This window comes from Balaenoptera physalus, assembly GCF_965194825.1.
Source record: "Balaenoptera physalus genome assembly, contig: HAP1_SCAFFOLD_1934, whole genome shotgun sequence".
Taxonomy (NCBI): Eukaryota; Metazoa; Chordata; class Mammalia; order Artiodactyla; family Balaenopteridae; genus Balaenoptera; species Balaenoptera physalus.
Genome location: NW_028124870.1, coordinates 19184 through 91272, shown reverse-complemented (window position 1 = coordinate 91272; position 72089 = coordinate 19184). Strand labels below are relative to the sequence as shown.

At 38.3% G+C, this 72089-nt stretch overlaps 1 long non-coding RNA gene across 1 annotated transcript; it reads right to left on the bottom strand.

Annotated features, from left to right (window-relative positions):
- Nucleotides 1-12475: 12475 nt before the first annotated feature.
- Nucleotides 12476-70511, bottom strand: LOC309654087. Its single transcript, XR_014259824.1, has 4 exons — nt 70275-70511; nt 64009-64100; nt 25453-25563; nt 12476-12531 (listed from the first exon to the last, which is right to left on the bottom strand). It is a non-coding gene; the product is annotated as an uncharacterized lncRNA (long non-coding RNA).
- Nucleotides 70512-72089: the final 1578 nt, after the last annotated feature.

Below are 72089 nucleotides of genomic sequence, written 5' to 3'. Positions count from 1 at the left end.
GCCTCTCACTATCGCGGCCTCTCTTGTTGCGGAGCACAGGCTCCAGACGCGCAGGCTCAGCAATTGTGGCTCACGGGCCTAGTCGCTCCGCGGCATGTGGGATCTTCCCAGACCAGGGCTCGAACCCGTGTCTCCTGCATTGGCAGGCAGACTCTCATCCACTGCGCCACCAGGGAAGCCCTGGGTCTCAGACTTTTGTTGCATTCTCTCATGTTGGAATCAGGTAGGGATCTCTCTGGAGCCTCTTTATGAGTCACTAAGCCCTTTCTTAGTGGAAGACTTAGTCACTTCCCAAAACCCCCTACCTACTAATACTATCACCTTAAGGGGTTAGGATTTCAACGTATGAATGCTGGTGGGATACAAACATTCAGACCATAGCAACTGATAAACAAAATCTGGGATATACATACAATAGAATATTATGCAGCCCTAAAAAGAAGGAAATTCTGTCATGTGCTATAATATGGATACTCAAGGACATTATGCTACTGGAAATAAACCATCACGAAAGGACAAATACTGTATGATTTCACTAATATGAAGTATCTAAGGTAGTCAAAATCATTGAAACTGATAGTAGAGAGATGGTTGCCAAGGGCTGAGGGGATGGGGAGGGAAATTTGTGTTTAGTGGGTTTAAGTTTGCTTTACAAGTTGAGAAAGATCTAGAGATCTATTCCACAACAATGTGAATATACTTAACACCACTGAACCGTACACTTAAAAATGGTAAGGATGGTAAATTTAATGTTATGTTTTTTTTACCACAATTAAAAAACTATTTTGTATTTCCTTTGCTTTTTTTCCTCTAATCCTTTCAAAACCTGGTATTGAATTGAACAGCAATATACGCATGTAGTTTAAAAATACCATTCATCGCGTACTCATGGCATATCTTTACCCAGAATGAGAAATGCTATTAATAATTTATCTTGTATGCTTCCAGAAATAGTCTATATATATTTACATGCACATATACGTATATGTTCATCTTGGAAATTTCTAATGGGAGCACAATAAATACATCCCTTTTCCTAGCTGTAAAAAAAAAAGGTTTCTTAAATCTCATTATGAATAAATGCATTTGATAATCTTGTACACATGAAACTTATATAATGTTTTAAACCAACGTTACCTCAAATAAATAAACAGATCACTTAATTAAATAACCTCATTGTTTTCAAAGGAATGAATTCCATATAATACTATATTATTCCATAAAATGGAGTATCGTAATTTCTTTGTGTTCACCTATTGACAGAAAACTGGATCTTGACTGTAAACAATGCACTTAGTTTTCTTACAGGCACTTTCTGTGCACCTCTGAGTGTTCCTGTGGGACTAACTCCTAGAAGTGGAATTGTTACTTGGTGTAGACGATATATTGACAGGACTTCAAAGCATTACTCCTTTTGGGCTGTCATCTTCAGCGCTCTAACTAGCGGGTGCTTTTGAACACTTAAGTTTATAGAAATTGTCCTCCAAGGACGTGCATAATGCTGTGATGAACATGGGTGTACAAACATCTCTTCAAGATCCCGCTTTGGGTATATGCTTTGGGCATATCCCCATCTTAGGCCATTTTATGCTCCTACCAGCACTGTCTGAGAGTGCTTGCTTCCCACGCCCTGAGGAGGAGGATCCCCATCCTGTATCATCACTTTACTCACCTCCAACATGAATCCTCTGTACTGTGGTGAGGTGGTTTGAGTGTGGGCCCTGCAGCCAGACAGCTAGGGTTCAAATCCTTATTACATCACTAACTAGTTCTGTGATTTGAGGATAGTGAACTTGAACTTTTCATGCCTCAGTGTCCTTTTCTGTAAACTGGGCATAAGAGGGCTGTTGTGAGGATGTGTTTAATAAATATGTATAAAGCGCATGAAGCAGTGTCAGGCACTCACTAAGTACTCAGTATAACACTTCTTATTGGTTTAATAGTTTTCTTTAAATTGATTCTCTTTTTAACCTTAGTTTTATGCTAAATGCTATGTAATAATATCATAGATCAGATGTATACTATCTATATCTTATTCTGAAAGACATCAAATTACATGCATACATTTAAAATGAAAAGAAAGTTTTTCTAGGACACAGTTTGAAAAGGACTGTCCTAAGCAAGAGTATTAGCAAAGGTTTTGTGGAGTTCAAGTGGGAGAGGTTACATTGTGTCACACTGATGTTGTAATTTTCATTTCTTCATACTGAATCCACACATACCTTAAATAGATACAAAGTGGACTAGACCAGGGGTAAGCAACCTAAACCCAGAACCAGCTGGCTGTGTGGCTTTTTAAATAAAGTTGTATTGGAACACTGCCACACTCGTTCATTTACATATTGCTTCTGGCTACTTTCACACAACAGCAGAGTTGAGCAGTCACAACAGAGACTGCATGGTCTACAAAACCAAAAATATTTATTATCTGTCCCTTTATAGAGAAAGTTGGCTGGCCCCTGGTCTAAACCAATATTTCTCTCTGTCTGAGACCCTTAAACATGCTTGAACAGCATCCAGCTTCTCAACTGCTGCCCTAGTCTTAGCCACTCTGAAAGTTTGAGGTTTGCTGATCAGAAATTCTCAACATCTCAAGAGTTTTGAGACTGTGATATTAATATTAAAAAAAGTACTCAAAGCCTGTCTTCCTGTTTTGCAAAATTTTAAACTTTCATCATTGCTTTTGTCTATACAAATATATAAAATGTGGTCTGCATGAAAGGCAGGAAATTGTTCTAACTGTTAAGTGGCATAGGACTGCAGAGTGCAGAAACCATAGGAGTTATCAAGGGCTGTGAACACAGCAGTGCTCTAAACACTCCACCTCTGCTGTGGGCCATTTTCTCAAGATCCCAATTAGTTTGGTACCAAACCACTTGAGTCTTTTATGTCAAAACAACAGACCCAGGAAATCACCCATGAATAGCCTGAAGTACATACCATATCTGTACCTTCTGTACATTTACATTATGTGTGCAAATTGTAGAATTTGTAGACTTTGCCTGTCGTTCCCTATGAGACCCACTATTAGTACAACATCCTATGAAGCTAAGCTGCCAGAACTGCAGTCACGAGGAAGAATTTCCATGAAACCCTGGTGAGATGCTCCCTGGGCTGTCCTGCCTTCCACCTTCCCAAAACTTGGCTCTGCAGCACTTCCTTTCAATGAGTCTGCTGCCGGAGCACCTTTTTTGGTAAAAATTCACTTTTTCCATCATTTACTTTTCTTGATCAAAAACAATACTCTTGCCATCTCCCAAATGAATAAAAAAGTCTACTTATAAAGCTATTTCCCCCACAACTCTGCCATACTCTGTTCATATTACTGTTTAAGATTTACCTTTTTCATAAAATATATCCTAATTTCCATATATCTCTAATAACACCACTTCTGGAACTACTTCATTCCAGGAAAAGTAAAACTGTCATTTGTAAGATGTCTCAAGAGTTGCTATTTATCCTGCTGCATATTTAAAATTCTACTCACCACCACACCCCTCCCTCCCAACCTGATAACACCTGGCAATTCAAATGAGCAAAATCGTTACTTTTGCAAAGCAATAAAGTAAGTACAAAGGATATCGGGATAAACAAGCTGTAGTCCCTGATGCCAGAATTGATGTGAAATAAGCACGAGGTGAATAAATATGGCAAAAGAAAAGTAATACCTGAGAAATAAAAATGAAAAATCCTAGGAGTAGAAAAAGAAGGGCGTGTCTACACAATTTTAGTACAGAGTAAAAGGGATTTGAGTGAAGGTTTTCAAGTTGGGAAGGAGTGTAATCGACAAATGGAAGGAAGGACGCTCCACACCCACCGAATGCAGCTGGCCCTGGCGAGAGGCAGTTGTTACTGGATCCTGGGTTTCCAGGGACCCATCGGCTACTTTGTGGTAGCAGCTCAGGTGTCTCATTCACTTCTCTGCCTCAACCTTTTCAGCTGCTCTGAGAGTTTTCGACAGACCAAATCCAGCTTTTATCTCTATTGTCACTGAGACCTGCAATGAAGGGCAAATGGAACCACCTCTCTCTCAGGTTCAGTAGGGCATCGTCCTTGTACAACTTTGTGGGGAAGAAGTGTTAAGCCTCTTGTTACACTCAGGCTTGGCACCGAAAGCCTCTCATCACACAAGCAGCATCACACAGTTGGCTAAGTTTTAACTTAACTAACCATCTGGGTTGAGGTCTGTTTGAGAACAGCAACTTTTCCTTAACTCAATCTAACAACTCCTTATTGAGAATCTGTAATAGGCCTCGCCCTCTGAGGAGATTAACCCCTGACCTAACGGCTCTCAGAGCCCAGGAGGGGGAGACATGTACAGAAAATTCGACTGTGGTCCACAATGGTAAGTGCAATCAACAAGACTGTCCATGGTACAAAGTCACTGCCTCGGGGATCAATGCGCTTGACGTAATGAGGTGAATGGTTAGGACGGAGAGGGCCGTGTCCCTGACAAGGCCAAGTACATGGAAGAGATCGATACACAATCATTGAAAGGCTGCTCCTATTCTGCCCAAAACCACCCAGTCTCAGAGCCAAACTTGAAATCGGCAAGCCTGGAGCTGGCACAAGCCTCAGACAGCCAAGGCACACTCTGCAGACCCTTCTTTGCAACCTCCTACCTGATGTGGGGCTTGGCTCTGTTGAGTCATCAACTCATTAGCAATAAATGTATTAACCTAGACCTGAAATAAACCAACATATATTTAAATGACTGAATTAGCAGGAATCTCTGTCAAGAGAATTTCCGCTCCTTCTACCAATAGAGCTTCACACTTAGCAGAGTGTCTGCTTCCTTACATACAAACCCTCCTTATCTCTGAGTCCAGTTTTTCTTATTATGATTTGACACTGTTCTTATCCCTCTTTATTCTGAAACTACACAGTCATATGATCTTTCTATTTATACCAAGTAAACGTAATTCTTTTAAACCTGAATCCAATATTCTTTATTAATTTGATTATGCAATATTTCAAACATCCCCCCAAAACAGATATGCATGTACTGATAATCTAGATTTATTTTAACAAGGTAAATATTTTGCCATATGTGCATCAGCTCTTTCTCTTAAATAAATGAAGTGGTGCAGGTATAACAAACAGTCCCCTTCCCAACCCCCATGCTTCCAGTATTTCCGTGTCTTTCTTCTGCCCTGCAAATTTGGGGTCACCTTTGTTGCTCTCTTAGAGCACTGTGAGATTGTTGTGAATCTTTCAATACAATATTAATTAGCCTTATTAATTAGTCTACTTGGTGTTCTAGGTTGGAAATGATCTAGAGAAGAACAAAGGTTCAAACGATTTGCTATGTCTATTTTATATTCATTTAAGCACCTACTGCTACCTATTTTTTCAAGGCGAAAGAAATCTATTAAATAGAATTATTTATACTAGAACTGATGTTTATTTCAAGTAATTTCTTTTCTTATTTTTCTCAAATATATTTTGCCAGTCCTTTCCTAGAAGAATGCCTTTTTCACACAGAGGGCCTGCATAGGAAGAAAAATGCACTTAAATTCTAAGTTTAATTCAATGCATCTTGAATAACAATTTCCATCTTAAATTCATAAAGGATATAACTTCTGAATTAGAGTTCTGATGAGTTTTTAATATGAAGAATAAACTCCTAATGAATGCAGAGTATAGCGATTCAGGAAATATTATAGTTCTCAAAGATAGGACTAACTTTAACCACTTGATTGTTATTCACTGATAACAATGAGAAAATACCTGGGCTCCGCCCCCCTAGGTTGGTGACTATCAGGAAGAAAGAGGGTGTCTTGCAGTCAGAGGGCACTGGAGCAAGCTTCCTGAGGCCCTGTTACAGAGAGCATCACCTGTTCAGGCTAACACGTGCGTGGGATAAGCTGCATCCTAGAGCAGGCGGCACAGTCTCCTCTGATCCAGGCAGCTGGAGGATAGTTAAGGGGCAAAACAATTTCCCCCACAGATGGGACTTGGTTCATCCCAGTCAGTGCTTCTCACAATCTAGCTTGTACTGGAATCCCCTGCTCATCTTGTTAAAATGCAGATTCTATTCAATAGGTTGGGGTGGGGGCTGAGATTCCATATTTGTATCAAGATCCCGGGTGATGCTGCTGGTCCGTAGGTTACATGTTGAGTAGCAGGACTCATAGCAATCTAGGTCCTTTAATTCATAGAGAAAAAAGGAAGGCGAGGAGGAGAAAGATAAGATGTATAAGGAGAGGAAAGCAGAGAAATAGAAAAGAAAGCAAAAGGTCACGGAGAGAGAGTGAAAGAGAGAGAGAGAGAGACAAAGAACAGGAAATTTGATAATATGGCCCTCCCAGCATCCCTCCCTTCTAAGTGCCCCCATTAGGGTGGACATCAAGTCTTTACATGGCCCCACCCCCCAATCCAGGGGCTTCGGTGCTAAGTGTAGGGTGGCCTGGGAGCCGTCCTGATCAGATCAGCTCTTCACAGGTGGTGAGATCTGAGACTCCCCTCAGCCAGAGCCAAGTAAGTCCGAGCATTTCCTCAGATTTTTGAACCAATATAGGAAAATGAATGCCAGAAGCTAATCCACAGAAGGCACAGGGCAGGGCTGCCTCTTAGTTACAGCCATGCCAGAGACCCAGCTAAATCCTCCCCTTCTCCGTGTGGTCGGATTCCCAAATTACCTAGACTGATTCAAGTTGATTTTCTAGAATTTGTAACAATACAGATAGAAGAGGGATATAGGGAAAAATGGAGAGAGAAGAGAGAAATAAGGAGAAAAGTATTTAATGATAGGTGAAAAAAATACATAAGGAAAGAATAGAAGGATAGAGGAGAAGAGGGAGAAATAGTAAGGAGATGAGAATGAAGACAAAGTATTGATAAAATAGAAGAAAAAACACCCAGGAATTGCAGGAGGAAAGGTCCCCATGGCCAATAGGGACCCAGTGGTCCCTGGGCCAGATAAGCCTCAACAGAGGACACCATTGCAGTGGACACCATTAGGCACGGTCTCCCGAAAGGAGAGGTGGGTATTGGCCTGGCTCTCATTGAGTCAGCCCATTGTTCCCAAACAACTGGAACGGGGAGGGAGAAGAGACAGAGTCAGGGCAGGCAGGTGGTCTGGGAGGGACAAGGCTTGCTATAGGGTCCCAAGAAGACCAAATAGGTGCCCAGGAGGGTGGTGATGGAGCTGCCCCAACACCCCTCTAGAATACTGCCAGCGCTCTAGGCTGCCCACTCACAGATCTCTCCTGCCCACCAGGGATGCTCACAGACCCAGACTCAGAGCAGGCCAGTGGTTGGCGCCCACACCTCTCCCCAGCCTGGTCCAGAGGCCCCCAGGGAGCTCAGAGCTCACATTAGCTTGCAGGTAAGAATCCTGGTTCGCAAGGGCTGCCCCACAAAATTCTTGTAATGAATCTAAGAGTCACAGTAGATTGATGTAAATGTTGGCTGACATATTCTCAGGGAAACAGTAGAAAATAAACATTAGTGAGCTCTGTCAGTGATCACTGATCTGCTGCACTGCTCACTGCAATGCTGTTCTATGATCCTCAGCGTCCTAAGACTCTGGCCACTTCCTGATTTAGTTGGGCTGAAGTTGCAAACTCATCTTCTAAGTCCTATGGACGTTTAGCACCAAGCTTGGTCAAGCCACCTGGTTTACTAAATGACCGATATAAACCATGATTGTTCACATCGTATAGGAAATGCACCCCTTCTAAACTTGTTCCAACAGTGATACTTCTTCCACTACATTTCAAGTGAGGACATTTACTCTGCACATCAAAAGAGTTTGTATGTCGTGAGATGTAGTGCATCCCTTGGTGAGAGATGGTGATGCCTTTTCTGTCATGTAAGACACATGCCTATATTTCCATTTAAATAAAACCCTTTTGGAATGTATTTCACAGATCTGAGTATTTGTTTAATTTTTTTGGTTATTTTCACATAGAAATCCAACTCAGCCATGGAAGCAGTCACTCATTAAGAAAAAATATTAAAGTGGACCATATCACCAGTGAAGAACATAATTTCTTTTTTTAAGAAAGTCAATTTGGATAACTAACCTTCAGTAACTGGACCTGCAGTCCTCAAATCTTTTAGTCAAAGACTTTGTGGCCAGCCATGTCTCAATTTTATAATTTTGAGAATTTAAAGAGGTATACATTGCATTTCACATATTAATTAATATTCCATGGCAGACATGTGGCAAAGCATATGGACAACTTGCCCAAAGGAACATAAGTAAAGACCTTTTGTCTTATTATCATCTCATGTCCATTTTCAGTAAGGAGTTAGGATAGACCTTTTTCTCAGAGTTTTCGGAATTTGGAAAGAGTTAACATGTATTAGCGGACAGAGTTAGCACAGACAGCAGACAGACCCAGAAGAACAAGAAAAGTCACTTCAAAAAATTATGACAGGGAGAACATCCACAAAACTTTTAAGGCCAGAGAAGGAGTGCTTGATTTGGACTTTCTTATAAAAGTAGAAGGAGGCTTCCTGAGAAGAAAGCCAATACACAGTCTTTCTTGCTGGGGGTCAAGGTTACATCAGCGAGAACACAAGCTGGGGACACTGCTGTGGGTGAGAGCTACACTAGTGATGGCGGGGCAGCAGCCTCTCAGGGGGGACACCTGTGACACACCAACTGCGAGCAGGTGCTCAGATACCCCTGCAACATGACTTCATATGACTCTGGAAAACATCTTCAGATCCAATGAGAAATGTGTTTGCTAGGAAAGGATACCAAATGCAGAAAGAAAAAAAAAATCAGAGATGTATAAATAGAGTGGGGTGGGCAGAAAGGCCTCAAAGATGTCCAGGCCCTAAAGAAAGGAACTGTGAATATGTTACTTTGCATGGCAAAAGGGACTCTGCAGATGGGATTATGGTTAGGAAGACTGTCCTGGATTACCCAAGTCGATCCAGTCTAACCACATGAGCCCTTAAAGTAGAGGACTTTCTCCAGCTAGAAGAAGAGGAAATCAGAGAGGTGCAGCAGAAGAACAAGAACAAAGAGCAATTTAAAGATGAAAGGGACTTGACCCCCTGCTGCAAGAACAGGCCACACAGAAAGCATAAGGGATGTGGGAAACCTCTAGGAGCAAAGACCAGCCCCCAGCTGGCAACCTACAGGAGATCAGTGTCTCAGTCCTACACACACAAGGAAGTGAGTGAGTGTGTACGCAGAAGCATCAGGAGGGCAGTCCTGACTGCTGCCCTCTGAAAGGCCTGCTTGCAAGGCTGGCCCATTCCCAAGACTCTAATGATAAAGGTGGCTTACTGTGCCTAATGTTTGTTCAAACAGTGTGGTTCCTACTCAATACCTGCCTTCCTTCTGGGAGTCTGGGATTTTGTTACATGCAAGGCAGAGGGTGCCTACATGATGAGCCCCCAGTACATGAGTTCACCTGGTTGGTAATATTCCATGTGGGTTTCTATAACTCACTGCTGGGGGATTAAGCTAGTCCCATATGACTTCCCTGGGAGAGGACTGTAGAAACCTGGGCCTGATTTCCTCTGGGCTTCACCCCAAGCACCCCCTTCCTTTGCTCATTTTGCTCTGTGTCCTTTCACTGTGCTAAATCATAGCTGTATGACTACACACTGGTCCTGTGAATCCTCCCAGCAAATCATGGAACCTGGGGAAGGTTCTGGGACTCTCCAGACACCTTGAAGGACAAGTCTTCCCCAGAGGCTCCAGGAAAAATGCCTTAAGCAGAGAACCCAGCCAGGTCTACTGTACTTTAGACCTACAGAACTATGACATAATAACTCTGTCTTGTATTAGGTCACTAAATCCATGAAAATTTGTTAAAGCAGTGATAGGAAATTAAGTAAATGGCACCATGAATAAACATATTACTTTCACTAATGAAGAGTATAATATCTCAAGGACATTTTTTAAAATCTTAAATTCATTCTCAAGTTAACATCAGCAATTCATATCTAAAACAACCACGTGAAGAAGGGGTAGAACCTCTGGTAAGGTATATGGTTGATTTTTAAGAGCAGCTGACATTTTGTGAGAGGTCTGGAAAGCAGCCAAACCAGCCCAATCTTTTTAAAGAAACTGTGAGTATAATGTCAGAATCATCAACTAGTGTGATTTACTGCTGTCAATGCCAGTTGTGTATAGTCGGGCCCAGATTAGGAGAAGAATTCACTTAACCCACGGTGGTGCACGCAGAAGATGTGAGGATGAGCCCTTTTCCTAAAGGAGCTCAAACTGTAAGAGAGGAGAAACACCTCCACTGGAGCTTCAAGGATCACTAAGTTGAGACCAAGGGCTACAGAGAAGCACAGAGCAGGGAGCCAAGGAAGGCATCCTGCCAGAACGTAGATTCCACTCATTCGTTTTAATTCAGCAAACATTTACCAACGTGCTTGGCCCCAGGCACCATGAAGTGCTGGGGACACAGGGAGGGATGCAAGCTCAGCAGGAGTGTAAGGCAGGCCACTTTACCCATGTTTATTGTGTGACAGGATGGATAGGATTGAGGGGTCCACTTCTGCCCTCACCTGCATGATCTAGGATTAATAATGCCACTATATTCTTGACCCTACTTCCCCAAGGGTGCCTGACCTTTAAAGAAATCAGCAGAGGGTGATGCTTACATTTGATTCCTCTCCAACCTGCTTAACTAAAAACAAGAATTGTTAGAGTTGCTCAATCAAATGGGATTGGAGCGGGGCGAAAATATGAACCTTAATTAATACAATGAAGAATAAGTAGGCATTAACTATTAGTTAACTAATTTTGAAAAATAATATTTAATTTTGAACAAAAGTTCTCTATGTAAGTAGATGTTTCATTAAGCTTTAACTTACTTAAGCAATATTGACCTTAACCCTGCTTTGGACTTGGTGTTCTTAGAATAAGCACAACATTAATATCTGCTTCGGATCATACACATGGCAATTACTTGTTTGGAAACCTTAGGTCAGCCAGCCCTAAAAACACTCACATAGCCCTTCCCACTTTGTTCTTTTATCTAGTATTAGACAACTAACTAGTTTTTCTTGATTCAATTTGCATCAACATTTATTGACTAACTAATAAAAGCTCCAGGGATAAGAAATTAAGTAGACCACAATCCATTAAGTTATAATAAGCTACAGAGTTCTAAGGAAATTCAAATGAGGGCAGTTTGTTACACAACGAATATTATCATTTTGTTGCCTGTTAGTTTTATACATAAGCTATGTGCTAAGACATAACAGCTTTTTAGCTGACAATTTTCTTCTTACTCTGACAATTAAGAAAAAAAATTTCTTAAGTGATACAACATTCTTAGCCTAAATTAAATGGAAGATACACTGTGTATTTTTTATTGTGGTAAGATATACATAACAAAAAGTTTAGCATTTTAGCCACTTTTAAGTGTACAGTTCTGGACATTAACATTCACATTGTTGTGCAAACATCACCACCTTCCATCTCAAGAACTTTTTCATCTTCTCAAACTGAAACTTTGTCTCCATTAAAACACTTACAGTCCATTACTCCCTTCCCCTGGCTCTTGGCAACCATCTAAATTATATTTTTCATAAGAAGAAAAAAGTAATTTCTTCTCCACCTGATGAATCTTCTTCAGGCCACACCCCATCAGCCAATTGCAAACCTGCTGCAGACCTTTACAACACTCTACTCTTAGAGCTTCTCATTCAGAGCAGACTGTGATTTAAAGATATGAAATGCTAAATATAGAATAAATTACATAAATTTTAATATTCAAAAAGTTAAGCAAACAAAATTTAATTCTTCTAAAAGAAGCATGGATATGTAATCAGAAGTAGAAACTATGTCACTGATGTAAAACAGTTATGATTCCAAAGAATCCTAGGGCTCTATTGTCCATAAATTACAAGGGGCCACATGGTGCCCAAGGTCCTGTTGGAGCAGGAACTCAACATATCCCTCAACAAGTCCTCCACAGAGAGACTCTCCATTACATCTATTTTTACATGTTCAGGGTCTTTCAGAAATTTCAGTTTATCAGAGGGCACAGAGAAAATGAATTTGCTTTATTTAAAAATGCTGAGGAAATATAAACTATTGTGTTTGTTATAAAACAAAAATAAAATCAGTTGTATGTGACTTATTTATTCCTTAGACTTCACACTATTTAAAGGAATAATGGGAAGACATTTTCAATATTTCGCTACATTATAAAATTGTTTTACTTATTTCATAAATTAGCCATGGACGGTGTATTCTGGAACGTCACATGTGGCTTACATTCAGTGGAAACATTTTCAAGTAACTTAGGAGGCTCTGGTTCTATACTTGATCTGACAGATGGGCAGCAACAGGCAGTAACTGGCATAATTCATACTCCGACAGACTGCTTTTCAATAAAGCACATACCCAGATGCTTTCCTCTCGTCGATATTGCTTCCAGTTCCTCCCGCCATCGCCAAACATCAGGAGGTAGCTGGTCACCCAGTCGGAGCTCCCGTATCCTCCCTGGGTGGCCACAGCTGTGACCTCCATTCTTTCTCCAAAGTCAATCTGCAGCCACTGGTATTTATTTGACACAAGGGGAGACCAGCCACCAGCTCCTTTTTGTGGGAATAAAAATAAGAAAACCGGTAAAGACAGAGAAATCTTTGAAATCTATATTAACCTGTAAGAATGGGGTCATAAATAAGATTTATGAAAATCATAGTTTCAAATTCTGCATTATATAATGCGCCTCATAATTATATAAACACACTCACATACACACACACAAACACAAAATAAAAACACAGGTTAAATGTAAATGGATGAAGCCTATATTAATTGTTTTGTTTCTTAGTTCATAACCCCTGACTCTCTGGTATTGGGGTGTCCCGCTAAGTGAAATTGCTTAATGTAATAGGTGGACAACTAAACACCATGCCATTACATCAGTGCTTGGAACTAGTGTCTTTATTGGCTTCAATGCATGACTTGCCATTTGTTGGACATAAACAAAGGGCAAACCTTCCTTTGTTGGAAAATAACAAACTTTCCTTTGTTGGAAAATAAAGCTAGAAAACCTTAATTCTGGATTCCCAGCATGAGGAAGTACCATGTTGAATGTTGGGATAACAAAGATGGCTATGGCATAGCCCTACACTCAAGGTGCTTACAGACTCATAGGAGAAGCAGACATTTCAAAGAACAATTTGAAATGCAATATGGGAGGGGTGGAGGTGAAAGTGATTTCTGTGCAGGGAGGGAGAGTTCTAAAAAGGTAGCAAGGAGGGTGAGAGAGAACCCAGAGGAAGTGAATGAGGAGGAGTTTCTCAGGTATTCAAGACAATAGGTGCAGAGTGGAAATTACTATGCTTTGTCTTCTCCAGTGCCTGTGAGACACCGAAGAATTAGGGATACCTGTGAATGTATGATTGATATATCTTGTTCTTCTAGTTTAACAGAAACATGAGTTTTGAATTTGGATTTAGATGTCATATTAAATTTTCTGAATTTAAATTATTATGCAATATAAAAATTGGGAAACAGGTTTGAAATGCATTCTGGAACTGATATTTTGCTAATTATCCATGTCTAGAAAACACAGTGTCATGTAAACAGTCCCTAACACAAAAAAACTAGCTTTAAAAAAAATTTTCCCCATTGTCCTGACATCTCATTTGAGGCTCTCATAATAAGGTCTGACACTTTAGACAACATTTATTATCTTTTTTATTAGGGGCTATTATTAACATCCATGTCCTGTTTACAAAAGCTGTTACGACCAAGTACATGTCAGGAGGTGTGTGACATGGTTACAAGACAGCTCAAAGGAAAATGGAAGTGGAGCGCTTACATCAGGGTGTGGAGGTGAAACTACCAAGTGGGCACATCTGTTGCTTCACTATGTCCTCCGCTAATGGCACTACGTGTATAACCCTTAGCAAAATTTAAAGCTTACAAATTCTTTAAAACTCAAATTCTTTCTAAGATTTCCTCATTTCCTGCAATCTTTATTCCAAAATTCCAAAATTTCCTCTCAACCACAAGCACAATGTCTTTTCCTTTGATCCACATCTTAAACATGCCACAACTCTGGCTGTTCTGTAATGCATTATTAAACTTTTTATTTTGAAATAATTTCAGATTTACAAACGAGTTGCAAAGATGGGATAGGGAGTTCCTGTCTACTTTTTACTCAGTGTGTCCTAATGTTAATATCTGACATCACCATGGTATTTTGATCAAAACTAAGCTATTAACACTGGTACAATGGTAACAAAACGACAAACTTTATTTTGATGTCTCCAGTTTTTCCACTAACTAACTCCCTTTTTCTGTTTCAGAACCCCACATTGCATTTAGTCACCTTGTCTCCTTAGTGTCTTCCAACCTGTGATAGTTTTCAGTCTTTCTTTGTCTTTAATAACAAGATTGATCACCACCCAACACCTCCCTGCTACTTCTACTGATTTGTGCAAAGGTCCCATCTAATGTTTGATGAATGATAAGTCCTTCTGGGTTCTAGCTGAGGGTTAACTAACAGTCCCAAGTAACATTACTCTGCAACTGCCTGTAATTTTATAATAATTGCCAAAAGAAGTCAGAAATTAGGTGTTGGCTTTTAGCTGATCATTTTAACTTAAAGGTTCTACATTTGAAGTTTTATATGAATCAGTTTCAATCTCTGAGAAACTGCTAAATGTCCTGTATTCTTAGTATCAAGGTTGTAAAGAATGTACTGAAGATACTTCTTCTTTTTGCATTTCACAATCTTTCTCTGTCATCTTTCATCTCTCTTGAAGCGGGAAGTATCATCAACACGGGCACCACATGTACAGAAACGCAACAGAGTAAAAAGCGTCAGCATGCTTCCAGCATCTGCCCTGGGACCAGCCTCTCCCACAGATGCAGCCACGTCTCTGTCAGCCACTCTTCACCATCTGCAGGTAATCAACCTTGAACATTTCATATTCCTTACCTGTGGTGAGAAGGTGCTACTGGTATGCAAATTAAGCTATCTGATTAAGTAGGTACTCTGATAAAGTAATGAAACTGCAGAATTCCCTGTGCTGCAAAGCAATTCATTTCAGCTGGGTAACACAGCCACGGCGTAATCCCCAGACCCCTGTAGGGTGATGATGTTGAATTACTGTGCATTTGCCCATGCACGCAGTCCACTGGGGTAGATGCCCATTTTTCTAATGACTGGAAAAAGTGGGAAATGCACAAACATAACCTGAGGACTGTTAGGGAGCCCCGAACAGTTTTACTGACGGGTAAGGGAGATCACTGTTCTGTAATGGAAAACAAAACAAAATACACTGAAACAACATTAAAGTGGGTACGCTTGAGCACAGCCGCCCCACCAGCTCTTAGCTGCAGAGCAGTGGTTCTGAAACTGATCAGCCTGCATTATTCAATGTTGCAAATCTTCAGTAAATTCCCCCTGGGAACCAACACCCCCTGAAACAGAGCCCAGGGATTTGCAATTACTGTTTTGGAGTCACCAGTGCTGAACCCACAAGAAAGGCACTTGCCCTCCCACCCAGCTCTTCCCCTGACCACACCACAGACTGTCTTTTTCCATTGTCACCGTCCTGTCTCCTGCCTCAGCCCCTTAGTTGAATGAAGTGTCACAATTCATACAAAGGAAAACATGTCCAGAGGATCTGACTTGCACAGAACAAGGTTCCACAGCTTAGGACACTGAACACAAAACATCCCTCCCAGCAAAGTGTGATAGGTATGCTTTAGGGCTGCAATGAGAATTCAACAAGAAACTGTGTTAGAGCATCTAGCACAATACTTTCTCTCCCATACACGATCACAAGACGGGAGACAGTCATGGTGAAAGAGGGGTGACATCCAGAGTGTGGGGCATTGCAGTCTTTTCATTACTGAATGGCCCGTTACCTGCCACTTTATACTAGATAAAGGAGAGAAAATGAGGAAAGCCAAAACTTGTCACAAGCATGTGATGTGTTCAGGACCCTGCCAGATGCTCTAAGTGCTACCTCACAACTCCTCCATGCACCCGGCAAGTGGGACGGGTGTTACAGTCTCTGCTTTGCAGACCAGCAAAAAACAATCATTTTTGGTTGGGGTGAGGGTATTTTGTTAAAGCTTAGCTCCCTTTTCATTCTCTACCCCTTCTAAGAACATATCCCTGTGATGTGTCAGTTATTCAGTATTGTTTGCTCATCAATAGCAGACTGTCTTTTATAGTGATACACTGGCAGATATATTGGAAGGTTTCTGTCTCTAGTTATGCCTGCGTGATTGTTTCCCCCACCTTTCGCTGGCTCAGACACAGGCAGTGACTTGTGTCTTTGGGGAGAGGAAAGGCTGAACAGGAAACTCTCAGCGAGGGCCTTAATTATTCTGGTCACTGATCAAGATGAAAATGACCCCTGCCCCTGGTGGCCACGGGGCATGCACTGTCATAATGAGTGTCAGCTCTGTGCAGAGGGGGAAATTACCCAGAGGTGGAAATTACCCAGAGGTGAAAAGGAGAATAGCTCATGCCTTCTTCAAGTTGGAACAAGGTCCAGAGCAGAAAGATACCAAAGGGAGCAAAGTCAAGTGGGATAATCTGAAGTGAACAGACTAACCTATCTCCAGGGCATCTAAATGTCAAGCAAGTAAATGGCTACATTGAAACTGTAACCAAGGGAAGTTTCCCTCCAAGATCTTCATTACATTGTCTCAAATGGGAGCTCATCAAGCTCTGTGTATTTCTTTCCTCACTTCAATGCATCTTAATTCACAGAAAACTCATTCCAGATTCCAGGCGGTGCTGGGTGAGTGGGGAGAGGGTGAGATAAGCAGGAGTAACAGATGTTCCCAGGAAAAAGGGGCCATAGGGCAGCAGGCCCTGGGGATGCTCCCTGACCATCCCACTCAGAGATCTCTGGGATTTATATATTGGTGTTTTTGTCACAACCCTGCCTACATTGCTGAGGGAAATTTAAGCATTTGCTCCAGCTCTGATTTCTTAAGGAGCAATTCCAACTCTCTACATATACCATTTCTGGCTATCAGGATGTAAAAAATGCAGAAATCCTCCCTCTGGACCTGTCTAGGTAACCTCTGATTCCCTTTCTGCTGTGCTTCCTGCAGTCTGCTAGCAGCCTGAGCAGGAGACAACAGGTAGTTTTCCAAAAAGTGCATCCATAATGAAAAAATCACACAGAGCTGCCTAATTGTAAAACAGATTCCTCTACTAAATGCAGACATACCCAGTAATGGTTTTGTAAACAGACAATTTAAAATTAAATAAAAAATAAGTGTATACTTGTTAATTTGTGATTCAAATTAAATGCCAGTGATATTAAAGAAAAAAAGTACAGTGTGACTGTTCACACGTGACTCCCTTAAGTTCTGTGTGCAGTGTCCCGAGGGACAACTTTCAATGCCCTTGGCAATTAACATTCATCGCTGCAGCTCTTTCTGCATAAAATAAACAAAAATCCACTGCTACTGTGTGTTTTGTTTTGCTTCTCTCATAGACACTCCTGACCAAGTTTTAAAGAAACACACAGTAGCGAGGCATTCAGATCTGAGTTGATCTCAGGCTTTGCAGTTCTTATGTGTTTGAAGTTCTGTATTGACAAGACTATAAGATGATTTTGCTAATTTCTCACCTTAGAAATAAAATACGAATTGCCCAGCAAGCCTATAAACCATCCGAACATGTACTAAATACCTCATTCATGACTGAATAAAATGTATGACCAAGTTTATTTGTGCATCTCCCGGGAAATCTTCATGTTTAGGAGAGATGCAGCTCTGAGATCTGGTCTAATTCTATAAAAGCATCATTGTGCATCTTTCAGAGGCCCCCTGAGTTATTCAGAACAGATATGATTCCAGATCATTCTTGAGGCCACTCAGAATAGCTGCATCTCCCTCTGATATGTAGAGAACAGTGGGGAATCCAGGATGCCCAGAAAGGCAGGAGGCCAGGCGTTCTGCTCCAAGGCCCCCACCACTTCCCAGGGACACACCGTTACTCTTCTTAAGGCAAGAGCTCCTTTTTCTTTTTAATTAAATTCAGTGTAGGATCATGTCAGGAAATGCAAGGGTGAGATGCTTAGAAATAAAACCATGAGTACTAAATTATCCATCCATACTTGACTGCTCAGTTAACCAGAAGCCTTTGGAAAAAAAGTCCATTGATGGTAAAACTTACATTTTCTTTAGTGATGTTATGGAGCTGAATTCATTACAATTTGTAAGCACACTGTGAAAGCCTTGGATAAAAAGAGATATGTACAGACGAGCTGCTATACAAAATAGAGTGGTAAAATGAGAATGCAAAAAGGATAAGGTCTGAGCATCACAAAATGTAAATACTACTGACAAAGGTGCATTTTTTGGGGGGTAGGCATTCATCCCCAGCAAAGTATGGCATTATTTTGTGTCGGAGAAAAGCCTGCTCCACTGGATTTCCTTGGAGGAAACACGGCAACAAGGAAGAGTCTACTGCAAGGATCACAGGACAGAGAGAACAGGGAACCCCTGAAATACCATCTTCCAGTCAGCCCCTAGTCCAGAAGCTCCTCATTAATGTTCAGAGCAAAGGTGGGAGTAGCTGACCACAGGGTCCACTGAGATATTCCATTAGCCTTTGCCACTGGCTGTGGCCTTCCTGGACCAGTCTCTGTGCCACAAGTTAAACCAGAAGTTCAAGACTCCTGTGTGCTTTGGTCATTAGTGATCCCAGATGCCTCATGAAAGGTTGCTAATTGAACCTCACCCCTTTGGCAGGATTGAAGGTCACCTCACTTGGTACGTCTTTCATCAGTGACTCCAAACAAGAAAAAGGGAATATCCCTACAAGAGGCAATGTAATTGCATTGGATGAGTAAAGCAGTATGTAATGGGATAAAATATATCTCCATAGGGATGCCAATAATATTTATTAAAAGTGGAGGAAACAAAGACATCATGGTGTATGTCAAGGATACATACTGTTAAATAAATAACTTTCATGAACATTTTTGTATATTATACATGATATAAAAGTGATTACTTTGGAAAAGAACAGAGTAGAATTTGCTAGACAACTATTTTTGAATTTGGATAGTGCTTAGAAGGGCTTCCACATATCTTTTGGGAAGTTGCCAAGTACGTCATAGGCAGTACTTACTTTTGGAAAAATACTATGGCAAAATTGTGGCCACCATAAGATACTTACTGGGCAGATAATAAACACAGACATAATTTTGCAAGGATAAACTGTTGTGTTTTTCATTCCTCTCCAGTAAATCCTGTTAGCCGGTGATCATTATCCCATGAAGCCCTAGCGAAGCCAGGGAGGGCAAAGACCAACTAAGAAAATAGGAAACAGGACGTGTGATGTCTCCCTCTTTGGCAGGAAGAAGAGATGGGAACCCAGACGATCGTGGGAAAGAGAGGAAATGGAGGAAGGGTAAAAGGTGGTGGGAGGGTGATTCAGACACCTTGCTCAGGAGCGAAGTCCCAGGGAGATCAGAAAAGTGAGAGGAATAAGCAAGCTGCGAAAAGGCTTTGTCTTGGCTTCCATTTGGAATTTTGGGAGATCACCTTGTAGGGGGCTGTGTAGTCATTACTAATGGTTGCCAACTATTTCCCTTCTTCTACCTTCCAGTCACTTGGAGGATTGCGATTTCCACGCCCCCTGGTGGTTGGGTGGGGCTATGTGACCAGTTCTGGCCAACAAGCTCTGAGTGGAAGTGATAGGTTACTTCTGGACTAAACTGCCAGGACAAAACCATTTCACGATCTTTTTCCCCTTGATATGGTGAACCAGACTGCCCACAGGCCATCAAAAGGGGGCACAGAAGTGAGATGAGAGTCTGACTGGATCTGAACAGAAGGTCAACTTGGCAAAGGCAAATTAAACCTGTAACCAAGGCTGCTCAGGCTGGAAACCAAATGAGACTCATGGTCAGGCTTCAGGGAGGCAAGAAGTGACATCGCAAAGATCCCGGAAGGGACAATGACCTGTTCCCTGGGAACACGGTCTTACCAAGAGGTAAATCCGCCACAGGCTTCAGGAGCAGGTGCCAAGTAACCCTCAGCGTTAAAAGCAGACAAACTCCCTTCAGCAGATAGCAAGGAGCTGAGCCCCAACGTGAGAAGCCCCACCATCCAGCTCCATGAGGGCACCAGCCCTTCTGTAAACCCAAACACTGTCTTGGAAAGAAGGAGGAACAAAGAAATCTGAGCATCCCTGGAAGATGTTCACCCATTCAAAAGAGTCCACTGAATCCAAAAGAGACTGAAGATTGCCTTATTCTGGGGATAGTGCTATAATTTGGGCTACTTGGTAGAGAGAAATGACAACATTGCCTCCCTGAATGTTGTTGACAACGCTTAAAAACACGTTTGGTTTGTTCTGGTTTGTCTCATCTAGCATCTTAGGTTCTATGGAGGTAACCTGGAGACTCCAGACCTTGAAAAGGACCATGGGAAAATCTGAGCAGATGAGTTCTGTGTGACAACTGTATGGCAGGGTCTGCACGAACCCTGGGATTTGGGGGCTTCTCCTCTCACATGCTACCATCATGCCGTGATTTAATAAAGTTGCCTGGTCACCAAGACAGTGCTCTGTGCTTTAGTACATGGGTGTATTTTACATGGATGCTATTACATTTGGCCTGTCCACTGCACTCAATACCCACAGCTGCATCTGCAGGATCATTTGTTAAGAAAAATCGGAAAAAGAATGTGTCTTGGCCCTAATAGGTCTAAAAACTTTTAGGAAGCACAGATAAACAGAATGAAAAATCTGACATCCAGAGGCAAAAATTCCCCAGTACATTCATATGCCCTTATAAAAATCTGGTTTGCAAGCCCTTTTATTGCCATCTGAATTGCTCAGACTAGTATTTGGGAATACTGACCAGTTCTACCAGGCACCTAGCCTGTGAATAAAAGATAGAAATACTGGAGAACTACGATTTTATGAAAAAATATGAGGGACAAGTTTATTATTATAAGATTTGCATCAAACATTTTTGATGTATTCAGTAATATTCTGATTTATATCAGGAGTTGATATACGTCTAGATATTTTAAATTATTATTCACTCTTTCCATTTTCTAACATTTCTTTGTAAAAAACAGTAAATTTTACATCATAGCTTATTTGGGATATTGCAGAGTCCAAATAATCAGACGTTCCAGGTTATAAGAAAATATTTAGTGTCTGATGCCCAGGCCTAAGCATTTTCTCCTAATCGAATCATGTGTATTTATTTCCTGCTAAAACCTGGAGTATTAACTTGTACTAGTAAATGTACTTCCTAAAGTGAGAAATAAATATCTTAAAGCTGAGAATTGTTGCTAATATGCTCAGCCATTAATTGTATTGGGAGCATTAGACAAAATCTTTCCTGGCTCCACCAACACATAAGTCTGTTGTGAGGAAATATGATCAATGTCTCAGTACGGGAAAGGTGAAGAATTACAAAGAGAAAAGAAAACATCCAGTCAGTTCAGCTTGTCTCCATCTACTTTCTGTTTACAATACACAATATAGTAATCTGATATGCCATTTTTGATCAAGTTAAATTTAAAGCAGTCTCATTTGCGCTGTCAGTGATCGAGTGGCTTGCCCCATTAGAGGGCGTGATTTTCAGCATCTGGGCCATGAATGGAGTTGTCCCTCTTTCTGGGGATGACTGTTTATGCAAGCACTTTGGGGGAACAAAAAAGGAGAACAAAATGTGTGTACACTTCCTCCTAATCAATCTCAATCAGCTCTGGCCAGACCACTCATCTCACCACCATGCCTGCGGTGACTAAAGAGAACACGTCACATGGCTAAAAAGAACACGTTATCCGGAGTTGGAAAGCAGCATCTGAAATGCTAAAGCCAGTTTCATGAAGGGTCACCTACAGTAACAATAATTGTAAAAACAAAAGGTTATTTCCACATGCAAGACCTAGAATGAAAGTCCAGCATGGTTTACTCTAAGGTAGTTTTTTTACTTTTGGTTTTGGTTTTTTAACTTTTGTTTTGAATAAACTTGGATAAACTGCATAAAGTTCCTTTAGGAGATTTTTGAGAAGAAAAAAATGAAGTCAATATTATAGCATGTTCTTATTTAGAATACACAGATTTCAGCAACCTTGATTTTATATGAGAAATATTAGGTCACTTGTAATTCTAGGAAATATCAATTTAATATTGATGGAAAGAAATTCAGCTAATATGAATAGTCAAACCCAATTTGACTGTAAAGATGTAAAGCTTCAAGAACTTTACATTTTTAGCTAATGGCATCAATTTTCTTGAATAGGTATATGAATACATGTACGTGTCTGTGTTTTACCCCTTAAAAAAAATCCATCAGTTCTGAAAAATTATACATTCAGGCATTTCCAGTAATTTGTGTTTCTCTGTATAAAAAGGTAAGGTGTATGACCTCAGAGGGGATACTTTGTTAAATGTATTATCTGGAACCCAATCCCAGACTTCAAAATGGGAATGCTAGAGGAACCAGACTAGAAATTTCAAAAGTAAACTCCAGGAGCACTTAGTCCAATGTTGAGTGATGATACTAGCCCATTACTATCTCTACAATAACCAACAGTTCCATTAGGGAGCTCACAGAAAACACTGGCAAACAGGTGGTAACATGCTCAGGAATCATGGTTTTCAAAGATGCAAGGTCTGCATCTCTCTGCTTTGGCCCACCTGTCCCTAGAAACGCCTGGATCCCTCCTAACTTCTCTGCTCATTCCTCTTAATATCCTTCGTAGACTTCTTTCTTCTATATATTGCAAAGTCTTTTCTAAGAAATATTTTACTACTTTTCATAAATTAATAGAAAACAAAATAAATACATAAACTGCATAAGTAAAAAATATGTAAAAGAGGAAACATGAAATGTGCAATAAGTTCTAGTCAATTAATTAACATTTGTTATGTGTTGAATCAGTGAAGTACTTTAAAATCATCAAATGCCTTAAAGTTTGAATTATTTGGCTTTGGGGGGTTATACAGTGGGTCAAATTTATATATATGCACACACATACAATCAAAAATTATGTATAGACTATTCTCTTACTACCTTTATGTATCAGGTAGATGAATTGATCAGCTGCTATGTATAAAGTTCTTGGTGGAAGCTGTGATATTTGAGACATTTCTAATTCTTAATGAACATTCTAGAAGCGCAATGACTTATGGGCAAAATAAGAAACTAGGGATGTAAGACAGACCACCTTCTTTAAAACTTCCAAATACCACAACACAGACCAAGGAAATTTTAACCATACAATCAGGGAGTCTAACATGATTTTCCTCACTAGATCATACACAAAATATTCCAAAAAGCTAAAACTACTATATATGAAGAATCATCGCCCTCATTATATTCATCCACATTTCATACTATCCACATTTTACATCATAATAATCTAAACTAAAGTGAACTAATATGTTCTCTAGCATTTACCAAGGCAAAGGAAATGTCCATAAAGACTCTGGGATGCTGGCTTTTAACAGAAAACACATATAGATAATCCTTCAGAAGGAATATTGATAAATTGTGCTGTCTAAAGCATGCTTTAGAAATGGGTCTGAAATCAGGTGGTAATATCTAGGGATATTTAGTGAAATGTACACTATATGCAATCAGAGTAGCAACAACCATTAAAAAGAAACCCTCATCAGTTGATTGCCACTCTTAAAATAATTAATTTAAATTTGCAAAGAGAGTAGTTTAAATATAAAAGATAAGCTTTGTACTTACCATTTTATAATGATGGCTTATAATATTCTGAGTTATTAGTTTTTTAATTAAATATAATGGAAATAAGTTCATCTTAAGCTTCAGGATTTTCCCTTCTAATGTTTATAAACTTCCCAGTGCCACCATATTGATAGCACTGGAGGCCTGAATCATAAAGAGACTCTACACATGCAAATTAGAAACACAACACACAAGCCCCTCGGGCCTCTTTAAACTAATTAAATATGGCTTACTTAGTTTTTACAATTTTAGGGAAACCACTGGAAAGTTTAGATGTTAAGCTGATATTAGAATAACCACCAGACCGAAAATGGGTAATTTGATAACTGATCTTCTTGAAATCTGGTTTCAATGAGAATATATTTTTACTGGGGTGCTAAAAATGATTATGAATGATGCTTTGAGGAGTAAATATCTGGCCACAAAATGCTTTTTCCTGGGAAAAGACCATGAAGCTGGACAATTAATGGACATGCCTTCCCATCCTGAGCTCATTGAATTTCTTCACCTGTGTTCTTACTCTTCCCTGCCAATCTATTTGATCACTTACTAGGTTCCCAAATTTGATCCTTAAGGACACAGTAAAGCTCAAGCTAGACTTTAACTCTGATCTTAGAAATGTCAAAGAAAGGGAGGAAAACACTCAATTCCTTAGTAGTATCTCCAGAATTTACAGCAGTGCGTTTACATGGGACACAGTTAATTTTAACTTTTACTTTCTGAATTAATCTTTCATTTAAAAAATCTATCCCTTAAAACAGTAGCAAAACAAAAGCAGAAATAGAGACACAGACGTAGAGAACAAATGTATGGATACCAAGGGGGAAAGGGGTGGGGTGGGAGGAATTAGGAGACTGGGATTGACATATATACATTATTGATACTATGTATAAAATAGACAACTGATGGGAACATACTGTATAGCACAGGGAGCTCTACCTAAGGCACTGTGGTGACCTAAGTGGGAGGGAAGTCCAAAAGGGAGGGGATATCTGTACGGGTATGGCTGATTCATTTTGTTGTGCAGTGGAGGCTAACACAACATTGTCAAGCAACCCTACTCCAATAAAAGTTAATCAAAAAAAGTAGCAAAGCATTTGAATTTGAAGTGTATGTATTCACTTATTTAATCCACTGAATTAGTATTTGTGCAATAGAAGAGGTAATTCACTGGACAACATTCAAATAGCAAAAATGGACCTTTCCAAAAAGTAAGTCATTAACTCCCTTCCCACTAATAGGAAGGGAATCTTTATTTTCAGTGGCAGCCTTCACCTGGTCTCCTCCCAGGCCAAGTCCTGGGAATGGAGTCATTTTCCCATGACATCCTTTGGCAGCCTCACATCTCGCAAACATCACGCGGTGGCCTGTTCAGTTTTCCCCAGTGGCTGCAGCACTGGCTCCTTCTTGTGTTGTTGTAGTTATTCATGACCAGCGCACTTGACTAGTCACCCTTCTGTCGCCGGTCCTAAAACTAAAAAGGGATGATAACCCCGGAAAAAATCTAGACTCCAATAATTCCCTTCTCATAAATCTTATTGATGATCATTTGCTGGCAATCAACAGGGAAGGAAGATATCAAAACAAACCAAAAAATGGATCATAAGCAAGAAGAAAGCTAGCAGAGGAATACTAGCAGATATGATGAACCTGCTGCTTTCTTCAGTTTCATTCATTAAACTCAATATAATTAAGTTTTGACCTATAAGAAGGAATATGAACTAAAAATGAATATAATTCTCTCTGGGAAAGAATCAGCGTGGATTGACAAGAAGACAGCTGCAGACTCACCGTCTCTGCGATTAAGGCTTGCGAAGCCAGGGCCGTGGCTGCTGGACCGCTCTGAGGAGCTGCTGAAGGAAGCCCGGGGCAGGGCAGACGCCAGAGGAGCGTCACAGCTATCTGGGGGGAAACACCACGTGCGGGTTAATACACTGAGTAAAGCTTTCCTGTCCTCTCTTCCTCTCTTCTTCCTTCCCTTTTACTTTCCTTTCCTTCCTATTTCCCTGCCACCCTCCCTTCTCTTCTTCCTTAATTTCCTTTCTTTTTAGTTAACAGGCTAGGAAAATGCTAGAGCCTGTGGCAAACATCAGTCTTGATCAGAGGTGTGTTAGTAAACATTGAACAACAGGCTCTTAAGGAAAATTAAAAACCCTGATTGGCAGCATTTGCCACTTTCCATGGTGTAAATACTCGTACCATGGCCAATTCAAAGCTATCAACGTGATGTCACTGACCAGGAAGTTGGAAAAAGAATCATTATATAGTATTTTCACCACGCAGACACAAGGTATGTAAATCACCTCAAGAGCACTGATAACAGCAAGATGACATAAAATAAAGTAGGAAGTGGTGAGTTTTCAGAATGTATTACTTTTGTTTTAATATGATTTAATTATGTTTATATAATTTAATTTTTAATAATGATTGTATTTTCATGCAAAATTCATGAAAAGTTAATGATTGGCTCTTGCTAGCTGCTAAAAATTGGTTCCAGCACATCACTCCTAAATGGGAAAATATTAAAAGTATTTCCTTGAAAATCAGAAAGAACACTTTCACAGACACCACCGTTTCTATTGAACATTGCACTGTAAGTCCTATCAGTACGTAAGAGAAAATTTAAAAATTAAAAGCACAAAATTGGATAAAAAAGAGCAACCGTTATGGTTTCCAGATGATATGATTATGGAGGTAGAAATTCTGAAAGTCATTGGCTAGCTTAACAATTCATTATACAAAACCTGATAGTATTTCTAAACTTATCCATAGTTAGAAATTAAATTAAATAGAAATAGCAAATACTAACAAAACATATAAAGTATCTAAGAATGAATTTTACAGAATTTGTAGGACATTTATGGAGATTATTATAAAAATTGTATTGAAAGACATTAAAGAAAAACTACATAATTCAGACTAAAATGATTGCAAATAGGAAGACTACTTTTAAGGTACTGGTTTTCCCTAGCTTGATCTAAAGATTCATTAGAAGTTCAATCAAAGCTCAGGAGGGTTTTTCACAGAACTTGAAGCAGTGAACCACACAGCTCAGGGGTTCTTAACGTGTGGTACAAATATGATATAGGGGGTCTGTTGAGATGAATAGAAAAAAATTATATCTTTATTTTCACTAACCTCTAGCTAAAATTTAGCATATTCTTCAGTCACAAATGTAGACAAACCAGACTATATTCACCAGTGCCCGTGCATATGTTACCAACATAAGTTACAGATATTTTAATAGCAATCGTTGTCCAAGACATCTAGAAATATTGTTTATGGTCCCCTTTACTTCAAAATAACAGTATTTATTAAAGTCACCACTAGATCTTGTTTTTGAATGCGCTAATAACTAAGAAGACACTATGTTACAATTTCTAGTACATTGATATCAGCATTTCAATATAACTATTTACTTTGTAACCCTATGTATACATTTTATGCATTTACAAGCATTGCTGTGAGAAGGAGTCAGGCTTCAGCAAAGTGCCCGAAGGGTCCTTGGCAAAAGGAAGAGCAAAGAAGCACCCGTTGTGAGTGTGTGCACTGCAAGTACAAAGCTGTTGAGACATTACTGGGGCATTATTAGCCATTCAGAAAATTCCAGAAGATTGGGATCATCCACAATCCACAGTCAGCTGTGCTAACTCGAATGTTAACGTGACAATTTCTCAGGGGACAATTTCCCTGCCTGTTGAGCAGACCAGGCCTGCATCATTCCCCCTTTAGGTAAAGGGGTCCCAGGGATCTAAGTAACCTGCTCAAAGTCACAGAGCTGGTTGAGGGTAAATGAAGATTATCTCCATCAACTGTTTAGCTTGGGAAGCCTGCTCCTTTCCCAGCCTCCCCCACCACCCCCAGCATGGCTTCCTTTCTGAGTCTCCCCAGATGCTCCCCACTCAGTCCCCTCTGCTCACATCTTTCTCATCTCACCGTATTGGGGTCTCTCCTTTCTGGGTTGGAAACAGTGAGGACCAAGTGTAGATTCTGGAGCCAGACAGGGTGTGGGCATGACATTTACCAAGCTGCCTACTCTTGGGAAGTCACTGGCCCTCCCTAAGCCTCAGTTACCTCATCTGTACAATGAGGATGTCACACAACTGAATCACACAACTGGACAAAGGGGAATCACACAATTCATAGGGTTTCTATGAGGATCAATAGTGTTTGCTTTTATTATTTTCAGTATGGTAAGACAAGTCATCACATAAGCTTCTTCAAAATATTCTATAAGGACGTTTTCCCTATAGAGAGATACAGAAGGCAGCATTCAACGTTCCAAGCCATATTCTCATTTTTTATTCTTTCCTCAAAAGAAGGCATATGAATCTTAGCCTTTAAAAAAAAAAAAAAAAAAGAGTAAGATGTACTTGCTCTTATGAAGTCATCTTTGCCTTTGAGAAACAATTTTAAAAGTGATCATTTTCTTTAAAACCCTAATTGGTTGTTCCAATTCACTTCCACACAGTCAAATTTGAGAATGCACGTGATCAAAAAACGTGACCACGTCCAATAAGGTACTTGGAAAAGAGCTGCTCTGTGTTTGGACAGTGTTTTCTGTACATTCACTGTGTTTTTAACTAAATTACATTCAAGTAAGGTGAAGTCTCAGATGCCACCCAAAAATCTCCTAAACCATTGTTTTCAATCTGAAATGTCTATATTTTATACTACGATTCCTGGAGCCAAAATTGTTAAGACACAATTTAATTTTCTTTTTCTGGAATCATTAAAAAATATTTGATTTCCACTGAATATTATTCTTATCAATAGTCTGATACATACTATTTCTATCCAAAAAAAAAAAAGATGAATCCTGAAATGCTTCAAAGCTACAACAATTATTCATAAATAATTGTTTTTAACAAACGAGATGGCAAAACAACTGAAAAGTACAACTATTTACCACTTAGGGGGAAAATGAGGTGAGTACAAGTAATAATCTTGTAAGAATTAACAAATGAAAATAGACAGATAATATTACAGTTCAATAGGCTAAAGCAAGTTTATTTCTCTTCATAATAACACTCATATTAAGAAGAAATTATTCTATGAAATAATCTCAGTTTTGAAATGCACTTATTCCTTCAAAAGTTCAAATGTACTCAGAAGCTCAAATGTTCTCAGAAAAGCTTAGGAACTCTAAAGGGAAACTGATGATCCATTGTAACGTGTCTTGTGGAAAATACAGACACACCGTAATTGTTCACGATTTATGTGTGATTCAGATCAGAGTGCTCAGAGCATCCTTGTGTGCATGCTTCTAGAATAAGTTCTTATGTATTAAATGAGCAAACATTGTCTCAGTAGTTGTACCTATTGTAACATCATTTTAATCAATAGCCTATTGTTTGTCCTGCCAACAGAACAGCTTTATACTGAAATTATTAAACAATATTTCAGCTTCTGTTTTTAAAAATTATATATATATTCTTTTCTCCAGGTAAAATCTTAGAAATTTGGAACTTCCCATAGCTGGGGAAAACATAGTTGCCTTAATCCTCTCAATCTAAGTGACACTATCTGAGTGTTTTCCAGACCCTTGACCTCCTCCTAAAACTACTTAAATCTACCCCCTCCATAAATAAAAAACAGTCCCAAACAAATCTCTTTGGATTACTACAGCTCCTTGGTGATGCATGCTCTTAGTTTCTTCAGAACTTTCAAATCCAGTTTATACACAACTGTATATAAATGGCATCTTTTCAATATGCATTATGTTCTAAAGTAGACTAAAAATTCCTCAGCAAAGAAAATGTCACTTTACTGAATTCATTGATGAGCTCTAGTAGTTATCTGGTAGCACCTTTAGGATTTTCTATGTCTAATATCATATCATCTGCAAACAGTGACAGTTTTACTTCTTTCTTTTCCAATTTAGATTCCTTTTCTTTTTCTTCTCTGTTTGCCACAGCTAGGACTTCCAAAACTATGTTGAACAAAAGTGGTGAGACTGGACATCCTTGTCTTGCTCCTGATCTTAGAGGACATGCTTTTAGATTTTCACTGTTGAGTATGATGTTAGCTGTAGGTTAGTTGTATATGGTCTATATTATTTTGAAATATGTTCCCTCTAGGACCCTTTCTGGAGAGTCTTTAATCATAAATAGGTGTTGAATTTTGTCAAAAGCTTTTTCTGCATCTATTGAGATGATCATATGGTTTTTATTCTTTAACTTGTGGTGGTGTATCACAGCCATTGATTTGCAGATACTGAAAAATCCTTGCATCCCTAGGATAAATCCCACTTGATCATAGTGTATGATCCTTTTAATGTACTGTTGGATTTGGATTGCTAGTATTTTGTTGAGGACAGATGAATGGATAAAGAAGATGTGCTACATATATACAATGGGATATTACTCAGCCATTAAAAAGAATGAAATAATGCCATTTGCAGCAACATGGATGGACCTGGAGATTATCATACTAAGTGAAATAAGTCAGACGGAGAAAGACAAATATCTATTAAAAAATTTGAAACAATAATTCAAATAATTATTTTAATAATATAATACTAACCTTCCAAAACAGAAAGCACAAAGTCCAGAGGGCTTCCCTGGTGAATTCTGCCAAACATTTAAGGAAGAAATCATGCCATGTCTCCATAATCCCTTTTAGAAGATAGAAACAGAGGAATACTTTTTAACTTATTCTATGAGGCTAATAGTACCATAATACCAAAACCAATCACAGATATTACAAGAAAAGAAACCTACAGACCAATATTTCTCATGAACACAGATGCAAAATCCTCAACAAAATATTAGCCAGCAAATCCAACAATGTATAAGAAGAATTACAGGGAATTCCCTGGCAGTCCAGTGGTTAGGACTCCATGCTTCCACTGCAGGGGGCCCGGGTTCAATCCCTGGTGAGAGAACTAGGATCTCACAAGCCACACGGTGTGGCCAAAAACAAAATAATAAAGTAAAATAAAATAAAAATTTTAACAGATTTTTAAAAAATAGAAGAAGAATTACATACTGAAACAAGTGGAATTTGTCCCAGGTATTCAGGGCTGGTTCAACATTCAAAACTCAGTTTATGTAATCCATCACATCCACAAGCTAACAAAGAAAAATCACATGGTGCTATCGATAGATGAAGAAAAGCATCTGACAAAATCCAACACCCATCCATGGTAAAAACTCTTGGTAAACTAGGAATAGAGTTGAACTTTCACAAATTGATAAAGAATATCTACCGAAAACTTACAGCTAACACCACACTTAATGGTGAGAAACTGGAAACTTTCCCCACTAAGATCAAGACTAGGCAAAGATTTTCCCTCTCACCACTCCTTTTCCACATCCTACTAGAAGTCTTAGTTAATGCAATTAGACAAGAAAAGGAAATAGAAGGGATACAGATTAGGAAAGAAATGTCTTTGTTATGGATGACAAGATCATCTATGCAAAAACTCCTGGAACTAATAAGTGGTTATAGCAAGGTCACAGGATACAAGGTTAAAATACAAAAGTCAATTGTTTTTCTATATACCAGCAATGATCAAGTGGAATTAGGAATCTGAAACACTATGCTATTTACATTAGCACCTAAAAAATATAAAATACTTAGGTATAAATCTAACAAAATATGCATGAGAGCTATATGAGGAAAACTACAAAACTCTGAGGAATTAATCGAGGAAGAACTAAATAAATGGAGAGATACTCCATGTTCATGGACAATACTCAATATTGTCAAGATTTCAGTTTTTCCCAATCTGATCTATAGATTCAAGGCAATCTCAATCAAAATTCAAGCAAGTTATTTTGTGGATATCAACAAACTGATTCTAAAGTTTATGTGGTAAAGCAAAAGACCCAGAATAGCCAAAACAATATTGAAGAAGAACAGAGTGGTAGGAATGACACTACCTGATTTCAAGACTTACCATAAAGGTACAGTAATTAAGACAGTGTATTGGCAAAAGAACTGACAAATAGATCAGTGAAACAGAACAGAGAGCCCTGAAGTAGACCTACACAAATATAATCAATTGACCTTTGACAAAGTAGCGAAGGCAATACAATAGAGCAAAGATAGTCTTTTCAATAAGTGGTAATGGAACAAATGGACTTCCATAAGCAAAAACATGAATCTAGACACAGACTTTTTACCCCTCACAAAAATTAATTCAAAATGGTTCACAGATCTAACTGTAAAGCACAAAACTATAAAACTCCTTGAAGATAACATAGGAGAAAATCTAGATGAACTTGTGTTCTGCAAAGACTTTGTAGATACAAAGCCACGATCCATGAAGAAAAGAACTGATAAGATGGACTTTATTAAAATTAAAAATTTCTGCCCTGCAAAAGACAGTCAAGAGAATGAAAACACAAGCCATAGGATGGGAGAAAATATTTGCAAAATACACATCGAACAAATGACTTTTATCCAAAATATGCAAAGAACTCAAACTTACCAATAAGAAAACAAACAACTCCAATTAAAAAATGGTCCTAAGCTGACTTTAACAGACACTTCACCGAAGAAGATATACAGATGAGAAAGAAGCATATGAAAAGATGCTCCACATCATACGTCTTCAGAGAAATGCACATTAAAACAACAATGAGATACCACTACACTCCTATGAAAATGGTCAAAATCTGGAACACTAATGACACCAAATGCTGGCAAGGATGTAGAGCAACAGGAACTCTCATTGGTGGTGGGAATGCAAAATGGTGCAGCCTTTTTGGAAGACTGTTTGGCCGGTTCTTACAAAACTAAACGTATTCCTACATGCAATCCAAAATCTGTTCCTTGGTATTTACCCAAAGGGGTTGAAAACTTATGTCTACACAAAAACAGGCACAAAAATGTTTATAGCAGCTTTAGTCATTAAACGTCAACACTTGGAAGCAACCAAGACACCTTTAGTAGGGAATGGATAAACAAACTGTGGTACATCCATATAGTGGAACATTAGTAATAAAAAGAAATGATCCATCAAGCCATGAAAAGACACAGAAGAAACCCAAATGCATATTACTAAGTGAAAGAAGCCAGTCTTTAAAGGCTACATACCATACGATTCTAGCTATATGATATTCTGGAAAAAACAGAAGTGTGAAGCCAGTAAAATGATCAGTGGTTGCCAGTGTTTCGATGGGAGAGAGGAATGAATAAGAGGAACACAAGGGATTTTAAGAGCAGTGAAACTATTCTGTATAATAATATAATGCTGGATACATGTCATTATACATTTGTCCAAACCCACAGAATGTACAACACCGAGAGTGAAACATCAACTATGGACTTGGGGTGACTATCATGTGTCAGCACAGGTTCACCAATTGTAAACTAAAAAAAGTATCAATACCACTCTGGAGAAGGATGCTGGTAATGGCAGAGGCTAAGCATGTGTGAGGGAAGGGGGTATATGGGAAATCTCTGTACTTTCTGCTCAATTTTACATAAACCTAAAACTGCTCAAAAAATAAAGTTTATTTTTAAAAAAGGGCAGGGGGGCTTTCTCTTTATCAACTACCCTGAGTATTCACTTAAAAATAAGTGCTATGATTTAAATAACTTACTGAGAAAGAAGAGAAACTTTCAGGGTTTTTTCCCCCCAGTTATACATCCTGGAGCCCATTTATAAAACTTAGTTCTATCCCTTCATGGTTTTAAAATTGTGCAAGGGTGTGTGACTCTACCAGCCTTCAGAGGAATCAAATATCTGGAGGGAGAATGGCTGTAGTTTTTCATGGATTGTCCTGCTTCAGCACCCTAAGCAGACAAGGATTTAGACCTGTTTTAAAGGTCAATTTTAATTATCCCAATTATTATTCACTCATGACTGCTGAAAAATTATACTCGACAAAAGGAACAGATTCCCAGTGGTGGGAGTGTTTCTAAAATTATAACTTGTGGCAGTTTAATGAATCATACTGCTTCTCATACAGGAACAGCACTTTTTTTTTTTTTAAAGAACCACTATTTATCTTTATTTCTTCAGCTTCTATCACAGTGCCTGGCACATGGTAAGCATTTGATAAATGTTTGCTGAATTAAATTGATCACAAGTCCGAGAGCAACTTTCTTAAATCTCCATATCTAAGTTATATTTCAACCCTGACATATATTGAGCTTAAAACACTGAAACAGCCAAGTTCATCCTAACAGAAAAATCATGCGGTCTTAACTTCCAGGCTGGGTGTGGGGTAGGTATGTGATAGTGGGACCCAGGAAAATATAGATAGAGAAGAGGGGTTCTCACTAATAGGAAGGGACTGCCAATGAAGTATTCATTTCAGAAGGCATTCTCATTCCTGCTTAAACAGGGCATGTCAGTAAAATTCAGCAATCCAACACACTCAGATATTTTTCAAAAATAATTCACAAATGGAAAGATGAGAACATGTCTGTGTTAGAAGTAACATGTCTAGATTTATCAAGATTGTATAATTTTGTGCAATGAAATTCAGGGGAGAAATAGACACAACAGTTTTTCAGACACTGATACCCAAGGGGCAATTCCCCATCCCTGCCCCTGAAATTCTGATTTAGTGAGAGGATTTATTTGTGTACTTAAGGCAGACACATTCTGTTCTTCAGAGAAGGAAATGTACAACACTCGGGACAGGAGCTGAGAGATCTCTGCAGTGGATGAAAACCTCAACTGTGCCAGGAGAGACCCTCAACGTGGCCACCAGGAGTGTGCACTAAATTGCAGTTTTCATATGAGTAGCCCTGGTATCTGTATTATGTTCTGTGGTTATTAAACCAGAATTGGAGAGTTGGGCAGTGTAAAAGACATACTTTCAAAAATCTGAAGCCCTATCACGCTAGTGCCCAGAAAGATGCACTTGGGAAACTCACCTGTTGACTCATATTAGTATTGATATTACTTTAGATATTTAGTTTAAAAAGACTTTCACTATCCATAGCTCATTAACTGGAAAACTTCCTTGCTTGTATATAAATCTGAAATATCCATTTAAGGGGCAAAGTCTAATATTCCACACAACTTACTCAAATTGTTGAAATAGTCACAGAGCAATGAAATATGCAGTTTTGGGGTGACGTCAGTATCATGATAGTGTGAATCGTTCCTTTTTTCTCTCTCTCCTTTGATTTACAACTATTAGGACGTCCATAACCAGAAAAAAAAAAAAAAAGCACCTATCCACAGCATACAACGACATCCAAGAGATCCATCCACCTGTGCATCCAAAGTGGGTGGATTGGACCATGGAGCAGGTAGCAGGGATTGAGGTAAGTGGCTGCAGAGCTGGTGGCAGGAGGCTGTGACAGCACAGAAGGCGGCTGCTGTTCTGGCAGCGAGCCAGCACCACCTTTCTGGCAGAGGAGCTGGAGGATGAAGGCAGTGACTGGAAGTCTGCCCAGCCACGTGTGTTACAGCTGGCGGGACCAGTTGCTCTCTCTGAGGAGAGACTGCAGTGAATGGGCAGAGGGAATGGAAAGGTAAGTAGACAGACAAAGAGAACTGAAGTAAAATGTCTCCTGCTGTCTGCCCCTGGAGGCAAGGGGACCGACCACCCTAGGACCCCTGGGACACCGCCCCCATCCCAACTTGAGGATACCTCTACCAGGCCATGGACACCCACAAAGCCCCAAGTGCTAAGTACACACACCTCCCCCCTGCGCCCACATTCTGCCACCACGCATTGTTTTTGTTGTTGTTTTTGTTTTGTTTTGTTTTAACTGTGTGGGTTCCCAATCTTAGAAGCCGCTAGTTAACGCTGGTAAGAGAAACCAAAAACTTGTGCCATAGCGCCACCTTCTGGAAAGGAAAGCTCCTAACTACCGACCTGTTGCATTCTTAGGATCAAAGTAAACAAAGTCTTAACTAAATAAAAATGGTGTTCCATTTTTTATTTAGGGAATCATGGTAATACGGTATCACAAAAAAAAGAAAGACAATTTTCCAGTAGCCAAACCCAAAGGTATGGAATATTGTGATCTAACTGATAAAGAGTTTTAAATAGCTGTTACGAAGAAATTCAATGGAAAACTCATAAAGGCAATGCAATGATATTAGGAATGAAAATAACAAGCAGAAGGAATACTTTACCAAAGAGATTAAAATTCTAAAGAAGAATCTGACAGATTTCTGGAGCTGAAGAACTCAATAAATGAGATAAAGAATGCATTACAATGCACTGGAAATAGAGCAAATCAGGTGGAAGAGGAATTAGCAAGCTCAAGGATAGAAATATAGAAATAATTCAGGTGGAAGAAAAGAGAGAGCTAAGATTTTTAAAAAGTGAAGCCTATGAGAAATATCTGATTCTATTGGAAAGGGAAACGTAAGAATAATGGGCATCCCAGAAGGAGAAGAGAGTGGGAAGGGGACAGAGTTTATTTAAAGAAATAAGAGCTGAGAAATTCCCAAATCTGGGGAAGGGATGAATATACAGATCCACGAAGCTAACAGAATATCTTGTTATCTCATCACAGAAAGACCTCCAAGACACATTTTAATGAAGCTGTCAAAATTCAATTATAAAGAAGCAATTTTAAATGCAGGCAGGGGGAAAAAAAAAAGACAGCAACCTACAGAGGTACCCCCATTAGGCTACAGTAGATTTCTCAGCAGAAACTTTGAAGGTCAGGAGATAGATAGTGGAATGACATATTCAAAATATTGAAAGATAAAAATTTCCATCTAAGAATATGTGGCAGTTATCCTTCAGATATAAAGGAGAATTAAAGCCTTTCCCAGACAAACTAAAGCTGAGGGAGTTTACCACCACTAGACCTGCCTTATGAGAAATGTTGAAAGGAGCTCTTCAAGCTGAAACAAAAAGACAAAAGTACACAAAACTCTGATTAAGATGATAAATACTCATAATTAGAATACTGTAAATCTTTTCTAGAACAGTATATTAAATTCTTAACTATAATATAATGGTTAAAGGAAAAGAGCATTAAAAATAGCTATAGATACTACAACTTGGTAATGAAATCACAGCATAGAGATCATTTCTAACATTAAAAATATAAAAGGGGAAGAGTAAGCAGATGAAACCTTTATAGGTGAATGAAGATAAACTGGCATCAGCAGGAAAGGGGCTATTTTACCTGTAGGATGTTTTATGTAAACTTCATGGTAACCACAAGCAAAAATCTAGAGCAGAAACATAAACATAAAAAAGGGGAGAGTGAGCAAATCACCATGGAAAACCACCAACTTGTAAGGGCAGACAGAAAGAGAAGAAAAAAGGAACAACAGAGAGACAAAATAAGCAGAAGGCAAAAGATAAAATGGCAATAGTAAATTCTTACATAGCAATAATCACCCCTAAATGTAAGCAGATTGAACTCACCGATCAAAAGGCACATAGTGGGTGGTTGGCTGAAAAAACAAGGTCCAACTCTATGCTCTCTACAGAAGACTCATTTCAGCTCTAAAGGCACATAGGCTCAAAGTGAAAGGATGGAAGATGATATTCCAAGCAAATAGAAATGAAAAGAAGGTGGGTATAGCCATCCTTGTATCAGACAAAACACACTTCAAGCCAAAAAAGGTAAGAAGAGACAAAGAAGGTCAGTAAAGGGGTCACTACATCAAGAAGATATAACAATAATAAATATGTACGTTCCCAAAACCTGATCACTGAAATATACAAGTATGTAATAATAGATATTAAGGAACAAATAGACAACAATGCAGTAATTGCAGGATTTCAATACCCCACTATCAGCAATGGATAGATTGTCTTGACAGAAAATCAACAAAGAAACGTTGGACTTGAACCACACCTTAGAACAAATGGATTTAATAGACACACATAGAATATTCCATCCAACAGTAGCAGAACCCACATTCTCCTCAAGTGCACATAGAACATTCAGGCTGGATCATATGATAGGTCACAAAAGAAATCTTAGCAAACTTAAGAAGACTGAAATCATATCAGCTATCTTCTGTGACCACAATTGGTATGAAACTAGAAGTCCACAACAAGAGGAAGATGAGAAGATCTACAAACATGTGGAAAGTAAACCCACGTCTAAACAACCATTGTGTCAAAGAAGAAGTCAAAAAGGAAATAAAAAATATCTCAAAACAAATGAAAATGAAAACACAACATATCAAATATCATGGCATGCAGCAAAAGCAGATCTGAGTGGAAAGTTTATAGCAATAAATACATTAAGCTGTTAGAAATATCTCAAGTAAACAACCTAACTTTATACCTCAAGGAACTAGAAAAAGAAGAAAAAATTAAGCCCAAAGTTAGCAGAACTAAGGAAATAGTAAGTATCAGAATGCAAATAAATGAAATAGAAACCAGAAAAACAACAGAAAGGATCAAGGAAACTACAAAATGTTTCTTCAAAAAGATAAACAACATTGACAAACCTTTAGTTAGACTCAGGAAAAAAAAGAAGAGTCAAATAAATAAAATTAGAAATGAAAAGAGAAGACATTACAACTGATACTACAGAAATACATAGAATCATAAGAGACTACTATGAACAGTTATATGCCAATGGATTATACAACCTAAAAGAAATGGATACATTTCTAGAAACACACAACCTACCATGACTGAATCAGGAAGAAATAGAAAGTAGGAACAGACCAATAATGAGTAAAGACACTGTATCAGTAATTTAAAAATTCCCAACACAGAAAACTCCAGGACCAGAAAACTCCCCTGGATAATTCTATCAAACATTTAAAGAAGTAATACCAATCCTCCTCAAACTCTTTCAAAATATTGAGGGGGAGAAAACACTTCCAAACTTGTTCTATGAGGCCAGCATTACCTTGATACCAAAGCCAGATAAGGATACCACAAGAAAAGCAAACTATAGACCAATATCCCTGATGAACATAGGTGCAAAAATTCTCAACAAAATATTAGCAAACCAAATTCAAGAACACATTAATAGAATTATATACGATGACCAAGCGGAATTTATTCCTAGGATGAAAGGATGGGTCAACATATGCAAATCAATAAATCCAACACATCACATCAATAAAAGAAAAAATAAAAATCACATGATCTTTTCAATAGAGAAAGAAAAAGCATTTGACATAAAACAACATCCTTTCATAATAAAAACCCTTAACAGACTGGGTATAGAAGGAACATACTTCAACATAAAGGCCATGTATAACAAACACAAGGGTAACATTATATCTGATGGAGAGAAATGGAAAGTGTTTCCTCTGAGACCAGGAACAAGGCAAGGATGCCCAGTCTCACTATTCTTATTCAATATAGTACTGGAAGTCCTAGCTAGAGCAATTATGCAAGACAAAGAAATAAAATATATCCAAATCAGAAATGAAAAAGTAAAACTGTCATTATTTGCTGATGATATGATTAAATATATAGAAAATCCCAAAGAATCAGCCAAAAAACTATTGAAATTAATCAACAATTTCAGTAAATTGGCAGGATACAAAGTCAACGTACAGAACTCAATTTCATTCCTCTACACTAATGATAAAGCATCTGAGAAAGAAATAAAGAAAACCATCCCTTTCACAATAGCATCAAAAACAATAAAATACTTAGGAATAAATTTAACCAAGGAAGTGGAAGATCTGTACAATTAGAACTGCAAAACTGCTGAAAGAAATCAAGGACACCAACAAATGGAAAGACACAAACAAAATCAAAGAAATTGAAGACACAAACAAATGTTCATGGATCCAAAGACTTAATATTGTTAAAATATCAATAGTTCTAAAGCCATCAACAAATTGAACATAGTCCTCACCAAAATACCAAAGGCATTCTTCACAGAAATAGAAGAAACAATCCTAAACTGTGTGTGGAACCACAAAAGATCTCAAACAGCCAAAGCAATCTTGAGAGAAAAGAGCAAAGCCAGAGATACCACACTTCTGGATTTCAAGCTATACCACAAAACCATAGTAGAAAAACAGTATTGTACTTGGGGGGAAAAAAGACAAATTGACCAACGGAACAGAATAGAGAGCCCAGAATTAAACCCTGGCATATACGGTCAACTAGTATTCAACAAGGAAGGCAAGAATAGCCGGTGGAGAAAGGATAGCCTCTGCAACAAATGGTGCTGGAAAAATTGGAGAAACATATGCAGAACACTGAAAGTAGACCCCTATCTCACACCACTCACAATAATTAACTCAAAATGGGTCAAAGACTTAAACATAAGACCTGATGCCATAAGAATCCTAAAAGAAAATGTTAGGGGAGAAGTTTATTGATATTGGTCTTGGCAATAATTTGGTGGGCATGATGCCAAAATAACAAACAATAAAAGAAAATAATCAAAACATGGGACTACATCAAACTCAAGAGCTTCTGCACATCAAAAGAATAAATTAATTAACAAAATGAAAAGACACCCTACAGAATGGGAGAAAAATTTTGCAAACCATTTATCGAATAAGTGATTAATATCCAAAATATATAAGGAACTCAGTCAACTCAATAACAAAAAACAAACAATCTGGTTAAAAGATGGGAAGAAGAAGTAAATAGTCATTTCTCCGAAAAGGACATCAAAATGGCCAAGAGACACATGAAAAGATGCTCAACATCACTAATCATAAGGGGACTGCAAATCAAAATCACAGTGAAACATTACCTCACACCTGTGAGAATGGCTATCATCAAGAAGACAAGGACCAACAGATGCTGGTGAGGATGTGGGAATGTAAATTAGTCTAACAACTATAGAAAGCTAGACGGAAGCTCCTCAAAAAATTAAAAGTAGATCTATCATATACTCCAGGTATTCCACTTCTGGGTATACAACCAAAGAAAATGAAAATAGGATTTTGACAAGATATACGCACTCCCATGTTTATCACAGCATTACTCACAATAGCCAAGATACGGAAACAACCCAAAAGACCATCAGTGGATGAATGGGTAAAAAAATATGTGGTATACATACACCGTGGAATGTTATTCAGCCATGAGAAAGGAAGAGATCCTCCCATTTGCTACAACATTATGCTAAGAGAGTAAGTCAGATAGAGAAAGACAAGTACTGTATGATGTCACTTACATGTGAAATCTAAAAGTTAAACCTGTGAAAAACAGAATAAAACGGTGGTTACCAGGGACAGGGACAAGAGGGATGATCTTTAAGGGTACAAACTTGGAAGAATTGGTAAATGAACCATGAAGATCTAATGAACAGTATAATAAATAGACAGTAATACTGTACTATAATTACATAACGTGATCATGTGTATTATAATTATGTAATGTGATATTACTTCAGCAATCACATTAACAATATATAAATGTATCAAAGTAACATACTGTATACCTGAAACATATGCAATGTTACAAGTCAAATTTACTCAATAAAAAAGTGTGCAATTTTATATTTTTCTGTTCATACATTGTTCACGTGAATTACCAAATTACTGTAATTGCCAAAATCACATAATTTTCTTCTACAAATGTTGCTGCTATATAAGTTGCTTCATGGAGCAAGGACCTAATAAATTTTTTTTTTTTAATTCATTTTTGGCTGTGTTGGGTCTTCGTTTCCATGCGAGGGCTTTCTCTAGTTGCGGCAAGCGGGGGCCACTCTTCATCGCGGTGCACAGGCCTCTCACTATCGTGGCCTCTCTTGTTGCGGAGCACAGGCTCCAGACGCGCAGGCTCATTAGTTGTGGCTCACAGGCTTTGTTGCTCCGCGGCATGTGGGATCCTCCCAGACCAGGGCTCGAACCCGTGTCCCCTGCATTGGCAGGCAGATTCTCAACCACTGCGCCACCAGGGGAGCCCCTAATAAATATTTTTTGAGTGAATAATTTATTTTGAAACTTTAGAGATTTTTTTTATCCTTCAATTTTCTCCACTAAAAATTGGAGGCAAAATTATGTATTTCTTTCTGTATTATGTGATTGTAGAAGAGTTAAAAACTGCTGCACAAATTTTTTAAAAACCTGTGATGAACATGAAAGGGTTAGATGTTCCTTTATATTTACAGGAGTGCTTCTTCTAAAAGTCCATGTAACTTTAAAAACTTACAAAATTTAACAAAAAAATAACACCTATACTGTAATATTTGATCCATAAATACTATAACAATTGTTAAAATTTTAGGACAAGATTTAAGTTACACAAGAAATTTTTACACTATGTTTGGTAATTTGGGCATTTTCATTGGAAAAATTTTAAAATAAAATAACCAACATATTCCAAAGCTAAAGATTCACTGCTTTGTGGTAGAATGAGAAAAGAGAATACACATCATTGCAAAGAAATGTGTATTTGGTGCTTTAAATAATCAACTGGGCGTTTCAAAAAGCTTGTTTAACTAGGATAAAACTCCATTCATACGCTGTCTTGCAATTTGGAAATACTTTCCTTTTGTCCATCCATCTCTCCTCCTCCCACCCTCTCCTTCTTCCTTGTCTTCCTCCTTTCCTCTCTTCCTTCTTTTCTCCAAGATATTCAACAGGGGACAGTTGTCAAAAAGATGTTCATAGCTAAAGGCAGCAAGTACAATCAATCCATTCAAAGCACAAGTACCTGTTAATGATCCCTCCATAAAATACCGCTTTTCTCATTTTGCCAGAGGGGAAAAAAACAAGACAGTAACTTCTTTGTAGAGTTCCAAGAATATACACAAAATATATAGGGGAAAAAGGAAAATTTTATAGTTTGGAATTTGGATCCAAATGACACCTAAAGTTTTAAAATAATTAATTCCTGGTAAATATTTTCAGGTTTAATCTACTGAGGTACACTATTATAATATAGCATTGCTGTTTAATGTAATGTTTACCTAAAAATTATTTAATTATTAATAGCAACAGTTCACTGAAAACTTGGGTCTCTGACCAAAAAGTTTCCATAAAACAATCATTATGTTTAATTCTTCATGTTTATTCAAAATTACAGGCCACTGCTGTTACAAGAGTAGAAAACCCAATCATTTTACGAAGTGTGTGTGTGTGTGCACATGCACACGCATGCGTGCACGCACATATTTAACAAGTAAATAAAAAATTAGATTACTATTGAATAAAGCAGTGCCTTCTCAGGTACCTCATTAGATACATATATAAAGATAAAATAACTATTTGGACGTGAAAACAAAGACTATTACAAGAGACAAAGAAGGACACTACATAATGATCAAGGGATCAATCCAAGAAGAAGATATAAAAATTGTAAATATTTATGCACCCAACATAGGAGCACCTCAATACATAAGGCAAATGCTAACAGCCATAAAAGGGGAAATCAACAGTAACACAATCATAGTAGGGGACTTTAACACCCCTCTTTCACCAACGGACAGACCATCCAAAATGAAAATAAATAAGGAAACACAAGCTTTAAATGATACACTAAAGAAGATGGACTTAATTGATATTTATAGGACATTCCATCCAAAAACAACAGAATACACTTTCTTCTCAAGTGCTCATGGAACATTCTCCAGGATAGATCATATCTTGGGTCACAAATCAAGCCTCGGTAAATTTAGAGAAAATTGAAATCATATCAAGTATCTTTTCCGACCACAACGCTATGAGACTAGATATCAATTACAGGAAAAAATCGGTAAGAAATACAAACACATGGAAGCTAAACAATACACTACTTAATAACCAAGAGATCACTGAAGAAATCAAGGAAGAAATCAAAAAATACCTAGAAACAAATGACAATGAAAACACGATCACCAAAAACCTATGGGATGCAGCAAAAGCAGTCCTAGAGGGAAGTTTATAGCAATACAATGCTACCTCAAGAAACAAGAAACACCTCAAATAAAAAACCTAACCTTACACCTAAAGCAATTACAGAAAGAAAAACAAAAAAAACCCCAAAGTTAGCAGAAGGAAAGAAATCATAAAGATCAGATCAGAAATAAATGAAAAAGAAATGAAGGAAACAATAGCAAAGATCAATAAAACTAAAAGCTGGCTCTTTGAGAAGATAAACAAAATTGATAAACCATTAGCCAGACTCATCAAGAAAAAAAGGGAGAAGACTCAAACCAACAGAATTAGAAATGAAAAAGGAGAAGTAACAACTGACAATGCAGAAATACAAAGGATCATGAGAGATTACTGCAAGCAACTCTAGGCCAATAAAATGGACAACCTGGAAGAAATGGACAAACTCTTATTAAAGCACAACCTTCCAAGGCTGAACCAGGAAGAAATAGAAAATATAAACAAACCAAACACAAGCATTGAAATTGACACTGTGATTAAAAATCTTCCAACAAACAAAAGCCCAGGACCAGATGGCTTCACAGGGGAATTCCATCAAACATTTAGAGAAGAGCCAACACCTATCCTTCTCAAACTCTTCCAAAATATAGCAGAGGGAGGAACACTCCCAAACTCATTCTACGAGGCCACCATCATCCTGATACCAAAACCAGACAAAGATGTCACAAAGAAAGAAAACTACAGGCCAATATCACTGATGAACATAGATGCAAAAATCCTCAACAAAATACTAGCAAACAGAATCCAACAGCACATTAAAAGGATCATAAACCACGATCAAGTGGGGTTAATCCCAGGAATGAAAGGCTTCTTCAATATACGCAAATCAAAGAATGTGATACACCATACTAACAAATTGAAGGATAAAAACCATATAATCATCTCAATAGATGCAGAAAAAGCTTTCAACAAAATTCAACACCCATTTATGATAAAAACCCTCCAGAAAGTAGGCATAGAGGGAACCTACCGCAACATAATAAAGGTCATATATGACAAACCCACAGCCAACATCTTTCTCAATGATGAAAAACTGAAACCATTCCCTCTAAGATCAGGAACAAGACAAGGGTGCCCACTCTCACCACTATTATTCAACATAGCTTTGGAAGTTATAGCCACAGCAATCAGAGAAGAAAAAGAAATAAAACGAATCCGAATCGGAAAGGAATAAGTAAAGCTGTCCCTGTTTGCAGGTAACATGATACTATACATAGAGAATCCTAAAGATGCTCCCAGAAAACTACTAGAGCTATTCAATGAATTTGGTAAAGTAGCACAATACAAAATTAATGCACAGACAGCTCTGGCATTCCTATACACTAATGATGAAAAATCTGAAAGAGAAATTAAGGAAACACTCCCATTTACCATTGCAACAAAAAGAATAAAATACCTAGCAATAAACCTACCTAGGGAGACAAAAGACCTATATGCACAAAACTATAAGACACTGTTGAAAGAAATTAAAGATGAGACAAATAGATGGAGAGATATACTATGTTCTTGGATTGGAAGAATCAACATTGTGAAAACGACTATACTACCCAAAGCAGTCTACAGATTCAATGCAATCCCTATCAAACTACCACTGGCATTTTTCACAGATGTAGAACAAAAAATTTCACAATTTGTATGGAAACACAAAAGACCGCAAATAGCCAAAGCAATCTTGAGAAAGAAAAACGGAGGTGGAGGAATCAGGCTCCCTGACTTCAGACTATACTACAAAGCTACAGTAATCAAGACAGTATGGTACTGGCACAAAAACAGAAATATAGATCAACGGAACAGGATAGAAAGCCTAGAGATAAACCCAAGCACATACGGTCACCTTATTTTTGATAAAGCTGGCAAGAATAGACAATGGAGAAAAGACAGCCTCTTCAATAAGTGGTGCCGGGAAAACTGGACAGCTACGTGGAAAAGAATGAAATTAGAACACTCCCTAACACCATACACAAAAATAAACTCAAAATGGATTAAAGACCTAAATGTAAGGCCAGACACTATCAAACTCTTAGAGGAAAACATAGGCAGAACACCCTATGACATAAATCACAGCAAGATCCTTTTTGACCCACCTCCTAGAGAAATGGAAATAAAACAAAAATAAACAAGTGGGACCTAATGAAACATAAAAGCTTTTGCACAGCAAAGGAAACCATAAGCAAGACGAAAAGACAACCCTCAGAATGAGAGAAAGTATTTGCAAATGAAGCAACTGACAAAGGATTAATCTCCACAATTTACAAGCAGCTCATGCAGCTCAATATCAAAAAAACAAACAACCCAATCCAAAAATTGGCAGAAGACCTAAACAGACATTTCTCCAAAGAAGATATACAGATGGCCAACAAACACATGAAAGAATGCTCAACATCATTAATCATTAGAGAAATGCAAATCAAAACTACAATGAGATATCATCTCACACCAGTCAGAATGGCCATCATAAAACAATCTACAAACAATAAATGCTGGAGAGGGTGTGGAGAAAAGGGAACACTCTTGCAATGTAAATTGATACAGCCACTATGGAGAACAGTATGGAGGGTCCTTAAAAAACTAAAAACAGATCTACCATATGACCCAGCAATCCCACTACTGGACATATACCCTGAGAAAACCATAATTTAAAAAGAGTCATGTACCACAATGTTCATTGCAGCTCTATTTACAATAGCCAGGACATGGAAGCAACCTAAGTGTCCATCGACAGATGAATGGATAAAGAAGATGTGGCACATATATACAATGGAATATTATTCAGCCTAAAAAAGAAACGAAATTGAGGTATTTGTAGTGAGGTGGATGGACCTAGAGTCTGTCATACAGAGTGAAGTAAGTCAGAAAAAGAAAAACAAATACCGTATGCTAACACATTTATATGGAACCTAAAAAAAAAAAAAAAAAAAAAAAAGAATGGTCATGAAGAACCTAGGGGCAAGACGGGAAAAAAGACGCAGACCTACTAGAGAATGGACTTGAGGATACGAGGAGGGGGAAGGGTAAGCTGGGACAATGTGAGAGAGTGGCGTGGACATATATACACTACCAAATGTAAAACCGATAGCTGGTGGGAAGCAGCCGCATAGCACAGGGAGATCAGCTCAGTGCTTTGTGACCACCTAGAGGAGTAGGATAGAGAGGGTGGGAGGGAGGGAGACGCAAGAGGGAAGAGATATGGGGGATATGGGGATATATGTATACGTATAGCTGATTCACTTTGTTATAAAGCAGAAGCTAACACACCATTGTAAAGCAATTATAGTCCAAAAAAGATGATTAAAAAAATGTCCATATTTGCAAAAAAAAAAAAGATAAAATAGCTATTTGGTATTATTTTCACAAGGTACAACTAAACATTTCTTTAAAAATTTTTCTGAAGAGGGTGTTTTTTTCCCTTTCTGTACAAAACTTCCAAACTGTGCTGGTATACAGCACTCATGTCAAAATAGAAGGTGAAACATTTTAATTCCGCAGCAAGTGGAAATTAAAAATTCACAGAATTTGTTGAATTATACCAGGTATGGAAATGGCCTTCTCTTTCGTAAACCTGACTATATGTATATTATACATAAGACTACATATAAGCATTATATAAGATTATAGAACTTAAAATTAGTTTATAAAACATACAAATCTGTTAACCTAAAAGGAACTCCAGATTTTTATAGAAAATTCATGATAAGATCCAATTTCATTCTATTTAAAAATCTGAGAAATCGACAAATATTTTAATCACTTACAGGAGAATGTTTCAGTTATTTCTCAGCAACAATAATTGGTGAAAGTTTCTATGTATAATAATAGTAAGATGTTAAGGACATGAATTATATTGTGTCACCCAAATCCACCCAGTGGTGCTACTCATCATCCTTAACAGTTTTCACAGGTCTGCTTCCTCAAGCCAACAGTAGTCTATAAAAAAAATAGATTGGGTAAAAAAATCCACATGCTTAAACAGCTTCATACACCTATTCTAAAGTACAAACAAACTTTCACTGTTTAACCAAGAATATTCTCACTATCAGATGAAAGAACAATGAATGAAAAAACATGCAATCATATTAAAACATGAAACAGAAAACAGGACTTTTTCTGAGGAGGAAAATCAGTTTCATGATTTTGAAAAGCACACAAAATATCACATTTAATTTATTTTCTACTGATCATCCTTCTATTTATAACGCAACACTTTATCTCAATTTTTAAACAATGTCCATGGTTAAATTCTACTTATGTCTCAAAGAACATTAGCAAGATTTTAGTCTCCCTCTTCATCCTCTCCACTCATGTTTTACGATGGTTTAAATAATAGTTTCTAGTAAAAAAGTTATTTTCCTTCAGAACTTATACTTGTTTCTATATTTCTTTTTGCTTCTTGTATTACAGCTCTGCTGAAGTTAAACTAGCTCTCATTCCATTATAGCAAATAAGTTTATATCATTATTTTTGGTGGTTTAAAATGTGACCATGTTTCTAGGTATTTTTTTTTTAATTATTGTTTTCCATTCATCTAACGCAGCACAATATGAGCTTTTATAAGTGAGATACATTATTGCTTTTCAGTTTTAAGAAATTTTATTTTTATGTTACTAATTCTTTTAAATTTATTGAAACTGGTTTTATGGTTAAGTAAAAATGTAAATATTCCACATGTAATTGAAAAGCCTGCATAATATTTTCTAACTGTTATATATATATCCTTAAAATCAAAGTTAGAAATAATTTATTCAAATCTCTATATCCTTATCACTTCATTTTATTCTATTTTATGCTTATTTGTCTATTTTTCTCAGTTATTTTCTCCTCCCCTCTCTTCTTGCTTTCTGTTGAACAGACTGAAATCTACCCCCATCCCATTCCATTTTTCCTACTGGTTTGAAATGTGTATGTCTTATTACTCTTCTTTAAGTGGTCATCCTTAAAATTTTACACTGCATTCTGCTTAACAATTTAACAAAGCCTAAAATTAAACAAAATAATGCAGGGACCTTAGAATGCTTTAAGTCTGGTAAGCCTTTTCCAACTATATTTTCAATTGTTCTCTTAGATTTATCTTGTCTTCTTCCTTTGAATTCCATCAACTTCATAAAGATGTTGTTGTACAAACAGCTTTATTACTGTTCAAATATGTGATTATACCTGAGGACCTGCCATTTGTTTCTAGCTACTAGATTATAAGTACTCATAACTGCCTTCTGTAATAATTTTCTTTCTTGCTAAGTATATCCATTAACACTTCTTTAGTGAAGGTTAATTGGCCTTAAATGCTCTTTGATTTTATATTTCTGTGAATGGCTTTATCTTACCTTCATTCTTGAAAGAGAAAGAAAGAGAAAGTCAATGAGTCTACAATTCTTGGTTGGTAATTATTCCCTCTCAGAACTTAAACAGTTCTTGTCTCTGATTTTGTTTGTTTATTTATTATACTTATCTTTTATCTGCTTTTAACATCTCTTGATTCTGGTGTTCTACAGTTCCAATATAAAGTGTTGTTTTGGGTGGGAATTTATTTTCCTTTGTATCACTAGGGATTTGAGAGGTTTCCTGAATCTAAACATTGGTGACTCTCTTCAATTTTGGGCAATTCCCATAGATTATCTCTTAAGTATTTCTTTTTCCCACATGCTCTTCCTTCTAGAACTCAGATCAGATACAAAAATCAATCGCTTTACCCTGTCCCCTAACCTGGCTTTCATATTTTCCATCTCTTCATCTCTCTGTAGTGCATGCTGGTTATTTATTTCAAACGTGTCTTCTAATTTGTTGAGTCTCTCTTCACCTGTGTCTAATCTGCTGTTTCAGCATTCACTAAATTCTTTATTTCAGTGATTACATTTTTCATTTCTCAATACTACTCTTTTTCAATTCTACTTGATCATTTTGATAGTCTCTTATTCTTTCCATTCTTCTACTCTTTTATTTCTTTATACATATAAAACAAATTTTATATCCTAAATCTATTTCAATATATACATTTATTTTGGTCTAATTCTGTAGTTTATTATTTCTGATGATTCTTCCTCTTGCATTTTATGTTTTTATTTTTATTGTGAGCATATGTTTCCTGGAAATGGATCTGTAAGAGCCTAGATGACTATATTCAACAGGAAGACAAGACATGGAGAGAAAGTGCCAGAAGTAGAGGGAGGGGTAACTGAAAGTCCTGATGGAAGAATGCCAGTGTAGCTAGGTGGTGGTTGTAGTTTAGGGTCAGTTAAAGGAGGGACTAGGAACAGGAAGTGAAGGGAAGGGACCTTTCAAGGAATAAATGTGTGTGTGTGTGTGTGTGTGTGTGTGTGTGTGATGTGAGGGAAGATTCGAAAATCTTTACCCAGAAAAGCAAGATCATCAGGTAAGTGGTCTTTAGAAAGATTATTCTGGCAGCAGGATAGCAAATGGATCAGAAGGAGGTGAGGTAGAGACAGGAAAATCATGAAGACAACAATAGTAAATGCCAGAGATTTAGAGGGTTTGAATAAGTCAGTGATGGGATGACTGAAGAAAAGGGGACATGAGAAAATTCAAGAGATGGGGCTAAACCTAACCTTTCACAATCAAACAGTAATGCTCTCTTTCCAAGGATCCACACCAAAGTTTTCATACCCATTCTAAGTGAGATGACATTCCAAAGCATACAAAATATGTTTGACTTGGACACTAACACTCATTTCACTATCATAAATGTCAAACAACCCATATTGATGGTCAGATACTATATGTCTTAGAAGACTTCATAAAAAACAGCCAGATAACAAGCAGTATATGTTTCAGCAGCATATTGTCTTAATCTGGGGAGTCCTTTTCAGCTAACGGAAAAATATATAAAACCGAAAGAAGTCAAAGTTGCTAGTGACAATTTAATCCAAATAGCTTAATCTGAAAAGCTTTATTGCTTAGAGAGATATAATATTACAGAAAGCTGAAACATATCAATGTACTGTTAGAGTTTCTAATTCTATGACATAAACTTATTTTTAAATAGTCTTCTTTTGTAATATTGTCTTAATCTTGCAGTATTAGTGATAATACTTTGACTAATGGAAATACCCAGTATAAATGCCTTTCCCTAAAATTGCTTATCTGATTATTCTACCCAAAATCATGGACCAAAGTCACATTTCTGATTTTACACTTGAGATCAACAGGAGCAATAGTAATGGCTAAAATTCACTGAGGACTTACTATGTTCCAGGCATTATTTATATATATTAATTCATTTAATCTTCATAACAAGTCTATGAGATGGGTTATAATTATTACTTATATTTTTGGAGACAAGGAAGCTGAGACACAGAAAGGATAAGCAAATTACCCAGGGTCACACAGCTGGCATTCATCAGTGGAAGCAGAAACCTAATCCAAACATTCCCTTCATAACCACTCCACTCCACTGCCTATCTGAAAGTGTGACTCATTATGTTAGTACATCTTGTTGAATTTTATAGTTTTATGCTGTTTGAAGGAGTGCTGCTGGAATCATCTTCATTTATATACCTCCACTGTGCCCTTCTATGTAATTCTGAAAATACGAACAATCTTTGTTTGAAAATAGAGGTAGTCTTTAAGTGATAGCATGTGCATTTTGTCATGCCTTTGAGCTAGCTAGTCATAAAACTTCTCAAAGATAGTAACAGGTTTTGTTGACAGTAATGGCCAGCCATAAACAGACTCAGAAATTCCTCACCCTAGACCAGGGGGTCAAGTCTGCAAGCACAATGGGAGCTTCCACTTGATGTTGCAGGTTACTGGACACAGAGTCCATGGTTCTCACTCCCAGAGGCAGCTGTGACCCAAATGAATTTAGCCTCATGGGTGTCAAGGAGACAACTGGACACCTACTCTGAAGTGCAACGGCCACCTGTGCACCTGCAGGCCCTCTGCCCTGATGTGCAGTGAGCCTTTCCCACCTGGATTAGATGCTGCTTCAAGTATCAGGTAGACACTATGAACCAGGCTTGTGGAGAATGCCAATTACACACTGCCCCCAGGCACCTCTGTTTCAGGCTCCTCCTGAATATGGAGCCTTGCTGAGATCAGACTTGATCAAGATCTCCCTAGATAATAGTCATCTTGCCTAATAATACCTGCCAGAAGGCCTCCTCTTTGCTGCTTGTTGGTCTTTGGTAGTTCCCCTGACACCTGGCCTTTTCAAGCTCTCCCTCAGGGCTTCCCAGCAACTTTTACAACAGGCACCATGCTTTTTATCAAAGCCTTGGGTCAGAAGTTATGTCAGGCATTTTCCTACTGGAAGAAAACAAAACACTCAAAATCAGCCAATGGATCCTTCCATGAACAAATCAGTTGGCTAGTAGAGAGCTCAGGGATAGTCACATAAAAATTCATTTTTATTAGGCCACCTAAAAAATGATTATAAAATACACGGGGGGATTCTGCAGATATTCTATATACTTTCAAGGTAGCATATTTAAAATATATTAATTTCTCCATTTATTTGGTACTTACTGAGTACCATCAGCAAAGCACTGCAGGAACAAAGAAGCGTGATTCTGTTTTCAGGAAGTTTAAAATCTGATTAAGGAGGGAGACATGTAACCAAGCATCTGTTCTATGAAGCCAGTAAGAGCCTGAAAGCTAGTGCTTTTCATAATAGATGTTAAACTAATTACCTAAATGGATTGTGCATTTTGCTTTCTTGTCAAAGTGATGCAGTCAAAGCACCTGGTCAAGGATCAAGTTGCAATCACTTCCTGGCTCCACCACTGGTCATGAGGGCCAACCTTTCCTGTCACAGTAGCTGGATAAGAGCAGTCACAACACAGACAAAACAGTGGAAGTCAGATCTGGGGATCTTGCTGGATGTTTGGGGAAAGAGAATCATTCACCTTTTTACTTATCCAACAAATATGTATTGAGAACCCACTGTCTTCCAGGACCATCCCTGTGCTCTGGGGATTAGGAAGTAGGAATAACAACAAAAAAGAAAGAGGAAGTCTCTGCTTTCTTGGAGCTTGAGCTGAGGGAATAAACAAATAAATACATGCTTAGTGCTTCAGGGTAATAAGGACCAAAGTCCAAATAGAGGAAAGCATTCTATCACTGTGATTAGGAAGGTCGACCTTGGACATGGAGCTACCAAGCAGATTCCTGCCTGAGCATCAAGCTGACACTGGGAAGACAGAGCGGAAACATGAAGAGAGGCTGATCCTGATGGCACAGCCTCATCTGGATCTAACCTTGCCTGAAATGCAATGATGTGAACCAACAATTCCCCGTTTTGTTTAAGTCACTTGCCAATACCCCAGTCCTTCACACTCCCATTTCTTATTACTCCACATAGAATCAAACAACCATTAAGTCCTGAAAGTGTTCTTTGTGTGCAGTGTCACTTTTTCATTCTCACTGCCATCCTCCCACTTCAGTCCCTCTTACACCTGGGAAATGGAATAACAGTGGAAGACCTCAGGGGGATGGATCCCACAGGAAGTAGTGAAGGAGGAAGGACACCTCTTTGGCTGGCCAAAATCCACGCAAGTCAACCCAGGAAGTCATTCGGCATCACCTCCATCTAAGAAAATGGAAGAAGATGCTCGTGAAGGCTCTGGGCATGTTGATGCTGGGGGTTGGGAAGGAGGCCTTGGGAGGGTGGGTAAGCCAGTCTCATCCCTAGGGAACTGGGATGGAGATTAAGATACAACATATGTCCTTTTCATGCTCAAATGCGCAATAGCCTGCAGGATGTATCTCCCCACTCTTGCTTCACCTTGCAGCAATATTCATGAGGAAAAGGAACTTTCCCTAGGCAAGCATGCAGCCTATCTTCCAACAAATGAATCCTATCACTTACAAGAAGAACAAGTGAAATCAGTCCATAGCGATGCAAATCTCCCAAAGATCAGGTTTTCAGGTTTCTTAAAATAGATCAGTAGTTCATCATGACAAAAGAATAGTAAATAATTATGATCCAAAGTTTATTCTTATAAACTGGAAAATCAATATTATGTTTGTTAACCTTGTACCATAGTTCAAAATAGATCATTTGACTTACCTCTAATAGGTAATTGACTCTGAGATCTGTCAATTCTACTGTGTTCTATGCCAGAAAAAATAGTTTTCAGAAATGTTCCTTGTCACTTTAAGAAAGCAAAGAGTAATTTGGCGTTTGCTCCCTTAAACTCTCTTATACGTACCTTAACTAAACTCTAGTCAACATATCCTCTTTCAGTCCCCCAATTTTTTTAACCCCTCGCAATGACGGCATGGTTCACACCATAGAAAAGGATGTGCTCTGAAATGTCAAGGCTCACAGGTTTTCTTATCAGAACTTCCGTGAATCGAGACTTCCCTGGTGGAGTAGTGGTTAAGAGTCCGCCTGCCAATACAGGGAACACGGGTTCGATCCCTAGTCCAGGAAGGTCCCACGTGCCGCGGAGCAACTAAGCCCACGCACCACAACTACTGAAGCCCTTGCGCCTAGAGCCCACGCTCCGAAACAAGAGAAGGCACCTCAATGAGAAGTCCGCGCACCACAACAAAGAGTAACCCACGCTGGTCGCAACTAGAGAAAGCCCGTAGCCTCAGTGCCGCAATGAAGACCCAACTCAGCCAAAAATTAATTAATTAATTAAAAAAAGAAAACTTCCATGAATTAACACAACGTTGCAGAGAAGCCTAAGAATCACAGACACACAGCAGCTAGCCAGCTTGATGATATTACACAGCTATATTTTTCTTTTTATGTTGTATTATTATACTTTTAGTGTATAGCAATGTCCTTATTCTCAAGTTTCTAATCATCAAAGACACAGCAAACGTAAAGCTATATGACAAATCCTTAATTTTGATAATCTCCAAACATTTGAACAGATGTCTATAGAAACGTATTCTTTTTCTTACATCAGCCAAATCTGAGACATTAAAATAGTTAACAGTTCTTAAAATATTTTCTTCCATAATAGAAGTTTATATTAAAATTACTTTCTTTGACCTGAATCAAATTACTGAATTATTTTCGCATGCTAATCAGATTCCCTTTATTATATCTACTCGCCTTTAAATCAAAATCCTACCAGCCATTCCTTAGAACTGTATTAACAGGAAGCAGGACCTGGGAAGGCCTCAGAGGCAGGTTAAGTGCTGCTGGTTCTAACGGTGGCTGCATAGCAATATCCTAGAACACAAAACACCTCCGACACGTGAAGGCAATAGTTTCAACTGGGGTTCAACTGGGTCAGGGCAGATGTCTTTGTATTTCCTGATTACTCACATGCTCAGAAATCCAAAGTGGAGAATATCCGTTCTGCATGGTAACAAGTAAGAAATAGCTCAATCCCACGTAACTGGATTGTCACCTAATCCAATCTGTGCCTCTCTTACAACTATTGACAGTGGTTTTTAATTCCTTTGGCAGGTCTCTCTACCCAACCAGCCTCCCTTAAGACACACAAACATACGTACACACACATGGTTCATTCTGCCACTTCTCCCACCAATTCACCACTCCGAGGAAGAGTGTATTTAGCTTAACTTTATCAAGCTCTTTGGCTGCCTGAGGATTTATAAATGTTAAAATAAAAACTAATTACAACCTTGAGAACTGCAGGTGGCACCTGGTCTTATGTCTCAAGGCAGCAGGTCGCTCCTGCATCATCCAAGCAGCAATGTCACTGCTTGCTCCTAAGCTCCAGAGAAACCCTCTGTTGGGTCTCGAACACCCCAAGTAATGAGATGCTACTGAAACGAGCATGTGGGGACCCTAGGTCTATGCCACAGCGTTAAGTGGCTTCTGAGGTTATCGAAACTGCCACTGATTCCAAACAAGGTTCACCAGCCCCTTCCTCCCACAGTGGTCCAGTGAACACGTGGCATAAAAATGCCTTCTCCACAGGTGACAGCCACTAAGGCCAGAGATGGAACCACAGGTGATACAACTTAGGAACACATACATTTAAATATCTGATACACCATTTACCATAGCCCTAAAATGACTCATCCGAAAGTATCATATTTGCCAGTTTAAAAAACAAACTTTTTTCAAGTTTCTCTCCATGAGTTAGCTATAACTAGCACATCCTCCATGAGTATCTTTTCCTGATGTACTACCGAGTAAAAACTTAATAAAAGCCATAGCCTAGATAAAATATATCATTTTTTCATTTGTGATTAACAGCCTTGGAGGGAGGTTTTTTTTTAAACTGGTCCATTAAATGGGCATATATTTAAATAAAAATTATATAGTTTCTAACTTTAAACTACTCAAAATTTCAAGTACTTTATGTTTCAATTCTATTTCAAATCAGTACACTGAAAATACCCATTACCTGGAAACTAAGGAGAATATTTTTATTTTTTATGGCGAGCCAGACTCCCTATATTATTATTGAAAAGTAAAGTTTCTAATGAACCAGAAAGGAAATTTATTGTAAAGCAACACTCAAACTAAGCACATGTATTATCACACAAGGTTATGTGTACACCTACCAGACATGTGCAATCTCTATGTCAAAGCATTGTTTTCAAAAAGTTAAAAACACAACACGTACAAATATAGAACAAATGCATGCCAAAGAATCATAAACTCATTAATGACTAATCCAGTAAAAGAGCATTTTGAGAAACTAGGAATTTACAGGCATTTATAGAAGAACATTAGAATGAGATTGCTAGGTTACAAAAAAACTGATCAATGTCCTACAGGGCAATAAAACCTTTGTAGTTACCATATGTACCTGAAAAAAAAAAAAAATCATCAATTTCAGCTTCTAAACTCCAATCAAATAGTAAATGACCAAGTCAGACATGGGTGCATTCTTCTAGGTAATTAAACAATCATGTGGGCCTATTAAACAATGTTCCTGCATAATGTCAAAAGGTCACTCTATCATACCCTCTCTTTTTTTAACTTTTTATTTTACATTGGAGTATAGTTGATTTACAATGTTGTGTTAGTTTTTACAGTATTTACAAGTTGTGTATAACTTTAATTAGCACACAGATTTTAACCTTATGCCATAGAACTCAAACTGGAAAAAACATGTATGATATTTTGAAGGAACGTATTACATATGGTTTCCTGCCTCTCAGAAATAGGTAGACATAAATAATTCCGTTTTGAAAAGTTATTCAATATGATGCAACAGAGCCTATAGCAATCAGCACCGCAACGGGCCCCAGGTAGGCAGATTGAGTGGGGACACTTTGGAAGTTACTCTGAAGAACTTTGTATGTTGAAGCCAAGCCTTTAAAGGCTCTGAAAAGTTAAGTGGGGAGAAGATCCAGAGGTTAATTTCATATTTGTTTTTCAGGATTAGAATTAGAATTGCAGGTAAACCCTGGATCTATTCATTCCAAATTGTTTGAACTCTTTTATACTTTTATAAGTATACTTTTATATTCAAATTCTGATTTTGATTTAAAGGGAAAAATTCAAATTCAAATTTGCTCAGTTAATTGAGATTTTTGTCAGTGAATATGTCCTTTATTTAGTACTCTTGAATGATTTGGGGTTGTTTTTCCAAATCAACTCAAAGGAGCAGACATTCTTGAGCTCCAGTCTTCTCCCCAGAACAGGCTTTCAGGCGTGGGAGGGTCACTGATAATGTGTCTTTAGGGTCATTTTGTTTGTTTGTTTGCTTAAAGAGTCTCCCCCAGTTGCATAAGCTTCAGGACCCTCACAGCTCTAGCCTTGCCTGTCACTCTGTGTTGATAGTCACATGGACTTTGTAAGTTTTTTTGGAGAAAAAAATGTTGTTGTTTTCCCGAAATTTTCAAAAATATTCTGACCTCAGTATTTCTGGGAAGTTTATTCAAATATGATTTTTTTTAAAAAACGGTCCGTTTACCAGTTTGTTGAAGACTCTTTCCAACAAGTCCAAGCTCCAGTGCTTACTAAATACCTCTCTCCATATTCTATGCTCATTTTCCCCAACATGTTTCACTGAATCACGAATGGATTCCCCATTCACCTGCTCCAGGGGCACATCTTCTGATAGGCTCCCTCCCTAAACCAAGGAACATATTACATATGGTCTAATGCCTTTCAGAAATAGGTAGACATAAGTAATTCAATCTAAATATCAACCAAAATACTGACATTTTCTTATTCAGATTATATCTCTTCTTCCTCCCCAAAGATCTGAAAATTCATAAAGAAACAGTAGATTCACAGGGATAATCCTGATTAACTTGGAGGATTCGACTCACTCTAGAAAACCACTAAGCACACTATTGAGACAAAAAGAAGCCTGCACCAATTAAAACAGCAGCAGGATTTTAGTCCATATTACCCAAGGTGAAAACTTCTTTATGGACTGTATTGTCTTAGCACACATGGCATTACTTGAGATTGACTGTGCTCACATAGCAATAGAATATGTTGATGACACTTAGCAAATAATTACAAAGAATCTGTGCCCATTGAAATGACAGGAGTTCTGACAACCAATACCCTTGAGAAGAGACATTTGATAAACACACTATTAGACATTCACTTAAATCAATTCTCACGATTTTATACTTCTTAGCAGTTGTAGCATTATGTTCAGTTCCTCCATTCTGCAATTCATGTATTTTTATACCAAATTCTTAAGGTTAATCATGTTATTGGGTTAGGATAATTTATACAAGTGTCTCACTATTATACGATGTATGTTATTTTTATTTTAAAAGAATAATATTGTGTGATAATATCTATTAGAGGATCATATTAATAAACTTTCATTAAAGATGATACAGTAACACTTTAGCACATAAGGAGCCATTGCTCCAGTGAAGAAAGGATTCAAATCTGATACAAATCTTCAAATTGAGGTGCTAATATATTTGCCTAGATCAAGCACTAGGTATTACATGAAGAGCACATGATGTTTGTCTCCCATGCTGGCCAACAAAATGGGCTTGATCTGCTCCCCCAACCAAGGGCAGAGACCTCTCATACATATGCAGGACATAACAGGGAGGAGACATTGTTGGATAAAAACAAATCCTGATTACCACTCCTAGAACAGTGATTCAAGTTGTGTGCCCCACCTGTAGTGGGCCAGAAATACATCTTTTCTTCTCACAACAAGAAGGGCACTTTTGACAGGGGAAGGAAACAAAAGAAGACTTCTAGAGAAAATTACAAGTACTGAGATTTAACAAGGTGCGGATGAGTGTGTAACACTCACTAAATTGAACCCCTGGGTCTACAAATATCATCATTTACGTCAAATAATCACCATCAACAGCGGCTGAAATGTCTAACACTGGCTTCAGTCCTTTTCAGAGACTTCAGTCCTTTTTCTTTTCACTGGGGAGCAGAGTTAGGGAGGACAGCAGCTACTAGCTATAGCTGGCACTTTACTTATATGGGGAAAATAATTCAGCTGTAAATTAACTTCCAATTGTGTTGTTCCTTAATCGGGAAAGAGTGAACATTACTCCTCAAAGTGACATGCGATCCAGGAGACAGATTTACAATACTAAATATGCAATCAAAATACTGACATTTTCTTATTCAGATTATATCTCTTCTTCCTCCCCCCCCCCCCAAAAGATCTGAAAGTTCATAAACAAATAGTAGATTCACAGGGATAATCCTAAAACAGAGAGCTACTGCCCTCTTCCACTTGTGGCTCATGGTAGGAAGTGAGCAAACCAACCACTGTCTGCACAACAACTTCTGGAAAACAGGGCTCTAACTTGGAATCTATATTCTAACTTTCCTCTTGCGTTCCATTTAAGAGGATAACTCCATTAGAATAACACTTAAATCTTGAGTAAATACAAAGAGTTCTAGAAGGCAGACCAAGTAGAGATGCACAATTTTTAAATATCAGGTCCTAGAGGATGCTGTCCATTCAACTTGTTTTATCTTCAAAAAGACAGAGAATAAGAGAAAAAAAAAAAAAGCCCATGTTTTTGGCTATTTAGAAACATTACTCTCGCTCTGTGTAGACTCCTCCTGATTTAAAATTTCCCATTAATTATAAAGATTCGTGTCAAAACATGGATAATTTCTGAGATGTCAAATGTTTCAACCAAGTCCTGTATGAGAGTATGTCTTATGCCAGAACCTCACCCAGGTTGACCTCACCCCCACCCCCCCGCCCCGTCTGACTAATTTACTACTGAGAACCAGTTGTAAATAGAGGAAAAATGTCACTGTATCCTTTTGGGGAGAAGATCTTTACCTTTTTAAAAATTTACATACAGTTCTCATTATTTTATCAGGGCTTAAGAATATTTCATTTTTGTTAGTTTTAAAGTCTTGTCTGAAAAGATTACTTGAGTTCTTAAAACACTTCTTAGGAATAAAAGGTTAGCGATCAAAAGACTTGAGCAAATGCTGGTGTTCGTGATTTCTTGTTGGTAGCCTAAATCCCATCCTGCTGGCAAACTCCTCTTTAGAATTTCTCAAAGGATGGGACAGGACTAAAAGAACCCTCTACCTTGATTTATGTAGTAACAAATTTCAAATATGGGTTTGAAATACCTTGCTTGTATATACATCTACACATACAAACAAACACCTCCCAAATATTCGAGAGTTAAGGAAAAATCCAATTGGTCAAATTAGCTAATCTAGACTATAATAAGATTCATTCACCATTACCTCTACTGCTACAAAGGATACTGTCAAATGAGATTAGCAAGCAATTATCAAACACAGTTTGTGTACCTTCTATGAATCTTTAAGTCTGCAAAGACAGTTAAATATATACTTGACACTTGAACAACTATAGTAGCCATCTTTGCAGTGATCAAGGACTCTATAGTATCTAAAATGTTCTTAGCCATGCAAATTTACATAGGTACTTTTAACTTACTGAACTTTTAATCAGAGTACTAAACACATCTAAATAAAACAGAGGCTGAAAAGTGAAAACTAGCATTGACATTTGAAGAGTCAGCCAGAGACCCAGACGAACTGAGCTTAGAGATATATTCAATTCAGAAAAGGATATCTGCCTGGATATTCAGACATGGAGCACCTCAGAGCATGTGACTCTTAAAAAAGATGCTCAGTATGAAGAACATGATACCTCTGTGGATTTCAGGGAATAAAATACAAACAGAAAATAAAGAATATCAAAATAACTGATCTTGCAATATCCTGTAATCACAACTAAGGAGACAAGAAAGGCAGCACAGCACTCTGCTTCTCTTATAAGGGAAGGATTTTTGAAGCCATGTTTCCTTTCAGTAAGAGTGACCTCTGGTGACTTTTTAATTGCACCTCAGTGTACTATGTTAAATTATTCTACAATTCTTTTATACTAGCAAATCATTTAGTACTACATTTTAAATGTCTTAGCAAAGTGATAAATGCTTTACCGCAGGACCTAAGGATTTCATGTAAATGCCTCCATTTTAATTAATTCATGGAAATTGTGCCCAAAGCTAAATTAAAATTCTGTCTGAAACACGGGGCAGTATTTTCTTAAAGGAGACTAAGGCTCATTTTCAGGAGTGACTCATATAATATGGCATTAAATCAGCTGATACTAAATGATGACAACACAAAATTATCACAGCCTCGGGGCATATATGGATGAATGCTGGAAGGGTAACTATTTGTACAATATGCTTTTCACTTTAGCACAAACTTCCTGGTAAGGGCGGAGTTCCCCAGCCCACTCCACCCCCAGATAAAACTGGATACCCAGCAGCAAGGTCGGTTTCTAACATGCCTACTAGCACTTTCTTGAAATGCATAATAGCTTGCCTTACTCCCTACAACCTGATTTAAAAAATTTTTTGAGGGGGATGGGGTGTGGATGTAAGATTAACGGGGCTTTCTTCCAATCCCTCAAGAAAAGAAAAGCCCTATGATGGAGATTTCAATCTGAATAACACTTCGAAAACTTTTTCCGATTTCCAGATTAAAATGCCTTGAGGTCGGCTGAATCAATTTGGCTAGCATCTTTAGATCAGACTCACATTGCCAGTCCAGAACTGAGAGGTTAATACATCTTCACTGAACCAACAAAATGAGAAACACAGCACATCACAATATACGAGCATGTGCACTTGCAAATGAACCTGAATGGCAGGTTATGTTTTTCCTTTAAGCAAAAGCCTTCTAATTCTGAGGGGTCTATCCTTCTCGTAATTCTCGGGACTAACCAGGTTTGCCGCCTGGGCTCTGCTGCGGAACCTGCCCGCCGCTGCAGCGCCCGAGTTCTTGGTGCCCGATTCCGCAGGGCGCCAACTGCAAACATCTACGCTAATGCAGGACCCGGCCAGGTCGGCCAACGATTTCCTTTCTGACATAAATCCTGCAAAATGTATTCATAGTAAAAAGAAATAAATGACATATTGGCATGCTCTTCTCTCCTCATCTCCTGCTATTCTCTCTCTCTGGTCTCTCTCCACCTCAATATTCTCATGCTAATTTTAGGTTTTACTAGAACTTGAGCTTTCTCAATGAATATTCAAAACAACAGCACACAGACAAAATTCAGCTCACAGACAAGTCAAAACAGGCTTTGTGTATTACAGACTTGACAAGTGGAAAAACCATTGTAAACCATCCTATCCAAGCGTTGGGACTTTGCGATGTTTTTTAAATGCCTCATTTTCAGAGGCAGACCAGTGATTCCATTTGTAAAATTCAATTTTTTTAAAAAAAAACACGAATTCTCAGTTGCCAGTATAAGTTTTAAAAGATTTGCTGTACTCACAAGTATTCCCTGCTGCTAATGTACTCCAGGGCTGGGCAGACAAAAGAAACAGCATCCTGAGACAGGCTCCCGCGGCGGAGTCCATGTTCACAGTCGCCGGGGCTCCCCACCCCAAAACCCAAGGTGTCCAGACAGCTGCTCTGAGCCGGAGTCTGCAAGCTCCCTCCCGCTCGGGGTAGCTAGCGCTCCCTCCTCCAGGCTCGGCGAACCCGCGCAGCCGGCGGGGCGGGAGCCCCAACCTGCAGCCACACCCCCACCCCACCCCCACCCGCTCCCTCCGCGCTGCGAGCTCCACGCGTCCCGGGCGCTCCTGACGGTGGCGGGAGGAAGTGCGAGTCAAGTCGGTGAAGGTCTTCAACCTGAGCTCGCTCCGAATCCGAATCCGAATCCGCGGTCCTAGCTCCTTCACCGGCAGGTTTCCCACTCTGAACAGCTGAGCAGGTCAGTGGACTTCAGTCTGAGACCGAGCTTCACCACGCTGATGATGCTTGAGCATTAACACCGATGCTAGGAAAAATGTGAGTTTCTTTTTTTTTGGTTGAAAAGAAGTTAGGACAAGTAACTAACCCGGTTTGAAGAAAATATTTACATGTACTGAGAACTGTTGTAAAAAAGACTGCTTTTGTTTTCTCAACTCATTTAATGATTCATATTTAAAAATAAAAACCTAAAGAACCTTATTATGGTAATCATTTCGAAATATATACGGTTATATATACAGTGTTATGTGTCAAAATACATCTCAATAAAGCTGGAAAATATTCAAAGTAAAAAATAATTAATTAAAACACCGACCCGACTTCTACTATAATGTCAGCATTTCATTATGTATATTCCTACTTGGAGATTTGAGAATTGTGGTCAGCAGATATATAAAACTAAAAACTGGCATCCTGGGAGAAGGAATCTTACTCCAAATATCATCACGGAAGTGACCTTATGTTAAGTAGGTAAACTGAATACACTTAATTGAAGAATGAAGAGTTTTGAATCAACTTCTATATACTGTATGTGTATTCCTTTCCATTCAAATTCTTTAATACAGTTACCCAAAAGTTCATATTGAAAAATGATGGAATATAAAAGGCATCTTAAATAAATAAATAAATGGATAGATAAATAAATGGATAGATAGATAGGCAGATAAATAGATAAATTGTTTCCGAGTATACAGATAGAGGCCTGATGGCCCATGGAGGAAGAAGGATTTCAAGACCCATGACCTTGAGGTAAGTCACATGGCCTCCTCTACTTCCTAAAGAGGCCGCCAGCAGATGTAAATGAAGGAGGGATGAGCATGGCATCACTAGGATCAATACTCTCCTAAAACTGTGACCAGACTCATGACAAATGTGCTGAGACTTAGGAACAGTGTCCAGGCATTCTTGCACCATCCAAAGTGATCAGAATATGAAAGTAACTTTAACCTTGAGTAGGGCATTATATGCCTGAGAACAAAGCAGAAAAGCTGTTTTTATTATTTCTATTCTGCAACCTGGGTAAGAAACAAAAACAGGAATAGAAAATGTAAATAGCTTGGCAAGGCCACAGAATTTACAAGTAGAATTTGACCCAAATATGTAGATTCTGATCCCAACTTTCCAGCTTTCTCCACTCCTACTCAGGGCCCCTGGGAATCAGGAACTCTTCCCACCCACCCCATCAATCAGCAGTCCCGGGAAACACTGAGCAAAGCTTGCTCGGAGGGTGCATTTAGAACCTTGAAAAAAGCCACAAGCGGTAGAGTGACCTTCATTTATTAGTCAGACATTTTCCTAGTGCCTAATACATGTCCCAGAACCTGAATATGGTATTTCTAATTTATAAAGCAAATATAAATTAATGATTTACATTAAGTGTCTAATATTTGTTAAAGCCTATACAACAGACAGTCTGTGTGTGTGTGTCTGTGTGTGTGTGTGTGTGTAATCTAAATAAATGGTCACAGCATTCCTTTGAAGTAAATGTTACTATGCCAATTTAATGGATAGACAGACTAACCTCAGAGAGTTTAATGGATGTGTCACAAAGCAAGCCAGACTTGGACCAGGTCAGCTGAGCTCTGAAACCCCTTCTCACTGGCCCTCAGGTCTCTGAAACAGAAAAGTTGTCACCTGCGAAAACTCTATTCAGTTGTTCATGGGAAATCCATTTAAAATGGGTTAGAAGGCGCCTCAATAATTGATGTCAATTAAAACCAAAAAGGGCAATGCTGGTAAATTACTTGAGCAGACATTCAGGATGGATTTTCCAAGTCAGAGATGAAACAGCCCACGAGGGATTGAGATTTGCAGGCAGATGTCCTTGTGCGGTGCACAGCATTGACCACTGGACAGCACGGGGGCTGTTACATGATCTTCCAAGACAAGGGCAGCCCCAGGTGAGGAGGCTTGAAGAGACCAGGCAAAGCAGGGCCCAAAGCAGGGACTTGCTAGCAGACAGCTGATGCGACTCCTGGTTTTACCCCTTTCCAGCTGCCTTCTTTCGCTGGAGACTTCGTGGCTTTGTGCTTCACTTTTCTTGTGTGTAGAATGGTGATGATAGCCAGTCATAGAGCCATTATGAAATTACAGGTCTGAAACCCCCACAAAGGGATGGAAACTGCTGAGCATTCCACGTACCAGCCCCAGAGCTGCCCTGGGAGTTGGTACCCACCCGTGAGACCCCCGGCAGCTGCTCAGCATCTGTGATCCTCAGCTTCGTTGTCTGTTTCATAAGATAATAGAAGTCTTACCAGCAGACAGCTGATCCAAGGGTTACAGGAGAAAATGAATGTCAAGTACTTAACACCATGCTCATCCACAGGGCGCTGGATCAGGTAGGCTGATGCTAGAGCTCCAGGCTCAGAGGAGAAAGGATGCCTAACGGGACCGCCAAGGCCTCCAAGCTAAATCCCTGCAGGTCAGGGGCAGTCCGCTGCATTCTGTGACCTGTTTCCACAGCCCTTTGCTCTTTTATGTAAGAAAGATGACAGATAATCAACAAGGACCTACTGAATAGCACAGGGAACTCTACTCAACATTCTGTCATAATCTATATGGGAAAAGAATCTGTAAAAGAATGGACACATGTATATGTATAACTGAATCACTTTGCTGTACAACTGAAACTAACACAATATTGTAAATCAGCTATACTCCAATATAAAATTAAATTAAATTTTAAAAAATCAAAACAAAGCAAAGGTGAAGAAAATGTGTAGATCTAATCTTGCACATTTCTCTAAGTGATGATTCAAACCCCACAAATCACGCATGCGCATATATGTATGTGTCTGCAGAGTTCACACCAAACACAAAAGAGAACTTGAAATCAGCACACGTCACAAATAAAAGACAAGAAATCAACTTCCGATGTTCAGAAGTGTGTGGACCCTCATATGTGTAAGTGCAGACAGGCTGCCTAGGAAAGTATATTCTAAGTGAAACTACACCCTTGGCATTTCCTGACCAAAGTCTTCTGTTTTCCTGCTCACCTGGGAGCAGTCTGTGCACTCAGGATTCCCTACCGAGAAGAGGAAGGATCAACTCACCCCACCCGAATGAAATCCTTTCTCAATGCTCTCCATAGATCAAAACATGACTCCATTCATTTTTCTTCTTTATTCAGCAGTTTTCTCCCTGTAAATTATTTCTGCCTGTTTTATCTAAATCTGGGAATACATTTAACTTTCCTCTTGTAATGGGAACAGATGTATCATTAAATCCTCTGAAAGAATACTGTGAATAAAATAGAATAGTATTTCTATTAGGAGTCATTTTTCCCATAAGCCCCCAGGCAACAAATCCTGAAGAACAATTATGGAGAGACAGACTGCAGGGAGAAGAATTATCACATGTGTGATAAAAAACACACTGCACGGTGTCTTCGCAGGTTATCTCTGATGAGCTATGTTCCCTATAATTAGCCCTTGGAAGCCCTGGTTTTAACAACCAAAGGATTATGCATCTAATTACATAAATCTCAGCTAGAGAATAGTCAGCCTCATATTGTTATCCGAAAAACTAAGTTTGCCTCTTGGTGGGTGTCGAGCCAAAAGACACAACCAACACAAAGAGTGAGAGAAGGAAGGATTTGTTACTTGCAGCAAGTAAGTAGAACACTAGGGATCTTTCCCAAAGCGGTGTCTCCCCAAACAGCAAAACTGGGGAAGTTTTAAGCTAAGGGTACATGTATATTCATGAAAGGGCTTGGGAGGTAGGCAGAGCCCAGGCTTTAGTTGATTGAAATCCGGAGGATCAGAAAAGGTCAACGCCATCATCCCTTAGGTTCCGTTTGACCTGGTGGTTGAGTGCTTCAGGCTAATCTTTACCATGGAAACAGAACTGGAAGTCTTTACAACTGATACATTATTACTAGTGCTACTTCTCTTGCCTGATAACAGTCAGCATTCTTGTTTTCCCTTAAGATCCTTCATTACTGAGACCTGTTCAAGGGCAAGCACTCTGGCCAGGCTTAGATCACAAAATGGCTTGTACTAAATTAATAGGTGTTCTCTTATGTCCAGAAAGCCATGCCTGGTTTTCTTTCTCCATAGACCCCCTACCTTATCTGCTTATACTATTTCTTTCCAATTCAGCCCATTTCAACCCAGGAGGACTTTTGGGGACTAACAAACACTGGTATCTAAGATAGAACAAACCACAACTAAGAACTTGAAGTATAAAAGCAATACTGCATGGTATTTCCAAAAGTGCTTAATAAACATTTCACAGGATTGTGCATAAACAACACACTTTTTCTGACATTCTGGCACAAGTAGAATCAGAGAGGCTTAACGTTAAAATGAAGTGCAGAGTCAGCTGTCCAGCATTCTACCCAATTCAAGCACCACAGTCTCCAATAGCATCTTGCACACATGTCCACTGATGGCAGCAGCTGAGGTGCATACATAGAGAGAAAAGGGAGATTCTAGAACTTCCTTCTATCATATCACAAAGAAGGATAAATTCACAGAATCAACTACATGAGTGTCCAGGAAAAAAAATTCTTTTTTTTTTTAAACTTTTTAAATTGAGATATATTATACCCTTTAAACAAAATTTCTAATTTTATGAAAGGCATAAAAGGTCACAATTTTTCTTTACTCCTTTGGGGTAGGAAGAGGGAGGCAGAGTTGAGTGCATCCTTAAAAGTCCTTTTCTAATTTAAAATTAAAATCAACATCTGATCTTGACCTAAGAATTTTTCTATTGAGGTATAATTGACATAGAACACTATATTAGTTTCAGGTGTACAATTCAATGATTTGACATTTGTGTGTACTGCAAAATGAACATCACAGTAAGTCTGGTTACCATCAATCACCATACACAGTCACAGATTTTTTTCTTTCTTCTTGTGATGAGAACTTTTCAGATTTACTTGCAGCAACTTGTAAATATGCAATACAGTATTAATAACTATATTCACCATGCTATACATTACATCCCTGTGGCTTATTTATTTTATAACTGGAAATTTGTACCTTTTGAACCCCCTTCACTCATGTCACCTACTTCCCACCCCCATCCCCACCCCCCCAGTCTGGCAACCAACTATCTCTTCTCTGTATTTATGAGCTCCTTTTTTTTCTTTTTAAGATTACTCATATCAGTGAGACCAGAGGTTATCTTTCTCTAACTTATTTCACTTAGCATAATGCTCTCGAAGTCCCTCCATGTTGTCACAAATGGCACAATTTCCTTTTTCTTAATGGCTCAATAGTATTCCAGTGTGTGTATCACATTTTTTTATCCATTCACCCATCAATGAACACTGAAGTTGTTCCCATGTCTTAACTATTGTAAATAATTCTGTAATAAACATGGGTGTGCATATATCTTTTGGAGTTAGTGTTTTCATTTTCTTTGTACAAATACACAGAAGTGAAATTGCTGGATCATATGGTAGTCCCAGTTTTGATCTTTTGAGGAAACTCCATGCTATTTTCCATACTGTCTGTACCAATTTACATTCCCACCAAGAGTGCACAAGTGTCTCCTTCTCTTCACATCCTTGCCAACACTTGTTATTTCTTATCTTTTGATGATAATCATACAAACAGGTGTGAAGTGATATCTCATTGTGGTTTCGATTTGCATTTCCCTGATGATTAGTGACGTTGAACATCTTTTCCTATACCTGTTGGTCAACTGTATGTGTTCTTTGGAAAAATGTCTATTCAGATCCTTTGCCCATTTTTAATTAGATTGTTTGTTTGCTATTGAGTTGTGCGAGATCTTTATATATATTAGATATTAGCCCATTATCAGATACATGATTTGCAAATATTTCTCCCATTCAATTGGTTGCCTTTTCATTTTGTTGATGGTTTCCTTTACTGTACAAAAGCTTTTTAGTTTGATGTAGTCTCACTTGTTTATTTTTACTTTTATTGCCTTTGCTTTTGGTGTCATATCCAAAAAATCATGGCCATGACCAATGTCCAGGAGCTTACCGTATATGTTTTCTTCTAGGAGTTTTATGATTTCAGGTCTTAAATTCAAGTCTTTATTCCATTTTGAGTTAATTTTTGTATGGTGTAAGGTAGTAGTCTAGTTTTATTCTTTTGCATGTGGCTGTCCAGTTTTGCCAACACCATTTGTTGAACAGACTGTCCTTTCCCCATTGTATATTCTTGGCTCCTTTGTGATAAATTAAGTGACCATATATGTGTGCGTTTATTTCTGAGCTCTCTATTCTGCTCCATTCATCAATGTGCCTCTTTTTATACCAATACCATACCATAGTTTTGTAATATAACTTACAATCAGGAAGCATGATGCTTCCAGCTTTGTTCTCTCTTAAGATTGCTTTGGTTATTCAGGGTGTTTTGTGGTTCCTTACACATTTTAGGATTTTTTTGCTCTGTTTCTGTGTAAAATGCCATTGGAATTTTGATAGGGATTGAATTGAATCTGTAGATTGCTTCTGGTAGTATGGACAGTTTAACAATATTAACTCTTCTAATCTTTGAGCCACAGAATATCTTTCCATTTATTTGTGTCTTCTTCAGTTACTTTCATCAGTGTCTTATAGTTTGCAATGTACAGGTCTTTCACCTCCATGGTTAAATTTATTCATAGGTATTTTATTCTTTTGATGCAATTGTGAGTGGTATTGTTTTATTACTAGCATATAGAAATGCAACCAATTTTTGTATATTGATTTTGTATTCTGCAACATTACTAAAGTTGTTTATTAGTTCTAACAGTGTTTTTTTGGTGGAGTCTTTAGGGTTTTCTATATATAATATCATGTCATCTGCAAATATTGACAATTTTACTTCTTCCTTTCCAGCTGGGTGCTGCTGATTTCCTTTTTTTTTTTTTTTGCCTAATTACTCTGACTAGGACTTCTAATACTATGTTGAATAAAAGTGGCGAGAGTGGGCATCTTTCTCTTATTCTTGATCTTAGAGGAAAAGCACAGAGTATGACATCAGCTATTGGCTTCTCATATACGGCCTTTATTGTGTTATAACCAATTTGATTTTATTGCACAGAATTGAATCTAAATTCAACCATAAGCATTTTAATGATTATCATTAAAAGTCTTTTTAAATTGAAAACAAGACTGAGAACTCGTAATAGTGCTGGTTAATTAAAAAAATACACCCTTAAGGATTAAGTTTATTCCATAATTCCAGTGATATATTTTTAGGCTGAAGTACTGATGAATGAAGTATTCCAATGTAGAGGAATCTTGAAAATACTCTGAGTGAAATTAGTTAGTCATAAGGAACCATATATTATATGAGCCCATTGATATGAAATGTCAAAAAGGACAAACCTATAGAGACAGAAAGTAGATGAGTGTTTGCTTGGGGCTGTGGGAGATGGGAGACTTGTAGGCTAGAAAAAGAAAGATTTCTTTTTTTGGAAATTGATAAAATTTCCAAAATTTTTTTTATCAATAAAATTGATAAAATAGATTGTGGAGATGAATGCACAACTCTGTGAATATACAAAAAAACAATTGATTTGGACACTTTAAGTAGGTGAATTCTACAGTAGGTGAATTATATCTCAAAGCTGTTTTTAAAAAGGAATACAGAAACTCTAGAAAAACATTGAATCCATTGACATCTACTTTACCACACTATTCCAAATAGAAATGTAACTGAAAAATGGGAGTTAAAAAACATAAGCAGCAATATCCGTTATTTACTGCCATAATAATGCTGTGAATCAACCAGAAACCTCAGTGGCAGACACCACTTTACTGAGCTCAGGGGTCTCAAGACCACACTCTTGGCTCAGCAGGTGTTCTGGTCTCCTGCGCACCTGCCTTGGGGAGGCTGTTGTCCGCTGATGGAGAATGGCCCCATCTGAGATGACTGGACTTGTGTATCATTGCTCAGCAAACAAACCCAGGCACCTCTCACCGCGGTGGCACAGAACTAAGAGAAGAAGCAGAAAAATACAAGTCTGTTCTGATCTTCGTGTGTCACATCAGCTGGCATTCCATTGACCGAAGTAAATCTCATAACCTAACTCGGGATCAAGGGTCGGGAGAACAGATTCTGCCTCTTCAGTAAAAGGAGCTGAAAAGCTATGTGTCAAAGAGGGTGAATCCAGGAGCGTGAAGAATGAGGACCATTTAGACCTCAGTCTCTGCCCAGCACAGGGTATTTGTGATGGAAGAAAACTGAGCAGAAATTAAATATTTGCCATCTGGCAGCTTCACTTTCTCACCATTTTCACTTAAAATTGTATCAGAGGGCTTCCCTGGTGGCGCAGTGGTTGAGAATCTGCCTGCTAATGCAGGGGACACGGGTTCGAGCCCTGGTCTGGGAAGATCCCACATGCTGCCGAGCAACTAGGCCCGTGAGCCACAACTACTGAGCCTGCGCGTCTGGAGCCTGTGCTCCGCAACGAGAGAGGCCACGATAGTGAGAGGCCCGCGCACCGCGATGAAGAGTGGCCCCCGCTTGCCGCAACTAGAGAAAGCCCGTGCACAGAAACGAAGACCCAACATAGCAATCAATCAATCAATCAATCAATCAATTAAAAAAAAAAAAGACTCCTCATTTCCTCCTCTTCCCCTTTAAAAAAGAAAAAAAAATTGTATCAGAAACTTTGAAATATCTTTCTGTTTCATCGTGATTTAGATAATAGAAACATTTAACATTTTTGTAATTTAGCTCAAATAATGGCTGCATAATTCAAGTAGATTCAAAAGCAAATACAATCTAACTTATAATAGCAAGTTTTGATGTAAATGCCACTGGATGATACTGTGAGTATGTGACATGAGCTGGATGACTTGCTTTTTAATTATAGGAACTTTTAGCTTTTGCAAAGATATTTACTTTTTAAAATGCTTTTCTAGATGTTCTTGTCTTATCACAGAAATACATTCTTATATGTACATGTATAATTCGCATAGAGAAGTGTTAATAACAACTCCCTACACACACACACACACACACACACACACACACACTTCCATTGCTCTATTGTTATGTCATTGACATAACTGATGAAAACTAGTTTCCTTCATGTCCATACACACATTTATAGGATTAGGTTCATTTTCCTTGTATTGTAATTACAATATGATGTTATTCCTCAGCTTGAACTAGATTAAAATTTTGCATTTGTATTTTTCATTTCCATGTGGAAAATGAAATCTTATTTTTGCCTGTTAGTCTAAAACCACTTTGAATCGTAAATTGGTCTCCTATGGTAAACCTTTAAGACCTCTTTTTTTTGTTGCTGTAACCTTTTCTACATGGTGGACTTTATTAGTTACATTAATTAAATAACAAATGCCCACCTTATTGAGCTGGGTATGCTTTAATCCACAGGCACAAATCAAAAGAAAGAAATGATTATAACATTAGAGTTAAAAAACAAAAAGCTTTGGTTGATTTTTTTGTAAAGAATGGTTGAAAAGGAACCTAAAGTCGTTCCTTTATTTGAAGGCTTAAGTAATTGTACCTGCCAGGTAATAGACGAGAGGGAGGCCTCTCACTTACCACCCCCTTCTGTGTGTTTCAATTACTGGGAAGGTTAATGGTGCTGAACAGCTGAGGTATGAAGGCACCTTTCATTATCTTCCCCATCAGAAGTCCCCAGAGCCCGTTCACCTTCCCT